The 68,064-nt window shown below is 43.6% G+C and overlaps 3 protein-coding genes across 3 annotated transcripts in view; 1 reads left to right on the plus strand and 2 right to left on the minus strand.

Moving 5' to 3' along the window:
* The window catches only part of T265_02588 (hypothetical protein), a gene marked incomplete at both ends in the record, with an annotated part of 52,374 nt that extends 36,554 nt beyond the window's left edge, over positions 1–15,820 (plus strand). The window contains 12 exons of the mRNA XM_009166867.1: positions 24–309; positions 1,017–1,201; positions 2,140–2,319; positions 2,407–2,540; positions 2,865–3,013; positions 3,137–3,824; positions 6,053–6,223; positions 6,307–6,801; positions 7,398–7,612; positions 8,285–8,807; positions 9,978–10,652; positions 14,851–15,820. Of these exons, the coding sequence (XP_009165131.1) occupies positions 24–309; positions 1,017–1,201; positions 2,140–2,319; positions 2,407–2,540; positions 2,865–3,013; positions 3,137–3,824; positions 6,053–6,223; positions 6,307–6,801; positions 7,398–7,612; positions 8,285–8,807; positions 9,978–10,652; positions 14,851–15,140 (3,991 nt within the window). The remainder of the gene's footprint in view (positions 1–23; positions 310–1,016; positions 1,202–2,139; positions 2,320–2,406; positions 2,541–2,864; positions 3,014–3,136; positions 3,825–6,052; positions 6,224–6,306; positions 6,802–7,397; positions 7,613–8,284; positions 8,808–9,977; positions 10,653–14,850) is intronic.
* A 3,319-nt stretch (positions 15,821–19,139) lies between these two features.
* On the minus strand, positions 19,140–33,113 carry T265_13052 (hypothetical protein; the record flags this gene model as incomplete). Its single annotated transcript, XM_009166896.1, has 2 exons — positions 19,140–19,530; positions 32,873–33,113. 2 exons carry the CDS (start codon positions 33,095–33,097, stop codon positions 19,375–19,377), a joined length of 381 nt encoding a protein of 126 aa, XP_009165160.1.
* Positions 33,114–42,725: 9,612 nt separating this feature from the next.
* On the minus strand, positions 42,726–55,827 carry T265_13053 (hypothetical protein; the record flags this gene model as incomplete). The annotated part of the gene is made up of 7 exons (XM_009166897.1): positions 42,726–43,073; positions 47,282–47,365; positions 48,081–48,203; positions 48,971–49,142; positions 52,040–52,179; positions 53,209–53,407; positions 55,514–55,827. Coding segments are annotated over 7 exons (1,149 nt in total), but the record flags the coding sequence as incomplete, so codon positions are not given.
* Positions 55,828–68,064: the final 12,237 nt, after the last annotated feature.

A 68,064-nucleotide genomic window follows, 5' to 3' on the forward strand; every position in this document is an offset into this window, starting at 1 on the left:
GTAATACCTCTGCTTCTTTTCAGCTACTTACGTCGACAAAAAAGCATTGCCGAGGCAACATGCGACGCATCCGCTGCGGAGGTATCTCGTCTACTTTTACGTGTAGCAAGCCTCGAGTCTCAGAAGGATCATTTACAAACGGAACTGGAAAATGAACGCCGAGCCAGTGAGCTGGCAGCAGAAACATCTCAACGCCATTCGGAGTTGATGGAGCGAGTGGAGCAGTTGAATTTAGTAACAGAATCAAACAGGCTACTCAGACACGAACGAGAGACACTCCAGGCCAATCTGAAGGCATCTGAAGGCCAGGTGAGTGAGCGACCCTCTGTTACTTTTATCTTCATCCCGTACCGTTTAAGACCAGACATGTTCTGAGGCGTTACTTATGCTGGTTCCGTTCATTTCCTATGACCAAATGCCGACAGACTGTTATACAGTCACCTGCATTTTCGTTCATTTCTGCAGTGCTTACTGTGTCAGACTCATTTCGAACTCAGCAAAGTCTTCCCTCGTCGACTTCCCATGAGGCGTATAATGCCATCCTGCTTCTAACTGTCCGTATGCATCCAGTTTTGGGCCGCTGTGGCCTTCATGTTATCAAAATGACTTGTATCTGATGGCTTCTTATTTGCCTCTCTTTCAATATACGGAATTCGTAGCCGCCATAACGTGCCCATACAATGCGTCTTCTGCCTCTCGTTGAAAGTGGAATTTCCAGCGATTGATCACTTATTTTTCTATCCTGAGACCCGTGAATTAAGTTCATACTTATTCGTGAACGTAGTTTGCACACAGACGTGATTACGCAGCCGAAGATGAGTTTTGACCTCACTTTAGGAATCTTTGCAATCCCTCTCTTCGTATCTGAATTGAATGACTTTCAACTGCAACGGAGTCGGCTCGCTCTCCCTTCTCGTCTCCTGTCGTGACTTATTTTCCTGTGAATTGAAAACCGCCATATAATACACCTTTCAGTCCTTCGGGTGGCTTACACGAACCGGTAAATTATTTTACAGGTACGCGACTTGGAGGCTCTCGTTGGTCCTCTGCGGTCGGAGAATAGTGAACTTATGGCCCAAGTGAATTCACTCGGCACAGAAAAACATTCACTGGAAGAAGAACGCGATCGTTGGAAGGAAAGATGCAATCGTCTGGTGGAGACCGCTCAGCGTATGGATCCGGAACAATACCGCATGGCATGGTAAATTTTGCACTCTAAATCTGTCACTCAGTTTCTTCGATAGAAGCTCCTCCAAGCAACGATCAGGTGCAGTACGTAGGGTTCCGATGGGCCTGTGTTCGTGAAACGCCACCACAGAAAATTCGGTTGGCTCTTACCGAGGGGATGGGTCAGGTTCATGAATCTTTGTTGTCACAGCTGCTCACGCGTGACGTTCCGCGGCGAGGTCCGGATCCACTTGGCCCCCGTTGCTGTTTATCAAACATTATACCTTACCTGACCGTGCATTGCTCTATCAAGATATTTATGTGTGTTCTTATATGGGCTGTTGATGTCGATTCGAATTCGGATTTGAAGCTGTGAATTCCCCAGAATTTCTTCGTTTGTTCTCTTAATGTTTTTTTAAGTGAAGGAACCGAAGATATTTATGTGTGTTCTTATATGGGCTGTTGATGTCGATTCGAATTCGGATTTGAAGCTGTGAATTCCCCAGAATTTCTTCGTTTGTTCTCTTAATGTTTTTTTAAGTAAACGAAGGAACCGTCCTTCCTACTGGCTACGAAGTACATTTATTTCTGTCTGGACATCTGGAACACCTTCATAAACTGCCATCGTGGAAGCTAACTGACAGCAGTTATTCACTAATGGATTAATACGTAATGAGCGCAGCATAGTATGCCAGTCTGTCCAAAGCAGCAAAAGATATTTTGGCTTGGTCTTGCATGCAGTTCACATTTTGTTGAGGTTTGTTAGCCTTATTGAGTTCTTAACATAAGTAAACTCCTTTGTTCCTGATAGCACGTTTTTTAATTTATAAGAAGAATGAGTTTGTATTCAATACTACATCGAGCACTACTACTGCTTTTCACCAATTCCTTAGCTGTCCCGGAAATCGATTTCTCCGTTCGTTTTCAGTTATGTGTTTACCGTTTATCTGGGGTTTTTGTGTCTCTTTAAAGCAACGAACGGGATGAGTTACAACGACAGCTGCGGCGAGCTGAGGAAGAAGTTCAGCAATATTCAGTAAAGCTAAATGAATCACGGACGGAACTCAATGAAGCCATGAAACGGCATGATGCCGAGTTGAATGAAGCACTTGCCAGCCGGCAAGCTACAGAAGAGGAATGTGCCCAACACCGGTTAGTTGCTGCTTTTTTCTCTCCTGATTTCTTCGGCACACATCCCAATGCAATTTTTTTAATTATTATGTTTCACACTTTCTGCAGTTCAACATGTGAGACGCTACGCAAGGAATTAGAGGGTAAGGAAACAACGGTCGTCAAGCTCCGTGAAATCGGAAGAAAGTATCGTCAGGAAGCGGAAACTTTGCGTCGTCAGTTGTTTGCTAACCAATCGGACGGTAAGTTCACACCGTTTCAGACAGTCAACGTTTGTTTCTGTTTCACCAGTTAGTAAATGGGAATCTTTGTATTGCGTAGCTTTCTTTGCAAAATTAGTTTTGGAATCGTAATTGACAATAAGTGTTTTGCGCGCGAGCCCATTTTAAGATGTCGTTCGATGCAAAATCGTTCTTTAACGGAAACGTGCTTGCAACCTGTCCTCCAGAAGGATCATTGGTTGCATCTGCTTCTAGCTGACGATGTTTGACCGATCCACTGCGCTAACGCAACGTAATCAAGACGTGCTCCTCCTAACCTGTTCGGCTCCACATTTTTGTCTACAGGTGCACAACTACAGTCACTGAATGAGGCTTTAACCGAGGCTAAAGCAGATGTGGTCACTCTGAGGTCGGATTTGGCCACGGTCCGGTCAGAACGTTCTCATTTGGCTTCAGTAATTACTGAGGTGATGCGCGTACTGAATACAGCTAAGGTACGTTTACTAACAACATTAGTGATCTTGTTCGTTTTGGAATCACTGTTATGGAGCATCGTTTTGATTAATATATTCAGCGTATTCATGCTCTGACTATTTCGCTCCTCTTTCAATTTAAAGGCGAACGAGCATCTTGGACAAAGCTTTGAAACTATCCACCTACCGACGGCAGATGGAGAATACGATAACGGACAACTGGTTGAGATAATACGCTTAATGTTTGACCATTTAGCAGCTGAAATTAGTCAACTGCGTCAACATGCTGAAATGCAGCGGGAGCGGTTGTTACGCATGCAGCTTGTTGAATCACAACTTACAAAGGCACAACGGGACTGTGCTGAACTTCGCGCACGATTATGCGAAATGCAGTCAGCCCCGACTTCAGTCTCCGTTCCTTCCGCCCAAAACACCCCCACCGTTATCGTACCTTCCTCAGCCTCACTAATAGTTAATGATCCCGAACCAACTGACCTATCTCAGACCTCTCAGTCTTTTCCTTTTCATTTGGCACCCTTCGGCACCCCAGTCAGCTGCCCCGACTCCACCGTTACCGGGGCGTCAGACTCTTTGTTTCCCGTAGCCGGACAAAATACACAGGCTCCCGCTGCTTCAGTTTCTACCTCAACTTCTCTGGGAGGTCAGTCAGTACCTGCCTGGATTTTGCGCGCATCAGCCACCGTACAGCCTGTACAACCTACCCCCGCTGTAACACCGCCAAACTCAGTAGTGGGGCCGAAACAGACCGCTGAAATCAGGCCAATCACAAGCAACGTGGCCACTGTGACACCCACACCAGCCATACAAATTGGTAGGTCAGACAAGCCATTTAGCATTTTGGAACGCATCCATCATTTTGGTTTCGTGAGCTGATGTTAGAAATTCCCAGGTTGACGCGATATGTTACACTGTTTCCTAGTTGAAATGAACAACAGCAAACTCCCCTGGGAGTGGACAAATTCGTTGTCCACTCCTAACTGATATCTACATTTTCCCCTTTTTAATAGTATCTGCCACCAGCTTTGTCAATGCATCACTGGTTATCGATCGACAATGATACCGAATAAATCTATACGTTTTCTTACTTCGTGCGCGGAAGTCATCGACAACAAGTGCTATTGGCATTCCATGGTCATCGTTTCCTTCTCATAGAATAAAAGCAGTGTCTTGTTTTCAAATAGGAAAACAAACCACTCAGAAATTTGTCTGCCTGGATCAAAACCTAGCGTTAGTTGGGTGAATGGGTCTACTGTGCGCGGTTGGTAGTAAGCCGGACCGTCGTCATTTCCGATAAGTCATCAAGGACAATGACCTGGACGACTATTGATCCATGAATTTCATACTACTAGAAATTTGCGCTAAGTACTGGGTATCGTCTTGTCTCTAGTCTGCCTAAACTTTAGTCCTCCTATGTGAACGCAACATTTCAGTTTAGTTCTCTATCTAAATAGGCACACCCCGTACTGCTTCAACGGAGATGACAAATTTTATCCGTTGTGGACACCACCACCCACGGCTCCATATATGTACTGGTGCTTATTGCAATATCTGGATGCTCAGGCAGGCTGATGGGTGCTAACAGGTCTCTTATATCCTCATTTTAAAGCGGGTTCACAGGTCCTATTATGCTGCAGAAATGCAAACACCAAACGAGTAATGCATATGAATAGGTGTGTACCTTGCATCCATGCCTGTGTGATTTCGTAAGCGCAACCGAATTCGATTACATTAAGGAAATGGTAAAAAGTAAGAAGTGCTTCCCTTTGACCCGTCGACCGAATTCGGTCGTTTTCGAAGTCGTTTTAGAGCGCTGTAGTACTACAGCACTCTTCATCGGGAACCCATACGGAGAGAAACATTCCCATCGTGGAGACAATTTTCGTGGCACAGAATTTCACTCTACTGTAAGCTTTCCTGGATGAAATAATCTCCCAAGGGGGGATACTCGTTATGGATACTCGAGTTGCCGACTCACTCCACAATAAGCGGCCCTACGATGCTAGTTGACCACTTCGTTAAGCGGTTGATGTCATAAGAAGTACCACTAAGCCACCCATAGCTCATCCTTGGGTACGTGCATAGCGCCATTTGCTGAAGCAGTTCATGGTCGAAGTGTAGATTGATGGAGACACTACTGTAACCCACTATTTTTGGTACTGCTAATAACTGACCCTGCAATTTTTGTTATACTAGTCTATGTATCGTGAAATCTTGTGTCATTTGGTAATTGTTGCTTGAGTTAAGTTGGGCGATACAACATTCCCTATTCCCTATGACTTAGGCCGTCGATGCCCACCATTACTATATCTGTCTTAATCACAGTTATGCTCCAATACTGGTCGAAGCAATGAACCAGCTGCGTAAAAAAAGTACGCTGGTTCCAGCTGTTTCACTTTCTGTTCCCGAAAATGGGAGGGCTTGCGTGATACAGCGAAGCACTCGATTTGATGGCATGATCATATAGTTTCGGAAACTGGACAGTTGCGCACTGAAGGCGGTGGCTTTGACATAATGGCGCCACTGAGAGCATCACTGAACCCGTATCACCGACTGTTGATTAGTTGCATCCCGCGGTTCCCACCCAATGGAGAGACAGTTTTGGACTCGATTGAGTCTCCTTCTTAGTGTTCTCATATTTCGTTGCCAGGTTCAGTTCCACCGAAATGTGATATATGCGCTGTTGTCAAAAATCGCGAAAATTCAGCTTAATTTGCTGGCATGCTCAGAGCAGTCTTCTGATGATTGTACGATCGGAACTTACCTCTAATAAAGTGATTACGATAACGTTACTGACCTGTTACGTCGGGAAATTGGGTAAACTTAGAAGCTTCGCCTACCTCACCAGGTCGACCGACTTTGTTGTTTCCTATGAGTGTTCACTTCGGGAACACCGTATTGTGCCATGTATACTGACTCAACGACGTTGTTGTGGATTATGTGTACTGCTATCTGTTGATAATGCTTAGCTTGTTTTAAATGTTCGTCCCTGGTGGACATCGGGCTTCAGTAACGCCTGCCTTGGCCCTCTTTACTTCTTAGTTCAAACAACTTCCGTTGCTGCCCCACCCGAGCCACTGTTAATCCCTTCTGTCCCTCTGGTTACGGCAGCTGTCGTTACCGCCTCGGATGTGGCTCCACTTTCTTCTACAACTGGACTTGTCAGTCCACTTGCCAACGACCAGCTGACCGTACGTCCGGACCAACCTGCCAGTAAGCCACCATCTGCACTCAGTCCCATACCATGTTCATTGTTTGTTTTGATCCAATTAACTGAACTTTCAATCATTTTACAGCTGCAGTCGTTCGTGCCGCGCAGTCTCGTCGCACCAACCTGGTTGGACCGGCGCCACCTTTGGGTGATCAGTCCGCAATAGCTAGCTCATCATTTAGTGGATTCTCTTGGGCAACCAGCACAACTCACGCCCCTGTATCATCTCCTTCATTGGCCAGCGTAACTGGAAAGAGGCGCCATGAGGATGCTTCTGCAGTAAGCGATAGCTTTATGGTTTCATCCAGCGAAGAAACAGTGACTTCTAACACACAGACTGACCCCAATCGCCTTACAGAGCCCGTTTCTTTTACGCCGTACGCCAGTGTTCCTGCAATATTTTCCGAGGCCAAACGCCTCCGACCAATGGCCGTCTTGGCTTCAACATCTCACCACTTACCACCAGCTGAACCCAGTGCTGTTGTGTTGGAGCGATCCGCCTTTGGCTACCCCACTTCACTTCAGCCCTTAGCACATGCCACAGCTTCACGCTTGGTTGCTGGGCAAGAAGGTTTGGCAGGTACGTTTGTTCTCGAGGGTTGATCATACTATCTTCTATTTGATTGTTTTGGTCTTCTTCAGTCACCCTTTTGCCCCCCCCCAGCCAAGTCTTGGACATTTTGTACTTTTTTCGCTGGCGGTTGCGTATTAACTAGGTTTTAGTGTTTTTTTGTCTGTTCCTTCACTTTTTGGTGACCACTTTACTCCACAGATCATGCGGTCCCTCCATCATTAGAGATTGGTTATGGATTGTTACTCCCGTCCTCATTTTACTCGTCCTAGGTGGATTAGTAAGATTTTGTTGATGTGCGTGCAACTCGGAAGAAACACGGGGACCGAGTTGCTGTCAGGCTGGCCATGTGTAGGCTGGGACAATCGGGAAGCCAAGACCGACATCGAACGACGGACTTTCCTCCAACAGTTTGGCTTCTCAACCGTTGAACTTTCTTGAACCCATTACTTTAGAGTAGCTGTGGTTGTTTTGAGCAGTAGGTCCAAGTGCCCAAAAGTTTTCCACAGCTGAATGATTATTATTATTCGTTATTCATTAACCGAAATGTGAGCTGCTGATGGGTTAGTTTCGGTTCATCTCACTTTCGAATCCTTTAATTCCAGATACATGGAGCACCTCCGCTCCATCTGCTGTTGCCACTCCTATCACAGCGCGGACACCATCCCCCGATCAGAGTTCAGTAACTGTTTTGTCATTACCGGCGGTGGCTGCATCACCTGATCTCAGAACCGTGGATGAAGATCAAGGGTTGATGTCGGGTGATTTCTACGGAACCGATGTTGCGTTGCTCAGTGATGCGCAGGTTAATGAGAAACATGTGTGTTTTCATTTTCAACGTCCTCCAGTTTCACTGTACATTATCCTTGAAAAAAAGCGCACATAGATGACTCGAAATTGGTCTATATGTGAAGGATAGTAGCACCCTTACGGTGACTTGAAGCAGTATCTTACCGGATACTTCCAACCTCTCTGTCCATCATAATCCTATCATACCGGACGACCTACAAAACAGTCAGGCTTGACGTTCCCCAAGTAGTAGAGCAACACTTAAAAGCATAGTCAACCACAAGCGCGAGGATTCTCATGGCCTGTGTGATATACTTGCAGTAGAGTGGTCGGAAATGCCGCCTCAAATCAGAGCTGTACTCTTTTTTATACCCCGGAACGTTGCAAATAAGACATTGTCTTCTGGCTTTAGTCGAGTCTATTCATGTTCTATATACCATATAATCCTCTTGAATTTTACATACTGGGTGTATACTGATTTTTGTTCTAACTATCCGACATCCGTTGTAGGTTCCTCTACTAGACTTCCAAAGGATAAAGTCACCGATAGGATTCCAGAGTTTATGTGATTTAGCAGAATGATGTTCACCAACTGATATAAAGGCATTCCGAAAGTTGTATCCGACATTGTCTCTGTATTGCTGTATTATTTCTCACCAACATTTGGACTTCACACGAAAACATTCTTTCATTTTTGTTATAGGAATCTGAAATCACTCAAGAACAAGAGGTGGTGGCTTTGCCCGGTTCAGGCTCGTTTCGTTCAGAGATCAGAGAGCAGGATACTACGGCAGGGATAGAAATTACTGAGTCCGAAGGAACCACTTCTGTGGACACTAGTCATGCTCCGACCCTGCAGGTTTCTCAAGAGGAATTCGAGCGGGTTCGTCCTGTGGAGGACAGTACAGATCTCACGTCGGATTCTCAGTGTTTAGCTGAACATTACTCCCATGAACAGCATGAAACGGAAGAGCAGTTTGATGAGAACGCTGGAGTAGAGCCGGAAGAAGAGGAGATAGACGAGGATTTCGAACACGAAATAGAAAGGCAATATGAAGAATATGATGAAGAGCAAATGAGTGAGGTCGTATCCGAAGGTGAGGTGGAGGAGGAAGCGGATGAAGTCGAGGATGAGGATCAGGATGAAGACTATGGTTACGGACAGGAGGAGCCGGTGGAGACATCTATGATGTCTACTACGGAGAGCAACGTAATAGAGCTCAGTAGTGAATCAGGTACTCCGTTTTTTGTCCTTCATCATAGAATGCCGTTCATTGCTTTTATACTTTTCTGAGGATGGAACAACAGCTCGGACAGTTTTTGTGTCTTGTGTCTGTCGACTATTGCTCGAGAGTGCCACCACACCGAAAATTTTAACTAATTAATCTTTGAAACGTGTATTTTAAGATGGGAACAAGTCATTATTTGCCCGTCTTATTTGGTCAGGTGTGAAAGCCATTGGCATGAATGAACCTTGAACGCCATGTACCACGCTTAAAATTATAGTAGGTGCGCAGAGAGCCAGAAATGGCGGGCAAACGTAAGTCACCGACTGTGACCTTAGGTTGGCGGACACACGATGGACTATCTGACGACAGGGTCCAGAGACAGGATTCTACGTGTGCAGAAATGTCTTGTAGGTGTGGAGTCCTGAAGTGACAAGACTTGCTGCGGTGCCATGATGCCAGACTGCGAACCTCGGGCAAGTGCCAAAAGATCAACACTAGCAAGCAAATTGTCAGAATGGGATTCCAAGAGTGATGCTACAATCCTCGGAATTCTCCCCTCAGTCAAGTTTATCTGAATTATGCTGGATGGAATGTGTATTCCGGTGGCGTTGATTCTGGTCAATCGGGCGACCACGTTCGTGCCAACACTTTCATGGACGTGAAATCGACGGTAAGCTGCCAAGCGAGCCTTCGATTGGTAACACTTGCCACATTCCTCACACATGAGCCCCACGGGTCTCTCCTGCGTACTGGTTAGAACTCGTGCGGAGGCTCAGGATGATCCATTTTGCACAGTTTCCAAAGTAACCAGCACATTGAAACCCAACGGGGTGGTTAACCCTCTCTGGAGTTGCTGAACTCTTAACTCATATAGGTTGACGTCCGGGCTACCCACGAGGAGGTGGCCCAATGCGCCGACTAAAGGCACACAGTTGTAGTCACTATTTTCACACGGTATGCATGTCGTTATTGACTTACGATAGGTTTGGCATTTGTCCTTCCAGTAGATATTATCTGCTCCTTGAGTTTCGTACGCTTTATACTTACACCCGGATTAATGTGTTATTTTGAACAATGTCTTAATTCTTCCATTTATCAACTGACCGATGGTTGTAGCGGTTATACTACGGTGATTGTTCGCTCAAGTATGTGTTGTAAATTTTCTAGATAACAACGCCTCTCGTGAGGATGGAAGCGAAGTGGGAGAGGAAGAAGAGGGGGAAGACGAAACTGTCACTTACTCCAGAGTGGACGAACCGGAGCAGTCGGAGGAGGAGGAAAAAGAACATCCGGATGTCAGTGATGTGGAGGACGATGAGGGATTAGATGAACTTGGAGAGAGGCCCGCTATTTCTGGTGTGGGGGACGACGTTGAGGACGATGTCGACCGTGTTTCACAAGAGGAAGGGGAAGAGGAGCATTCACCTGGGCCACAAGGGAAAACTCCCGAAGAAGCAGAGCATAGCCCACCAACCATGCACAGAACATCTGTAATTACCATTTCTGTCACCAGCCAAGCACCAGTGGTCACCAATGTGGCCCCAACTCCAAGCTCTTCAGTTTTATTTAGTTCAGCAACTTTTGGAGACAAACCTGGAGCAGGGCTGTTTGGAAGCTTTGATCCGAAAGCACCAATAACTGGCGGACTATTCGCTGGTTTTCGGCCGTCCGCCGCGATTGGCTTAACTACCGGTGATCAGATGCCTTCGTCAGGCCCCACCACATCATCCACTACAATGACCCCAGGACTGTTTCGGTCCTCTGTTCTCACTCAAGCAAGTGCAACACCTGTCCTGTCTGGTCTTTTCAAACCGTCCTTATTTGGCACATCCACAATTTCTGGTAAGTCCTATCTTAATTTGTCAAGCAGCTTGCCATCCCTTCCCGTTTTACTTTAGGCGTTATGAATGATCCTCTTTCATAGTCATAAATTACGCGACACTGCGTTCTGTTACCGAAAACGTCTCACCCAATACTAACATCGTTACTTCAGACCCTGCCGTCACCAAGAAATTGAACACTACCGTTCTTTGATGATCCCTGCACCTTCATGACCCGTTGAGCCATACTGGGCTGTGCCCATGCGACTAAAGGTGACTAAAGGTCTGAGGAACACAGTTTTCTAGTCATCCCTGTTGGGATTTGGAATATGTATGGTGACTTGTTCTTCGGAAAATGCAATGCCCTGGAGTTCCTCTCTGAGCACCGCTGCCTTGCTGTCAAACTTTTGATCAGAAGGGTTTTGTTGAACACCCTATTCGTCCTCTTGTCTCGGTTATGGCGCTTCCAAAATGGCCCAACCAGTGTAAAATAATGATTCCTACAACTGAAAATGCTGTCTTATCATATCAACGGTCGCGTATTGCTATCAATCAGGGATCGTCTTACTTGTTGCGTACGGCAAGACATAAGCGAAAAGAGCCCGCCGCTGTCCCTTCACTTCTTCCTCTTTCACATACGTCTTTCCCCTCCTCCTACGCCGTTAATAATACCCCCTTTTTAAGCTCATCCGTTACAACTGAGAACCACGTTTGCCATGTGTCGGTCTTGCAGGTCATCATCATCTTCGACAACATAACATCAATGTTTAACGCTAACGACTCAGTGCCTTACAGCCATGATTAATTTTTTAAGGCAAGGTGTAAAGAATAAAAGTGAATGGAGAAGAGATTTAGTGCTAATCTACCACAATCATTTCGAGGTTTCGACACCTCCGTGCACTAATTTAAACAATCTGGATAGAAACTAACAACAAGAACGCCACAGACATCGATCATCAGCTATATCTTGCAATGTCTTTGACGATGGCGCTGTCTCTATCCCGGAAGGCGATTCGCACCAACAGCACCCAGAACTTCCCTAGCCTCTTCCACATCCTTCTGCCAGGTGAAGGGTTCGTCACGCCTTTGCTTCTGCCACTGAACTGGGCACAGAAAACATTGCCCTCTTTGGCAAGCAGTGGTTTGGTATGCACAATTCATGGCCTTCCGTGGAAGTTCTCGTTACACAACCGAAAACTCGCTTTCTAATCGCCTCTTTACGGATTCGTCACAACCCACACGAGCTATGGATCTCAGACAACGGTTGTCGAACACCTGAAGACGTCTCATTTCCTCTGGTCGCACAGGCCAAGTCTCACAGCCATACAACAAAATAGCCCGTACTGTAGTCCCTGAGAGTGAGGGGTACATTGCTTTTACGCCATAGCTGTCTCAAATTAGCAAACGCTACCCGAGCCTTGCAGATTCGTGAATTGACCTCATCTTTCACACTACACTCGGAACCAATATGATTTCCAATATACTTGAAACGCTTCACAGCTTCGAGTGTTTCCCCTGAATTAAGTGGCGCGTTTAGTGACTGCATGTCCACGGGCATGACCGTACATTTTGTGAGGGCGAAGGATGACTTTGTTCAGTTGACCCAAAAACATCTGCGCCTTCTCTTCGAAGACGAGAACGAAATCGTCTGCATATTTCAGATCGACAAGGTTTTCATCAGAGGCTATTTGAACACCGGATTTTTGAAGACCCTCCGGCGTTCGTCTCAGTATCTCATCGTAGCCGATGGGCAAGCGTGTCAATCGAATTGAATGAGCCTTGGAGATCCAGGAATACTAAAGCTGTGGATCGTTTGTACGTATGCCGTTCTTCCAGCACCTGGTGATGTGTGAAGATTTGGTCAACGCAACCTCTACCAAGCCGGAACCCCGATTGCTACTCTGGAGCCAGTGTTTCACGAGCCACCATAGGGCGACGAAGCAATAGTGACACCATGAGTCTCGTTACAACCGGGATTAAGCTGATTCATAGTTGTTTTTGTGCAATTCATGGCCATACTTGGGCTGGGTTACTGCCATGGCGCCCATGCCTAGACAGAAAAGCGATTAGGATGTTCAACCAAAACCTCTCACTCGAAAGCCTGACGGTGAGACAGCGGTGTTTGGCAGAAAATGCAAGGGCCTTTCAATTTTTACAGGACAAGTCGCTACAAATGTTCCATTTTTCAGACCGGAGGGCTAGGAGACCGTGTTGGTATGGGACACTCTGCGAGTGTCGCACGGGCATCCCTCCCTCCACGTTTAGCACAATGGGTCACAGCGGCACACAAGCCGTCATACCGTAGTAATGTCAGGTCAAGGCGGGTCAGCGAACGCCGATAGGTTCAGTCCCTTCGGTGACACCGTTCTAGCCTGAATGTCCGATTTAGTGGCTGTTTTTTTCGGAAGCAAGCAAGAGGACAAGTTGCTCTTTATTATTATTAGGTGTGAGAAATACCTACTTGCCTTACAGGGCGTCCAGCTGTCACATTTTCGTTCAGCGATGAGCTGGGGAGATGGGATAGATAGCTATACATTGGAGGCGGTAGTTGATATAACTGACTCCTAGATGCAGGGATGTCAGTGGACTTTTCATTGGGGACACTGGGGCATTGAAGGCAATAGCTTGGATCCACGAACGCCGTTGAGGGCGCCACTGTGTCATATATGACAATATCTCTAATCATTGACGTGTCCCATTTCGGGGTACCCATCCAGGGAGACGGCCACAAGTGAGTTTGCTGGTAATGGCTTTCATACTCCACTGCTGAGTCAATGTTTGATCTCCCCTGGCTCGTTTCGGCCCTTCATGTGGTTGTGCCAAAAGAGCCCTTCGAAGAAGTTGGTCCACTGGCATTCAAAGCACGTAACGAAGACAGAGCAATCTACGGATAGTGATCAGTTCATTCATCGTGGGCGAGTTATCTTCTTTCGAAAACCACTTGACGTGCTGATCGGGTGTTCCCATGACTTGCTACTGCCCCGAAGACATCAATGGTCAAACACTGAGAATCTTTTGACCTCAGTGCGTAGCGTCAGGCTTTCCATCCGTATAATAATATGGAGCGCATGGCAGCATTGTATGCTCGACCCTTGACAGAGAAGCTAATATCACGCCTAGGCGACAGATGATGTAGATTCACGAAAGCTGATTTTTATATTTCTAATCCGGATGGAAGTAGTACCGTTTTTAGCTCGACCACCGAGACTGATACAGCCGCCCAGCTAAACAAATTTTTCTACTTCCTCAATCTGCTCCTGCGCAAATGCGAGGTTACGTTTTGAGTCCACCCAGTCTTACTGCAGATATGAAGCACATGCCAAATAGGCAGAATTATTCAGAATACCTAATACTATTTTCATTACGACAGCCTCAGGTCCAGTAAGAGCTCAAGCATATAGACCCCACAGACATTAGTGGTCGGTAGTGAGCCTGGACTTCCTGAATGTCCGCCGCATTTCGGGACTGGAACAAACGCTTGATCTTCAAAACTCTGGTGTTCAGGCAGACGATGTCGACCAAGTCTTCCAAGCGGAGAATTAGATACAGGTGTTTTTGAGTGACATTCGCTTCGCATCCACAAATCGCAAGAACACTCTGCTGAAGGTGTAGTCATTGAACTTGAAATTCAAAGAGGTACTTGGAGCGTTTTAGTTATCTTAAAGTTATTTTTGGTTATTTCTATGTAACTTTGTGATGCGTGAACCAAGATGAAGAACCTTGTAAAACGAACTTTGGTGGCCTCCTTCGTTCGTGTACTTTTTTATTTAGGTGCACCTTGCTGTTAGTCCGGTTTATAGTGACAAATGCTTGCTCGTTTCGGCACTGCGGTCTTCATATGAGTCTTTCTCCGAACCCTAGGGCCTTTATTATTTCCACCACTCATGAAAACGTCATTGATGGTGCCTTTCCTCGATTGCACCCATAAAATGTAGTTTTCCTACCGGTTGCGCACTATCACCTTTCCATCGGCATCCGCTTTACTTATCAGAGTCGTCACACGAACGAGTACAACTTCCGCTGGATTATCAACTGTCTAGTTCACTCTCAGCACACTTCCACAAGAGATTGTACAACGCGTGCGTCCTCTCACCATCCAATGTCCTCTTGTGTACACATTCTGTATGCATGAGAAGTTGTGTATACTTTCAGGTATTGCGTTCCATCTAAATGCAAAACATATTTTCATCTACCGGTGTCTCTGCTTTCTGTGGTTTCAGCTGAAAAACCAGCGACAAGCGAGGGAGTACAGGCTAAACCGAAAATCCAGCCGATTGTATGGGATGCCCCAGAATCACCTTCCACTGTTCAGCCGAGTGTGACTGAAACCTCTGTACCTCGAATTGGTGCGGCTCGTCGCAAGAAATGGGGAGGACCGTCTCATGTACGTCCTGGATCCTATCTCGGTGCATCCGGAGGCACTGGCGCATCTAAACCTGATCCATTTGGACCTTCTCGTGGAGGTTCTTCGGGTACATGTGGAACGCGTCCTGGTCCTCGGCGTGGTTGAATTTTCGCGTTGGGATTCTAACCCTGAGCATTTTGTTCGCATTTGTCACACTTTTTCATATGTATAGATGCTTGCGATATGAAGATAATCTATTGCTGCTGTTTTTTGCTAACATGTCAATGTCGCTTATACCGGGGTTGGTATACTCAATTCATTCCACATTCCGAACCAACAGATCCACTTGCCTCCATCCGTAACAAATTCGCGACGCACCTCCCATTAGTGCGCCTTCCTGAGACGAAATACCATTGGGCAGCTTGCTTAGACAGTCTATCTACGGAGCATGCAAACAGTGCCTATTTCCCTTGTGACAAGTTAAATTTGCGAGCACTCTATAGCGGCCAAAAACCGTTATTTATTTTTGGTCTATCCTGTCTATGGTGATTATTACAGGCACTTAAAATTCATTTTGAAAAATTACAATTCCTCTGGTATCGGATATTGAGCGCAGTAGGTTCATGTGGTTATCAAGAGATGCTTACCTAATCGTATCACCGCATTTTCAATCCACGGAGCAAACCCTAACCGACGAATTCTTGATATTTCACTGAGGTCAAGTAGACTGGCTTCCGGCTGGATGACCACATATAGCTCACGACAAACTAGGGGCTTTCATGGTTCCCAACCACTGGACGGAATAACGTGTACCACGCTGAAGTTCGTCGAATGGTATTCGGGAAAAATAACTCACCTCCGATAGCTGCACCAATCACACTGCGTAGGTTGCGCTGGCTTGGCCACGTGCTGTGTATGCCAGTCGACCGACTTCCTCGAAGGACTCTTTTCACACAACCACCTTTTCACCAAGGGTGGAAGAGAGGCAGAGGCGTTCAAACAATGACCTGGTAGCGAAATACAAAGACCATTACCAGCAAACTCAGCTGCGCTGATCATTGCCGTCTTCCCGGGTGGGGACCCCGGGCCATATCAATGGCTGGAGACATTGCCAGACATGGCCCAGTCGCGCCCTCAATGACACTCATGCATCCAAACTATTGCCTTCAATGCGTAGCTCCCTTCCCGATCCCCCCACTCAGCAGTCCACCTACAGCGCTATATCTACGCACTGATTTATCAGCTCCCGCCTCCAATGCGCAGCTACCTACCACCTTGAACGAAACTGCGGCAGCTACAACCACTGTACGACGAGTACGCAGTTATAACAGCTGACAATTGTGGGTGTTCTTACGCAATCAGATTTCAGTGCTTTGTTCCGGTACATTATATTGACCACCGCGAAAAAGGGCACACTTATCTGAGTTTCACAGGTAACTGAAATGGATTTCCACCCTTGGCCCGAAGAACGGCTACACGAAGATCTAAATAATTGTGTCATATTTCCTGTCAGCTTTTGTGACTACTTACTTTTTACCGTGACCTATGGAGTTATCATACTCGTGTTCTGTACTGTAAAACTCACCAGTTTTCTAACTCTGAAATACAGCTCTCACTTTCAAGTGCTTATCAGTCCCCTATTTTTGAGGGCTTACACGGTATTCGGGTTTCGAAAGTGACGGACATTTCTATTCCCTTGCCGTGACCATAGGATTGTTGCTAGTGACAAGCAGGTCTGGCTGCCACCTGTTTTTTGGGAGTGAGGAGCTCAATGAATATGCCTTTCTACACGCTAACCAAGTTTCCGTGGAGTTACAGCGCTAGCCAACAATAACCCTAATTCACCTACTGCTTTCCTTAAATTCATTTTGAGTATGCTTCCTGAAATGTTGGTGCAAAAAGATACGCGGCTCCATGCCATAGGCCATCCACTAACGTGTGTTGTCAGTTGTATCTTGTCTGACATTTGCCGAATGTGTTGTATAACAATTCCATCAATTCGAGCTGGTGTGTACCAGTCACCTGCGTCTGCACATGACAAGATTATTAGAAGGCAGGATGACTGATCAAAGAAGCTCTGAGGTAATTATATCTGGATTAATCATCAAGCTTACTCAAAGACGTCATTACTAAGCCAAAGGCTATGAAAGACATCTCAATTGCTATTTTTTCCATCTAATTTAATCAGTTATGTCAAACTATCCAATGGTGCAGAAATTATGAGAAAATGTTAATGTATTGTGAGGAGGCTTTTAGCGGTTCCGAGCTTCACCTACCGCATCAACTCAGTGGAATCTCAGACTGACCTGTCGGGAGTGTCGATAATCCTGATCGCTCGTACTCGCGGATAACAGGAGACAAGAAGAGAGGTTGGCTCTAAAGCTAACGGATTCGTAGGTGATAAACTACAACTACCCAATAAGGTAAGGCAAACTAAAAGCTGGGATGCGTGCTCCGGGTGATCTAGTGGTTCACGCCAAGGTTAGACTTATGTAGCTAATAGAGGTTAACCGAATTATGACCTTTAGAATGTCAATCACAACACAGGTATAGCGAAATAAATAGTTTCGTAATGGGCAAGTGTGGTGCAGCACGCTTTGCAGGCTGCTTGATTTCAACTGATTTGATATTTGGCTTTTCACTACCGCTTTAGGTTGTTAGATATCTGGCTTTATTTTGTTTATGTAACGATAGATGGTACTGATGTTGGTGGATGGGACACCGTGTTTTTGGAGTCGAGTCTGTTGCTTGTGTGGTAAGCTCAGTCATTGTGGGAAGATATTTATTTTGGTTAATGCACTCAAAAATTTCTAGCGGCTTTGTAAGATTGTGAAACCCAGGGCTGCAAGTGTTTTTATTCTTATAAATGTCCAGCAACAGCAATGGTCAGTGGAACGTGTCTCGCGAAAACGTTGGTACATATGAGGACCCTCTGACTATGAATACTGTGAAACTTTAGGGAAAGTTTTATATGAAACGTCATAGAGGTTGTTCGGTTGGAGCAAAATGTTCCTGCATACAAATCCCTGCAATCAGCTTACCACAAGCCATCGTATTTGGCGGCCTACTGTTCTACTCATTGCCTTTTTCAAGCTTTGAAGATCCACAAGGCACGAAATTCATGGGGACATTTCATCCCGTGGTAAGAGTAAGTCACAATAAATTATGCGCGAACGAATTGTGCAGTGCGTGCATGAGATCTTATTTGTCGCTTCGGTTTACGCCTCAGGAGGACATTCGACGTGTGAAAGCCTAGTCCTGCAACCTTGAACATTGTAGGCTCTACAACAATTGACCGCAGAAAATCAAATCTTCGAAAGCAGTCTTTAACTTCCGAATATACACTCGTTTGCAAACTAATTTAGCTTTTCGAGGGACTCACCTGGAACCCAGATGAGTCTCTCGTTTATGATGTTCTCAGACGGATTTTCAGCAACCTTATGAGTAGTACATTACAAAGATGTGCATGTACCGCGATTTCTCGAATATCGTAGCGACTGAAACATGAGGCGGCCTGGTGCAGCACATTCAGTTGTCTGGCTTGATCAACGGACCCTAAAATCTTTTATCGATGGGAAGGTGTGGAGAAAACTCAGTCTTTGGATTACCAGTTCGAATCGATCATATAAGCGGTACTTGCGTTGAGAAGTCATGAACGACTAATTAATTGGGTGATGTTCGCATCCCCCAAGATATTTACACTGCCACAAGCTCGACCTTAGTTTCTAAAGGGGCCTTATACGGATGGATGGAGGTTGTGATCAAAACGGCAATATTGGAGGCCATCTATGACACTTGCGGCTAAACAGATTAAACAGATTAAAAACCGAAAGAATTATGCTCCGATCACGACTGAACGAACGAACGCTTGAGTCCACCTCATCTCTCCATCAATAGTATTTAGTTGGGCCCACTCGTATTTTACCATTTACAGGTTTGGCCGTCGAAACCCTCTCATGGAACTGAGTCCCCTGGATCTTTGCAAGATTCACGCCCTGCAAACAAATTATCAACATGGGCTTTAACAAGACTTGACAGATTTTCTCATACCTCCAGGATTCGTTCGCAGCACTACTCAAGTTAATGTCGCTGTCATGCAGCCTTTTTTGGTGCGGGACGCTTTGCTGTGGATCATTTATTTGTGAGATACAGATACCATCCCGAGAAAAAACCACCCGGTTATCATCATTTTTGTCTTTCTTCAGGGATGAAGTGTATCATTCATTGCACTACATCTTTTCTCACTTTATTACAGTTTTCTGCAAAAGCCTTGCACATAATACATACGACAACTGCCAAATAAAATAAGCGTAAAACTGAAGTTGGTCAAAATCAGCATTTACTCAATGCTCAGGGACAGATTTTGTAATACCAATGAGAACGCTGGTATATTACTGATCTAGTAACACGATCCCTTTAAATCAGAAGGTTTCAAAAGAGGAACGTATCTTTTTCCTGCGTTCTGTAGTATTGGTCCCAATTTTCCACTGTCGTGCAGCAGTTGTATCTCCTTTGCTCCTCCGACGTGGGAGCCGTCAACGAACAGATGGGGCACCTGATGAAATTTTTCAACACGTTTGTCAGGAAATCATCTACGTGTATGCATTTGTAGACAAGGTGAATGTACACAGGTAAGTTTTTTCCACGATCACCATCGTCTTTGACGGCACAGTATCACTGCCCTGCAGTGATGCTTCGCTGTATACATATTTGTTTTCAGGGCAATGTTAACAATATCAAAGCATATGCCGGACAGTCTACACCTTAACAGCAAGTAATTTCGAAGTTTCTGGAAAAGTATGTGTTAAATACCGATGCTTGTGGCGCCACGATGATTTTAGTTTATTCTGTAGAAGTAATGAAAGAAGGAGAACAGGGACCGTTCTTGCCTATCCAAATGCTTCCAAGGTGCTCATGCCTAAAATCAATCGTTCAGCCATGAACAGCTGTTCACGAGATTCACACCATTCCGTCGTGAACTGAAGGGTTCCTTGAGTGATTTTCTCTATGCTACTTCTAGTTTGCCAGAAAAATGACGACTTCTGAAATTATAGTCGGGATTTCGTCCTGTAAGTGAGGTCATCTTTGGCTGATCTCTGGAGACTGTACACTCGCTTATCCTGACTGTAAGTAATTTGCATTACGTATTTCGCGAAACTTCCAGAAGAATGGGGAATTCTTTCCGCTGCATATGTAAAATTGAATGTCGGTGTGAATTCAGGATCCCTGCAATAAATTGCAGTTCTCCGACGACTGCTACAAACCCTTCGTTACTGGTAATCCTACGATTTTCCCTGGAACTTGTTTATACCGGCTCAGAATTTTAAGGCTTTACTAAAACATCACGGGTCGAATTAATTAAGGATTCGTTGGTCGGTGACACTTTAACGGCAACAGGCAAACCGATACGATATCAAAGGATGGAAATCACAGTGCACTTTTGAACAATTATTTCACTGGAACCGATAAACCTTTAGATCGTCATTTATAACTGATTAACCAAGGGAATGGCTGGTAACTTTGATACTCCTTCAGGGTTTGGTATTGTGGCTCAACTGTGGCTTAGCAACCTTAGGTGTTTATCATTCTTATAAAGTTTGGCATGGCGGATTATCCTGGAAAGTCTTGGTCAGGAGAAGACTTATGGATATACTAAGTAGAGTTTAGTAGTTCGTTTGCATACATCCAGTTGTTTGAAAGACTAGCCACCATACAAACACTCTTACTCATTCACCTAACTGACACAGTTTTGGCGCGCTATCATATTGATGTCTTCGTTAAATAAGATAACCAAACAAAAATCAGTGCTCTTGTCTCTGTATAAAATCTGATAACGTGCTCGCTTTTCCCGTTTACACTCGATTTAATAGCATTTTGCGTTACTGTCAGAGGAATGAAGAAGAAAATGAATGACTTGTGAGCATAAGTCACACAATCATTATAAGTAAGTTGACCAATGTAGAACTACATATAATCCTGAGGGTATTCCTTACTCGCTAGGATGATTTTCTCTGACCCGGTAGTTCGCAGAGCTTTGTAACAGTTCTTTTTTTGTTATTATCATTGTTTCCAACATTTGTTGATATCCTGTTAGCAGCTGACTCTGATGAAGTATATCAATGAGGAATTCGACTCAGTGATCCTGTTTGACCGTCGAGCTTCTCCAGGTGTTTGTCGTGCAGCGGGGAAACTTCTGGTATGTTTGTCCGTCGTGGTTGTCCTATGCAGCAAATAACCCTCCAGAGTGTGCTTTTCAGTGCCGTAGGCATGCATCATGGTGAAACACTGAGCAAAACCCCATTATATAATTTCCTAATGCACATCATTACAAAGTGCAAAAGTAGTGTACAAGCAGTTTTCTCGTATATCATCTCATGTTCACCTCACACGCTCTCTCGATGGAATAGGTTATAACTACGCACTTGAAAAGATTCACAATCCTCGTGCTTCATTGAAAACACTTATAAAGGGGGCGTTTCAGCCGATATCCTAAATATTTCTCAAGCGAGTTTGTAGTCAGACAGAAGGGATAATATTAAGTTGGGTCGAAGTTAGCAAATCAATTTAACTGTCGTATTCAGCTTCTGCGGTTTCAGACTACTGTTTCTTCGACGACGATGGTTACTGGCTCCATAGTTAAGAAACCTTATCCTACTTTAGTGTGCTCTACACACGCGCATCCATAAAGTCTAATACATCTACGAAACTAGATAAATATCATCAGTAACGAAATTCACTCTTTAAGTTCTGTTGTTCTACCGTCTCTAAAGTAGAGAAAATGGCTGAAACATTAGCTATTCCTCTACTGCTACCACAGTATTTCTGATTAAACAGATTAAAAACCGAAAGAATTATGCTCCGATCACGACTGAACGAACGAACGCTTGAGTCCACCTCATCTCTCCATCAATAGTATTTAGTTGGGCCCACTCGTATTTTACCATTTACAGGTTTGGCCTTCGAAACCCACTCATGGAACTGAGTCCCCTGGATCTTTGCAAGATTCACGCCCTACAAACAAATTATCAACATGGGCTTTAACAAGACTTGACAGATTTTCTCATACCTCCAGGATTCGTTCGCAGCACTACTCAAGTTAATGTCGCTGTCATGCAGCCTTTTTTGGTGCGGGACGCTTTGCTGTGGATCATTTATTTGTGAGATACAGATACCATCCCGAGAAAAAACCACCCGGTTATCATCATTTTTGTCTTTCCTCAGGGATGAAGTGTATCATTCATTGCACTACATCTTTTCTCACTTTATTACAGTTTTCTGCAAAAGCCTTGCACATAATACATACGACAACTGCCAAATAAAATAAGCGTAAAACTGAAGTTGGTCAAAATCAGCATTTACTCAATGCTCAGGGACAGATTTTGTAATACCAATGAGAACGCTGGTATATTACTGATCTAGTAACACGATCCCTTTAAATCAGAAGGTTTCAAAAGAGGAACGTATCTTTTTCCTGCGTTCTGTAGTATTGGTCCCAATTTTCCACTGTCGTGCAGCAGTTGTATCTCCTTTGCTCCTCCGACGTGGGAGCCGTCAACGAACAGATGGGGCACCTGATGAAATTTTTCAACACGTTTGTCAGGAAATCATCTACGTGTATGCATTTGTAGACAAGGTGAATGTACACAGGTAAGTTTTTTCCACGATCACCATCGTCTTTGACGGCACAGTATCACTGCCCTGCAGTGATGCTTCGCTGTATACATATTTGTTTTCAGGGCAATGTTAACAATATCAAAGCATATGCCGGACAGTCTACACCTTAACAGCAAGTAATTTCGAAGTTTCTGGAAAAGTATGTGTTAAATACCGATGCTTGTGGCGCCACGATGATTTTAGTTTATTCTGTAGAAGTAATGAAAGAAGGAGAACAGGGACCGTTCTTGCCTATCCAAATGCTTCCAAGGTGCTCATGCCTAAAATCAATCGTTCAGCCATGAACAGCTGTTCACGAGATTCACACCATTCCGTCGTGAACTGAAGGGTTCCTTGAGTGATTTTCTCTATGCTACTTCTAGTTTGCCAGAAAAATGACGACTTCTGAAATTATAGTCGGGATTTCGTCCTGTAAGTGAGGTCATCTTTGGCTGATCTCTGGAGACTGTACACTCGCTTATCCTGACTGTAAGTAATTTGCATTACGTATTTCGCGAAACTTCCAGAAGAATGGGGAATTCTTTCCGCTGCATATGTAAAATTGAATGTCGGTGTGAATTCAGGATCCCTGCAATAAATTGCAGTTCTCCGACGACTGCTACAAACCCTTCGTTACTGGTAATCCTACGATTTTCCCTGGAACTTGTTTATACCGGCTCAGAATTTTAAGGCTTTACTAAAACATCACGGGTCGAATTAATTAAGGATTCGTTGGTCGGTGACACTTTAACGGCAACAGGCAAACCGATACGATATCAAAGGATGGAAATCACAGTGCACTTTTGAACAATTATTTCACTGGAACCGATAAACCTTTAGATCGTCATTTATAACTGATTAACCAAGGGAATGGCTGGTAACTTTGATACTCCTTCAGGGTTTGGTATTGTGGCTCAACTGTGGCTTAGCAACCTTAGGTGTTTATCATTCTTATAAAGTTTGGCATGGCGGATTATCCTGGAAAGTCTTGGTCAGGAGAAGACTTATGGATATACTAAGTAGAGTTTAGTAGTTCGTTTGCATACATCCAGTTGTTTGAAAGACTAGCCACCATACAAACACTCTTACTCATTCACCTAACTGACACAGTTTTGGCGCGCTATCATATTGATGTCTTCGTTAAATAAGATAACCAAACAAAAATCAGTGCTCTTGTCTCTGTATAAAATCTGATAACGTGCTCGCTTTTCCCGTTTACACTCGATTTAATAGCATTTTGCGTTACTGTCAGAGGAATGAAGAAGAAAATGAATGACTTGTGAGCATAAGTCACACAATCATTATAAGTAAGTTGACCAATGTAGAACTACATATAATCCTGAGGGTATTCCTTACTCGCTAGGATGATTTTCTCTGACCCGGTAGTTCGCAGAGCTTTGTAACAGTTCTTTTTTTGTTATTATCATTGTTTCCAACATTTGTTGATATCCTGTTAGCAGCTGACTCTGATGAAGTATATCAATGAGGAATTCGACTCAGTGATCCTGTTTGACCGTCGAGCTTCTCCAGGTGTTTGTCGTGCAGCGGGGAAACTTCTGGTATGTTTGTCCGTCGTGGTTGTCCTATGCAGCAAATAACCCTCCAGAGTGTGCTTTTCAGTGCCGTAGGCATGCATCATGGTGAAACACTGAGCAAAACCCCATTATATAATTTCCTAATGCACATCATTACAAAGTGCAAAAGTAGTGTACAAGCAGTTTTCTCGTATATCATCTCATGTTCACCTCACACGCTCTCTCGATGGAATAGGTTATAACTACGCACTTGAAAAGATTCACAATCCTCGTGCTTCATTGAAAACACTTATAAAGGGGGCGTTTCAGCCGATATCCTAAATATTTCTCAAGCGAGTTTGTAGTCAGACAGAAGGGATAATATTAAGTTGGGTCGAAGTTAGCAAATCAATTTAACTGTCGTATTCAGCTTCTGCGGTTTCAGACTACTGTTTCTTCGACGACGATGGTTACTGGCTCCATAGTTAAGAAACCTTATCCTACTTTAGTGTGCTCTACACACGCGCATCCATAAAGTCTAATACATCTACGAAACTAGATAAATATCATCAGTAACGAAATTCACTCTTTAAGTTCTGTTGTTCTACCGTCTCTAAAGTAGAGAAAATGGCTGAAACATTAGCTATTCCTCTACTGCTACCACAGTATTTCTGATTAAACAGATTAAAAACCGAAAGAATTATGCTCCGATCACGACTGAACGAACGAACGCTTGAGTCCACCTCATCTCTCCATCAATAGTATTTAGTTGGGCCCACTCGTATTTTACCATTTACAGGTTTGGCCTTCGAAACCCACTCATGGAACTGAGTCCCCTGGATCTTTGCAAGATTCACGCCCTACAAACAAATTATCAACATGGGCTTTAACAAGACTTGACAGATTTTCTCATACCTCCAGGATTCGTTCGCAGCACTACTCAAGTTAATGTCGCTGTCATGCAGCCTTTTTTGGTGCGGGACGCTTTGCTGTGGATCATTTATTTGTGAGATACAGATACCATCCCGAGAAAAAACCACCCGGTTATCATCATTTTTGTCTTTCCTCAGGGATGAAGTGTATCATTCATTGCACTACATCTTTTCTCACTTTATTACAGTTTTCTGCAAAAGCCTTGCACATAATACATACGACAACTGCCAAATAAAATAAGCGTAAAACTGAAGTTGGTCAAAATCAGCATTTACTCAATGCTCAGGGACAGATTTTGTAATACCAATGAGAACGCTGGTATATTACTGATCTAGTAACACGATCCCTTTAAATCAGAAGGTTTCAAAAGAGGAACGTATCTTTTTCCTGCGTTCTGTAGTATTGGTCCCAATTTTCCACTGTCGTGCAGCAGTTGTATCTCCTTTGCTCCTCCGACGTGGGAGCCGTCAACGAACAGATGGGGCACCTGATGAAATTTTTCAACACGTTTGTCAGGAAATCATCTACGTGTATGCATTTGTAGACAAGGTGAATGTACACAGGTAAGTTTTTTCCACGATCACCATCGTCTTTGACGGCACAGTATCACTGCCCTGCAGTGATGCTTCGCTGTATACATATTTGTTTTCAGGGCAATGTTAACAATATCAAAGCATATGCCGGACAGTCTACACCTTAACAGCAAGTAATTTCGAAGTTTCTGGAAAAGTATGTGTTAAATACCGATGCTTGTGGCGCCACGATGATTTTAGTTTATTCTGTAGAAGTAATGAAAGAAGGAGAACAGGGACCGTTCTTGCCTATCCAAATGCTTCCAAGGTGCTCATGCCTAAAATCAATCGTTCAGCCATGAACAGCTGTTCACGAGATTCACACCATTCCGTCGTGAACTGAAGGGTTCCTTGAGTGATTTTCTCTATGCTACTTCTAGTTTGCCAGAAAAATGACGACTTCTGAAATTATAGTCGGGATTTCGTCCTGTAAGTGAGGTCATCTTTGGCTGATCTCTGGAGACTGTACACTCGCTTATCCTGACTGTAAGTAATTTGCATTACGTATTTCGCGAAACTTCCAGAAGAATGGGGAATTCTTTCCGCTGCATATGTAAAATTGAATGTCGGTGTGAATTCAGGATCCCTGCAATAAATTGCAGTTCTCCGACGACTGCTACAAACCCTTCGTTACTGGTAATCCTACGATTTTCCCTGGAACTTGTTTATACCGGCTCAGAATTTTAAGGCTTTACTAAAACATCACGGGTCGAATTAATTAAGGATTCGTTGGTCGGTGACACTTTAACGGCAACAGGCAAACCGATACGATATCAAAGGATGGAAATCACAGTGCACTTTTGAACAATTATTTCACTGGAACCGATAAACCTTTAGATCGTCATTTATAACTGATTAACCAAGGGAATGGCTGGTAACTTTGATACTCCTTCAGGGTTTGGTATTGTGGCTCAACTGTGGCTTAGCAACCTTAGGTGTTTATCATTCTTATAAAGTTTGGCATGGCGGATTATCCTGGAAAGTCTTGGTCAGGAGAAGACTTATGGATATACTAAGTAGAGTTTAGTAGTTCGTTTGCATACATCCAGTTGTTTGAAAGACTAGCCACCATACAAACACTCTTACTCATTCACCTAACTGACACAGTTTTGGCGCGCTATCATATTGATGTCTTCGTTAAATAAGATAACCAAACAAAAATCAGTGCTCTTGTCTCTGTATAAAATCTGATAACGTGCTCGCTTTTCCCGTTTACACTCGATTTAATAGCATTTTGCGTTACTGTCAGAGGAATGAAGAAGAAAATGAATGACTTGTGAGCATAAGTCACACAATCATTATAAGTAAGTTGACCAATGTAGAACTACATATAATCCTGAGGGTATTCCTTACTCGCTAGGATGATTTTCTCTGACCCGGTAGTTCGCAGAGCTTTGTAACAGTTCTTTTTTTGTTATTATCATTGTTTCCAACATTTGTTGATATCCTGTTAGCAGCTGACTCTGATGAAGTATATCAATGAGGAATTCGACTCAGTGATCCTGTTTGACCGTCGAGCTTCTCCAGGTGTTTGTCGTGCAGCGGGGAAACTTCTGGTATGTTTGTCCGTCGTGGTTGTCCTATGCAGCAAATAACCCTCCAGAGTGTGCTTTTCAGTGCCGTAGGCATGCATCATGGTGAAACACTGAGCAAAACCCCATTATATAATTTCCTAATGCACATCATTACAAAGTGCAAAAGTAGTGTACAAGCAGTTTTCTCGTATATCATCTCATGTTCACCTCACACGCTCTCTCGATGGAATAGGTTATAACTACGCACTTGAAAAGATTCACAATCCTCGTGCTTCATTGAAAACACTTATAAAGGGGGCGTTTCAGCCGATATCCTAAATATTTCTCAAGCGAGTTTGTAGTCAGACAGAAGGGATAATATTAAGTTGGGTCGAAGTTAGCAAATCAATTTAACTGTCGTATTCAGCTTCTGCGGTTTCAGACTACTGTTTCTTCGACGACGATGGTTACTGGCTCCATAGTTAAGAAACCTTATCCTACTTTAGTGTGCTCTACACACGCGCATCCATAAAGTCTAATACATCTACGAAACTAGATAAATATCATCAGTAACGAAATTCACTCTTTAAGTTCTGTTGTTCTACCGTCTCTAAAGTAGAGAAAATGGCTGAAACATTAGCTATTCCTCTACTGCTACCACAGTATTTCTGATTAAACAGATTAAAAACCGAAAGAATTATGCTCCGATCACGACTGAACGAACGAACGCTTGAGTCCACCTCATCTCTCCATCAATAGTATTTAGTTGGGCCCACTCGTATTTTACCATTTACAGGTTTGGCCTTCGAAACCCACTCATGGAACTGAGTCCCCTGGATCTTTGCAAGATTCACGCCCTACAAACAAATTATCAACATGGGCTTTAACAAGACTTGACAGATTTTCTCATACCTCCAGGATTCGTTCGCAGCACTACTCAAGTTAATGTCGCTGTCATGCAGCCTTTTTTGGTGCGGGACGCTTTGCTGTGGATCATTTATTTGTGAGATACAGATACCATCCCGAGAAAAAACCACCCGGTTATCATCATTTTTGTCTTTCCTCAGGGATGAAGTGTATCATTCATTGCACTACATCTTTTCTCACTTTATTACAGTTTTCTGCAAAAGCCTTGCACATAATACATACGACAACTGCCAAATAAAATAAGCGTAAAACTGAAGTTGGTCAAAATCAGCATTTACTCAATGCTCAGGGACAGATTTTGTAATACCAATGAGAACGCTGGTATATTACTGATCTAGTAACACGATCCCTTTAAATCAGAAGGTTTCAAAAGAGGAACGTATCTTTTTCCTGCGTTCTGTAGTATTGGTCCCAATTTTCCACTGTCGTGCAGCAGTTGTATCTCCTTTGCTCCTCCGACGTGGGAGCCGTCAACGAACAGATGGGGCACCTGATGAAATTTTTCAACACGTTTGTCAGGAAATCATCTACGTGTATGCATTTGTAGACAAGGTGAATGTACACAGGTAAGTTTTTTCCACGATCACCATCGTCTTTGACGGCACAGTATCACTGCCCTGCAGTGATGCTTCGCTGTATACATATTTGTTTTCAGGGCAATGTTAACAATATCAAAGCATATGCCGGACAGTCTACACCTTAACAGCAAGTAATTTCGAAGTTTCTGGAAAAGTATGTGTTAAATACCGATGCTTGTGGCGCCACGATGATTTTAGTTTATTCTGTAGAAGTAATGAAAGAAGGAGAACAGGGACCGTTCTTGCCTATCCAAATGCTTCCAAGGTGCTCATGCCTAAAATCAATCGTTCAGCCATGAACAGCTGTTCACGAGATTCACACCATTCCGTCGTGAACTGAAGGGTTCCTTGAGTGATTTTCTCTATGCTACTTCTAGTTTGCCAGAAAAATGACGACTTCTGAAATTATAGTCGGGATTTCGTCCTGTAAGTGAGGTCATCTTTGGCTGATCTCTGGAGACTGTACACTCGCTTATCCTGACTGTAAGTAATTTGCATTACGTATTTCGCGAAACTTCCAGAAGAATGGGGAATTCTTTCCGCTGCATATGTAAAATTGAATGTCGGTGTGAATTCAGGATCCCTGCAATAAATTGCAGTTCTCCGACGACTGCTACAAACCCTTCGTTACTGGTAATCCTACGATTTTCCCTGGAACTTGTTTATACCGGCTCAGAATTTTAAGGCTTTACTAAAACATCACGGGTCGAATTAATTAAGGATTCGTTGGTCGGTGACACTTTAACGGCAACAGGCAAACCGATACGATATCAAAGGATGGAAATCACAGTGCACTTTTGAACAATTATTTCACTGGAACCGATAAACCTTTAGATCGTCATTTATAACTGATTAACCAAGGGAATGGCTGGTAACTTTGATACTCCTTCAGGGTTTGGTATTGTGGCTCAACTGTGGCTTAGCAACCTTAGGTGTTTATCATTCTTATAAAGTTTGGCATGGCGGATTATCCTGGAAAGTCTTGGTCAGGAGAAGACTTATGGATATACTAAGTAGAGTTTAGTAGTTCGTTTGCATACATCCAGTTGTTTGAAAGACTAGCCACCATACAAACACTCTTACTCATTCACCTAACTGACACAGTTTTGGCGCGCTATCATATTGATGTCTTCGTTAAATAAGATAACCAAACAAAAATCAGTGCTCTTGTCTCTGTATAAAATCTGATAACGTGCTCGCTTTTCCCGTTTACACTCGATTTAATAGCATTTTGCGTTACTGTCAGAGGAATGAAGAAGAAAATGAATGACTTGTGAGCATAAGTCACACAATCATTATAAGTAAGTTGACCAATGTAGAACTACATATAATCCTGAGGGTATTCCTTACTCGCTAGGATGATTTTCTCTGACCCGGTAGTTCGCAGAGCTTTGTAACAGTTCTTTTTTTGTTATTATCATTGTTTCCAACATTTGTTGATATCCTGTTAGCAGCTGACTCTGATGAAGTATATCAATGAGGAATTCGACTCAGTGATCCTGTTTGACCGTCGAGCTTCTCCAGGTGTTTGTCGTGCAGCGGGGAAACTTCTGGTATGTTTGTCCGTCGTGGTTGTCCTATGCAGCAAATAACCCTCCAGAGTGTGCTTTTCAGTGCCGTAGGCATGCATCATGGTGAAACACTGAGCAAAACCCCATTATATAATTTCCTAATGCACATCATTACAAAGTGCAAAAGTAGTGTACAAGCAGTTTTCTCGTATATCATCTCATGTTCACCTCACACGCTCTCTCGATGGAATAGGTTATAACTACGCACTTGAAAAGATTCACAATCCTCGTGCTTCATTGAAAACACTTATAAAGGGGGCGTTTCAGCCGATATCCTAAATATTTCTCAAGCGAGTTTGTAGTCAGACAGAAGGGATAATATTAAGTTGGGTCGAAGTTAGCAAATCAATTTAACTGTCGTATTCAGCTTCTGCGGTTTCAGACTACTGTTTCTTCGACGACGATGGTTACTGGCTCCATAGTTAAGAAACCTTATCCTACTTTAGTGTGCTCTACACACGCGCATCCATAAAGTCTAATACATCTACGAAACTAGATAAATATCATCAGTAACGAAATTCACTCTTTAAGTTCTGTTGTTCTACCGTCTCTAAAGTAGAGAAAATGGCTGAAACATTAGCTATTCCTCTACTGCTACCACAGTATTTCTGGCTTTCTGATTGTTATGTGACCTCTGGTAAATTTAATGGGCCGCGAATGATCTTTCATACGAGGTGTATGATCGCGCTGGAGCTATGTGTTACATACTTTACTTGCACACTCCACATGAGGAGAGAAATGGTATTCCTCTACTGCTACCACAGTATTTCTGGCTTTCTGATTGTTATGTGACCTCTGGTAAATTTAATGGCCCGCGAATGATCTTTCATACGAGGTGTATGATCGCGCTGGAGCTATGTGTTACATACTTTACTTGCACACTCCACATGAGGTAGAGAAATGGTATAAAACCTGGTGTTGAAGAGTTCTCAAACGCAGCGCACGAATCCAAATTGCAGCATTACCAGGCATAAAACACTAAACTGAGTACTCCAGTTCTTCCTGAATTATATTTCTCTGGACTTTCTCCACGACTCTAGTCAAGCAGACAGTTCCGACCGTCCAGAAATCGGGGAGAAAGAATGTGAAATTTCTGAAAGACAAGTGGTTAACCACCACTGCTGATGGGCACCCAGAGGTTTTATTGAGGTACAAATTTATTTTGAGTCCACTGGATGATGCTGATTCTGATGACAGTAGAAAATAATAAGCATGATGATGAGAAGGTAAAAAATCTCTATTGGGCCCAACATTGAAACTTTTGGTTCGTCCCCACGGATATGTTTGCAGTGCGACATTGTTAAACTCACGCCATCTGTTTCTTTACCGGCTAATGTAATTCTCTGTCCCTCACACCATTGAATTATGATACTCCTCAGCGAATCAAATGTCTTAGATATCTCCATGTAGACGGGATCTATCTCAATTATCTTCAGATCTTTGGTTCATCCTCTTACTACTAAAAATTGATTAGTAGGACAGGATATTTTGACTTGTTATGTGCTACTCCAGGAACATTATTTTGCATCGTTCCAAGTTTGTGTCCGAATATTCTCTGCAATGGATTTCACAAATATGGAGAGCACTGTAGAAATGGCTAGCAGTTGGCGGGGCCGGGCTATCAGCCCCTTCGTAGAGTGGCGTGATATTCGTTTGCCCCCACTGTGAATGGAACGTTGCTAAAGCCAGAAGGCTCCGGAAAAACTGAGGCGGCGATGTCGCCATATCTTCGTGAATCTAGGACGCATCTTTTCCATACCGACCGCGGTTTCCCCTGAAGGTTCTGAATTCATGTTTCAAAGCTCCTGTAGTGAGCGTCTTGTAGCTCAAATGATGGGATGCATGGAAAATACGCATTTTCTTATGGTTTTAGGGCGCAGTGACACACAGGTAGGGGTTTTAGTGTGTCTGGCGCGCTGCTCAAAAAGCCCGTTTAGCCATCCTCATTGTGAAGCGGAGGTTTGTTTTGCCTGACATTCCTCAGTGAGCTGGCATATCAATAAAGAATTTTTGAGTTTGCTGGAAACTGTGTGGGAAGCGGGAGCTCGAAATGTCTCGGTATTTAACTCGAGGGCCTATTTGTCAGAAAGCCCCTTGTTCCTTGCGCTTCTACGCGTGGCAAGGCAGCCAGGCACCGAAAGTGCGTTACAGTAGAATGATCAATGGTACGGAAAGAGGTAGTTGTGTGGCCTCTCCTCTTTGAGTACAAGTGGGGTGCAGTTTAACTATTCTGGTTCAAGGTATTAAAAGATACTTTTGTAGTCCACAAGTACAGTCAAGTTTCACCACTCATTTTCGTATCTTGCGGCAGATACCGCTTTTTGGTCCACTGAGACAACAGCTTAATATTTTCTCCGAGTGCGTTAATTAGGATAGTGATCCAAGGCTTTTCAAATTCTCTGACAACGGCGCCTGAAAAAAGTCCAAGTTATTAGAGTGCACTATTCTCTGCTGCGATGAAAGATGACTATTGATCTGAAAAGCTCCAAAAATACAGTCAAATATGGTTAAGTGCTGTCAATGACAGCGAAATGACAGTTTTTGAATGGTTCTATGACTATAATTGACCACAAAACGGCAACATCTTGTCTATTATAGTCGTTTGCTTTGAGCTTGCTTATAACTCGTGACTTACTTGCCGATTACGATATATCAGCTTGTGCCATAGATACGTTTCAATTACTCCACAATCCTTTCTTGATTCGATATACAATACTTCATAATTGTCAGGCTTTTTGCTGTTTAGCTTATAACCGCTGAGTATACCTTCGACGGCTTTGCAAACTGGACAGCCTTCCTTGGAAATTAAGAGCACTGGACGCTGTTTTAATTTTGCTTCGATGAAATCGGCTGTGTGCATAACTCGTATTCCCGCCGTTTCGTTACCACGGCAACCAGTATGATTCAGTCACTTGGTTCACGCATTTATGTGGAGCGAGGGAGCAGTGGTTTTGATTTTTCCTGCCTCTGGTTTACATAGAGTTCGTCCTATTGCCGGTTGGTTACAAATGCCTCAGAGTGCAGCACATGGGAAACGTAGTGAGAGCAGTGGTCTGACTACTCTGTGTGGAGTGCTGGCAACGTAGAGATAATACTTTTTGCGGATCCAATAAATGTGAGTATCTCTCTATACCCGCGCTAATGTCTGGGTCACAAGGTATCACAGGGAACATCGTGGCGTCCCTAATTCAACATTGTCTGTATTAAGAGCTCGTGTTTCCGGAACTAATTAACACAAGTTAGCACAGTGACGGTCCAGGTAGGTGACACTGGAAGCCGTATATTCAATATGTGAATGAGTGAAGAGCCCATCCGGCTGGAAAGACAAGATGCTAAAGCCCAGTGAGGCCACTTCATTGCTTCATGCGTCCGGTCAAGCTCGCTTATCCAGCAGGAAACTTTTGCCCCCCTTCTGTGGTCCTAATGAAGCTGAACTAGATGGTGCTGTGGATGATGTCATCGCAGTGACGTCACTAAGGTGGGATGTTGTTGCCTCCAAGTGGAACACGCACTTACTTACGTCTTAAGTGAATGAGGTTTGGTCGGCAAGTGTTTGACCGTCGATCAAATGAATATTGGATACGGATGTAACGGTGGCTACTACTGATGAGGCATACGAGTAATATGTTTCCTCGTAATTCCGCTTCGCGTCTCTTGAAAAGAGATCTATTACGGGATTTGTGGATCGCTTTGTAGCACTTGCTTGCATTTGAGGAACAGTCCGGGAAAGTTCGGGGAGACGCGTTCAAGGAGAAGATGGGCATCCAGTTTTGTAAACAAGATGCGTATAAGAAATTTGCTCTCATGTCCAATAGTCTGTAACTGTTAAGTTGGCGTTTTCTAATAATTATTTATTATGCATCTTGTTATTATTATGCATCTTGTATACAAAACTGGATGCCCATCTTCTCCTTGAACGCGTCTCCCCGAACTTTTCCGGACTGTTCCTCAAATGCAAGCAAGTGCTGCAAAGCGATCCACATATCCCGTAATAGATCTCTTTTCAAGAGACGCGAAGCGGAATTACGAGGAAACATATTACTCGCATGCCTCATTGCAGTGAAAGCCTTCTACCCTTCATCTGGTGCCGTGACCAGGATAAGGATGAAGATCACGTGGTCACAGCTCTTTATGAGTGGGGATATTGGACCTTTCCGGAGGATGCGGAGGCTCTCGGACGGGGTGACGCCCGAGGTTATTTGGAGGCGCTGAAGACCCCCCTCAGAGTCCGGGCGACGGCTGCCGTGGATGCGGCCAGAAGAGGCCCTTGGAAGATGGACTTGGCCACCACGAAGGAAGGCCTTGCAGCGGAGTTCGACACGCCGGCCGACCGCCAGGAGGCTACGAGGTGGTTCAAGACGCCCGGGATGGCACCTGGATCTGACCCGAGCGTGTTTATCCCTGGCCTGTAACAACCATTGATTCGCGCTTTGCCGGGGCTGGACGGAGTGTCGCGCCATCATTCGCTGTCCAACCCATTCATCGGAGGATTGAAGCCGGCGCTTAGTGCCCAGTTGTGGTTGGCTAGAGTGACTAGCCGGTTGCGTATGGAGGAGCTGGTGCATTCGGCACGGGAATCGGCCAAGGCACCACTGGCCACGTTCCAGTCACGGGAGAACAAGGATGGTTCAACAGTGAACGAACTGCAGACTAGAGTGGACTAACTCGCGGAACAGCTTGCAGTCAGAAAGACGGAATCGCGGAGGCGCGATCAAACGGGTCGGTGCTGCAAGTGTGGCAGGCCGAACCACTGGAGGATACAAAGTCATCGTACCTGAACACCTGTACATAATTAAAATTTGGGTTACTTCTCAATTATAAAATTGTGTGATAACTTCACCAAGGTCTATATAGGAAAGGCGGCCAGGAAACTACACATTAGGGGCGGACAGCACATTAGCAAAATAAACAGGCCACCGAGAAAGGCAGATGAATATGAAGCTTTAATGAAAGACTCGGCGATTGTGGAACACGCTCTGGACACATGACATAGAATGGATCTAGAAAATGTTGAGGTTTTGTGGCGAGGACTACAGTCCACGTCACACAGACTGATCGCCGAGGCGGTGAAGTCGCCACGCATCCCTGTGTTAACAAGCGTGTAGAGAACGGTTCTGGATTAGTCGGAATGGCACATGTTGGCGTGCGTTCATCAGAAAGAAGAGTGGTCATCATCTGAATTCCACCTGACCTCAACTCCCCTCAAATTACATTGTCGGAGCACTCACAACCCCACAAAAACCAGGGAAAATCTACCGGTTGCACTTGAGGTGAATCATCAAGTGAAGCACCATGAAGTGAAGGACTGACGATCCAACCCCTATAAGAATAATTTGAAATCTCCCCAATCCACCAGAGCAAAATTTTGACAACTTCACCAACCGACAAGAGCCGTTAAGTGACACCCAACGCGGATCTGGTGTGATAATCTGAAGAGGACTGACTTGCTGATTGGTTCACCCTCTGTCTCATAACATGGCCCATTTGGTGACTTGCTCATTGGCCTGATGGAGCTATTGTGTCAAAAGTGAAACGTTGTCCAAATGCAAACTACCGATTAGATTACTTCTCATTTCCCAGGTCGGTTGCGATTAGCGCAGTGACGCAGGATATCATGCAAGCCATTATCGGGGTAGACCGAAGACGGAGTTATGCTTGATTGGTATAGGAGCAGGAGAATCGCTGAGCCGGAGAGGGAACCAAGCTGAATGCAGACCGTACGCGCTAGCCTTGAGGGCAGTGGGTGGATGTCGATCTAAGATTGATGGATTGTCAGTGCACTCTATACGTCTAGGCAACAAGTCTGTGCAGCAAGCGTTCCTGACGTGCCCAGATGTAGAGCAAACAAAAGGGGACAGATTTTCTCAAGAGGGCAGATTTCGTAGTTGACCTGAACCAGTAAAATATAGTGACAAGTTATGCGGCAGGGAAGCTTAAAAGTCATCCGAGAACTGCCATGAGTGTGCTACATATCTGAAACCACCCTTCCTGCAACGTACCGTCAGTACAGCCCGTGGTCGAGGAACATTCCAAACTGTCCACGGGCGATGAGGATCCGCTTGGCTTCTGCCCGTAGACTGAACACGAAATTTTCCTCTCATCAGAACGCTTTCGACCTAATGTCCACCATCCACTGAAGCTCCATCAACAGGAGGACGATCGTAGACAAATTCAGGAGAGATGTTGAAGAATGGCACAATTAAAAAGCCAGTAGTTCATACAACTCTGCCTTTGTGCTTGCAAGGAAGGTGAACGGAAAATACAGGTTTTGCTTGGATTTCCGGCGCTTGAATGAGCTAACCGTAAATAGGGTTGTAGCTGTGTCTTCGGTTGCGGAAATTTTCGTTTCCTTCCAGCATTCCCGATTTTTCACTGTTCGAATTGCGTTCCGCATACAGACAACTATCCTTCGACGCCTAGGACCGGGAGGGAGCGGCGTTTACGGTTGGGGACGCCCAAAATCAAGTAAGTCGAATGCCGTTTGGTTTGTCTGGAGCACCATTCACATTCAGCCGCATGATGCTTCGTTTAACGAAGGGACTACACAATGGTGCAGTGTGCGGAGACGACATCGTTGTGCGCGGCAATTCGAAACCAGAACACGCAGTTCACTTGATGGCTGTATTGAAACGGATCCGGGAGGCTGGCCTGCGGGCAAATGAGGCCAAAACAAAACTCTCGCGGATTTCGGTGACACTGCTGGAGCATAAATTGGTTCATGGAGAAATAAGCCTACTGCCAGAAAATTTGGCAAAGGTCGAGGAGTGTACTTTTCCCAGTTCAAACCGGTATTCACGGCAGTTTCTTGGACGAGCAGCATACTACAGCCGGTTTGTTAAGGATTTCAACACAATCGCTGCGCCACTGCACGACTTGATCGTGCAAAATCGGAATTTGAATGGACTGAGGAAGCGCATGAGGCCTTCGATCGTATCAAAGCGTGGATGATAGATCAGTAACCGACCCTCAAATTGCCCAGGGTCGAAGAGAAGCTTACTGGTGCAACGGACGCTAGTGATCGCGGTATCGGCGCAGTCCTAAAGCGGAGGAATGGAGTTATCAAATATGCCTGTCATGTCCCGACTAACGCTGAACAGAATTACTCGACCACTGAGAAAAATGTTTAGCAATCGTCTAGGCGCAAGATAGGTGTAGGCCATATTTGTTTTGGACAAATTTAATGTCGAAACCGATCACAGAACTCTGGAGTGGATCAGGGCCACCAGAGATCCTCGCGGGAAGCTCGCACCCTGGACACTCCGGTTGCAAGAGTACGATTTACCTTCTGGCATGTGCCAGGGAAGGACAACCACTTGCTTGATTGGTTATCAAGACCAGAGGCTGAAGATGAGATCCCCAGGATCATGACTGGGGCCAATGGCCTCGTCGTTCAACTAGATCCCGGAATGTTGGTACAACTCCAACGGGAGCATCACACGTTACGGAAGGTTGCAGCCGCCTTGTCGGATGGAAGGAGCATTGAAAACGGAGAGGGAGACAAGGAACTAGAAGCGTTCCACAGTCACTTTATCGACTGAGGCCGAATGAAGCTGGCATAATTTCCTGGAACACCACTGATCCAGATGTTGTGCTGCCCGTGACACCTCGCGTCTTGAGACGGAATTTCATCGTTGAATGCCATGAGATGGCACACACAGGGTGCACCAAGACATACGACCTACTTCGGCAGAGGGCCTACTGGCCCGGGATGAGAAATTAGGTCGTGGATTATGTAGTGTCCTGTGAGCGATGTCAACTAATTAATGAAAGGAGCAACCTATCCCATGGAACCTATTCCTTCTCGGATATCGGCGAGTTGTGGTCATTTGACATCATATTCCCCTTTCCGGTGACAACCAGTGGGAATCAATACATCGTGACAATGACAGAACACCTGTTGCGATGGATTGAGGCGGAAGCCGTGCCCAATCAGCGGGCGACGACGATCAGCGGAGTGGCAATGCATCACATAGTGGCCAACCATGGGGTGCAAAAAGTGATCCTAACGGATCAGTGGCCCTGTTTTGAGAGCAAATAGTTCAGGTCTTGCTTGCGGAATCTGGGCATCAGACGGCTAGGGACGGCACCATACCACCCGCAAACAAATGGTCTAAACGAACGTAATAACCGAATGATCAAGGAGTGACTGACGGTCGAAGGTGGTAAGTGTGAAGTGAACTTGCCAGTGGTGTTTCTAACTCATCGTGCTTCCATACAACCAACCACAAGCAAGTCCCTCTTTATACTGATGTAGGGTCAGCATCCGCGCTTTCCCGTTGAACAGGGAGTTGGGTCCTTGCCCGAAACACGCTTGTCTACAGAGGAGCTAGAGGAGGAAAGCAGGAGAGCTTGAGAAAACTTAACCACCATTCAGGAAAGGACTAGGCAGAAAACAGCAAGTAGAAGGGCACAAGCGTTCCCCATAGGCGTGAGGATCAAGTGGAAGGATCATCAGAATCCCGGAAGGGGGCCGCGGAAGCTAGACATTTCATGGCAAGTGGAAGGATCATCAGAATCCCGGAAGGGTCGGAGTGGGGCCGCGGAAGCTAGACATTTCATGGCCAGGGCCCTTTGTCACTACCGGACGCCGGGGCAACGTCTATACAATTCACGGCGGTCGGGGATCAAAAAGAGTAAATGGAACACGGTTTCGTAAGTGGTAAGTTACCCACGGAAAGCGGCTAAACAAACCCGCTGCTAGAGCCAACCTGGAGAGGATAAAAGGACTTCAGCGGCAGGCGAACGAAATTATAGGGGAATGATGTGTAACGATGGCTTGTAGTGTCTGTAATCCGTTGTCACATTTACCGTTCTTCCTGAACTTCAGCCACACTTTGTAACTGTCGTTCACATTTTATCATGACGTTTGTTTTAATGTTACGAATACACAATTTTACGGTGCGACCTGCTGACTTCTTGCTGAACGAGTGTATTTACGCTCCGTTGAACTGTTTGTTGACTGCTGAGCCAGTGGGACCAAATCTCTGTGTTTGTGTCAACTGTTGAACGTCACAATAAATCCCTGTGACATTTTTTTAGCGTGAATAATTTTCCAACCGTGGAATATATCACGCACGCGGAACCATCTGTGGGAAATTCCGCCAAGTGAATATTTCCTTTCACAGCCAGTTACTGCATTTGGATCGGTGCAGTGAACTATTGGATCTACGCACCCGTGAGTCCCCATTTGACTACTCATTCCTTTCCTATTGTGATTTTGTGACTTTGTATTGGTTACGTTGCTTGTTAATTTATCCGAGCCCGCTGATAAGGTCCTAGTCCGCCACAGGCTAATACTGATGGGGCATGCGAGTGGTACGTTTTATCCGATTATGCTTCACGTCTTTTGAAAAGCAAGACCCATTACGGAATTTGTGGAGTTGATTTGTAGTGTTTGCTTGTATCTGTGTAACGGTCGATGAATATCCAGCGCGCTTCGATCAGTTGACAAACCCAGTCAACGATGGCGCCAATGCCAGCTGACCTAGAATGTAAGGGCCGCCAAGTCCGCATCGGAGCACGAGCTCCATGCCATGTTGTGCGATCTCGCTCGGTTCTTTTGTGACAAACGACACTGCGTTGTGGCGGACTGAAGGCATCACAGCACCCTCCGCATGGTGAAGCTACGTACTGTTTGTCCGATTGGCTGGTTTGCGCCTGGTTTCCGGTACTGGAATGTGCTCTTCTAAGTCACACCTAATATTGTCAAGGCATAACTACGGCCGGCCTCTTACCAATTTGATCTTCACATGAACATCCCCATAAAAAAGAAAATTTTGAGTAAAATTAGGCTTGACGGGTTTCAATTGGAGTTTCTCAAGGCTCTGTTATGGAACCACTTCTGTTTATGATCTACGCAGACGATGTACCAAATGCTCTTTGAAGTCCAGGTCTACGTTTTGTAGGCGACTTGAAATCCTGGGTTTCAAATGACAGTGAACTCCAAATGGATATAGACTTTTCAGTTAGTGGCCGTTGGCCTAGACCCTACTTTGAACGATGAACAGTGCGTCAAAATGTCAATCAGAGGGGACTCAGTGATCTCCTTTTTCATGTATGGACGGGACGAACCGGAAGACGTCACGGGGATAAACGCCTAAAAATTTGCTATCTGGCTCATGAACAGTGCGTCAAAATGTCAATCAGAGGGGACTCAGTGATCTCCTTTTTCATGTATGGACGGGACGAACCGGAAGACGTCACGGGGATAAACGCCTAAAAATTTGCATATCTGGCTCTCTTCAAACATGTCCTTCTTACTTACCATGTGAAATCGTCTCAGAACGCATTCACCATTTTACGTATGACTCGACTCATCTTCTTTTTTATTATTTTCATGGACCTGTAGTGGTTAACGGCCCTATGGAGTCTCTAGTGAACTGAACAAATTACTGGTGTAAGCCAGATACAAAGTCACAAAGAGAAAAATACAAGTAAATCTTGACTCACAGTTCAAAATAGGAGATTCCGTAGTTCCGTATTCCGTTGAACCACCACACAAAGAATAGTTCTATCTTCCTGGTATCCCAGATCTCCGGTGATCGAAATATTATTCCACAAGTGCGAATATATTAGTCCAGCGTTTGTAGCTGAAATGTTTGTTCACGTTTAGTGTTAGCAGCGGTCAGATATAGCTAACCGGCGGTCACAACAACAGTCACTCAGCAGAAGTCTCAAAGTCACGTTGGAGCCAACGCGCGGCGGTAGCGGTTGTATTTCAGTAAAACAAACTTTTGTACAGCGATGTGACTGGTAATGATGGGAAAAAAGATGATACTGAGCATGAAAAAGAGCAGTTTACAAGTGCTACAGACCTACGAATACGCCTTGGAATCTATGCTAGATCGCTTCTTGAATATGCCAACCAAGTTTTTTACTCAGGATGCACGCAGGACGTAACCCCTATTGAGCGTGTCTAACGACCTGCCACGAAAATGGTTGCCTGCCCTAAATCTGTGAACTTTGATATGTGTCTCACGGTTTTTGGTATTTTCCCCCTAACGTGTCGTCGCACCTAAGGAGACCTAATACCTACTTATGTCCTATTTGAACAATGTTTGGCTGGCAGGTTTTCACCGTTTACCCAGTCTACACATGGCGGGGCCATGGCAAGTTTTCCAAGCTCACTTTTGTTGGAAAACAATTTTTCCAACATAGGCAGGTTGGAGCGTAGAATAACTTTCTTCCGACGATTGCCCACGCACATCCATTACGCAGCTCAAGGCAATTTCAGAGACCTTTTATGCGAGCACTTGCGCTGGCAAGCTTACTGCTTTTCATCGACAACTTAAAGACCAGTGTTACGCGTTTTCTCTTGTTCTTTTCAGGTGGATATCAGCCAGTGAACGGCAAGAAGAAGGTTTAGGTTTCTTCTGTCGATTTGTTCTACCCACGTACCCGCGCTGGAACAGTATGGAAAATTGTTAAATAATCTTAGTTCCAAGCCTAGCGCTAATGGTTTTGCTATCTTGCACGAGATAACGGGTGTCTCTGAAATCTAACACCCAGCAGTTGCTGAGTTCTATTGAGTTAGGGCGTCCAACTAAAGTTACCTAAATCGTGCACCAATCCACCAAAACTGATTGGGCAGGGCGCACAGTTGGCGTTTATCTATAGTGCTTTCTAGTGAGCTACCAGCCACGCATATGGTACCCAACGACAGAACAGTTCTACGATTTCTTCAGAGTATCGGCTTTTACACGGCGGAATCTTGCGGACATTCGCATTTCATAGGTTTACGGGATGTACTGCGTATTTATCTGCTCTACTGGGCGACACTTTTAAGACAGCCCATATGGTTCTGAGGCCTCCTGTGATCTAAAATGTCCTGAAAATTATGACACCATTCTCAACTGCTCCTTGATTGCCTAAAATGGCACCAGCACATGAGAAAACGGAGAGGTCCCTCCATTTCATTTGTGGAATCCTGTGTTACGTGCGGTCGCCTTAGTTCAATTGAGAAATCTGGTGGTAATGTCGACATTGAAGCCACAAATACGCACCTTCATATGGTAGCTCACACGGATTCTGAAGTTGCACATAATGAACTGATAGGAAGCTCAGTTTGGAACACCGGAGGATGCGAGACAAGTAGAAAAGGATATCCCTTAGTCGCTGGCAATTAGAGACGCGTGTGATCAAGAGTCCCTCTTCAGAAAAACTATATAAGCTGAAAACAGAAACGTTAGTTCAGAGGGCATTCTCGTATGGACGGAGAGGACCTAGATCCATACCGCCGAATTAACTTTGGAAGGGTTTTTCTATGCGTGGTATACGGTACAGGAACACTACGGAGTCTCCAAGAAATTGACTCACTCTCTAACAGAAGCCAATCGTCACAATGCAAGTCAGTCCGATCTCCGTGGGATTCTAGGCGGCATTGAAGATGGTCACTTCTTTAAGCACTGTTTCAGCAAATGAAGGTCCTGGTTTGGATGGGCTAGTCTTACGATAATACAGAAAGCAAAACTGCTTAGAAATACGGATACAAAATTCATAGTTTTTCTTTTGGGTACAGGTTTTTATGGATTTTTCAGATAATATTTCAAACGTCCGGGGGAAATGCCATATGCAGTTGGATTTACTGTACAACCAACTCGAAAGTTAACAAGTTAGAATGCAGATTCACAAAAACATCAAACGGGAAACTATTTTCGGTGATTTTTTTAAATGCTGCTTGAAAATAAATGTGGATAGTTTACATCACACTTTGTTGAACATTAAGTGGTGCGAAAGTAAATCGACAATTTGCTCTGTAGCTGGAGAAGGTTCTCGTTGTTTGGAAGTAAACGGAGCGCTTGTGCAGCGTAGGTGTATGCGGCATAAAATTCACTCATCTGTACAAGGATGAAAAACAGAATGTTTAACAGTCCATGGCAGAAAGTAGCAGTGTATCGCGGTCCACAAAAATGCTGCATTTAACTGATACTGCACCAAAGGGATCGAGCCTGCTGAAAGTAGGTAGGTGACGCAATCTTAAGAAGCCATAACTGGTTAAAATTTATCAACTCATATTTTCTGGTCTTGGAATATCCCCTGCTTCATTCTAAACAGACCTGACATCACCGAGACTGAAGACCGGGGACTTTGTGACACGTTATCAGGTGCTAAAAAACCTGTCATGTAATTTGAAGCTAACTGAACTAAATATAACGTGAGGTGCAATACATCAATTAGTATATACGCACAATAGAGTACAAAAGGGAAACGAGTACACTAACCAACGTAATGACAGTCATAATGATGACACTCATCATGTTACGCTTTAATTTCCCCGTAAATCATGATCATGGTCATTATCATCACCAGAGACAGAAACATCAATGTTGAAACTGATGCTTAACTGCCGCACAACTATATGGTTCGGCTAATTACATATATATGTATATATCAGTGCAGAAGGGAAAAGAACGAATGATTTCTGCTTCGTATCGCTTACGTTATCGATTTCCGCTTTAATGCCTTGTCGTGCTACGATAATAATAACTCGTAGCAGCGAAACGAAAACTTTTGAATAAGAAAGTAAAAATTCAGACTGACTGACTACACTGCCAGAACTCCAAACCCATAAGCAAACCCGCTAAACCCTAAACGGACCCGATAGCATGAATACTGCCTAAGAGTCACCGGAAAGAGCTTACTGGTAATGAAGGAGATATGAGCGATTTTATGTTACGCCAATGGTTGGTATCCAGTCATGGAAGTTAGTGTATATCGAGTCAGTAACTATATGGGGAACCCGGACTGGAATCACCAGTGGTTAACGACACTGGCGGAAATGGCCCAGTTGCGCAGTCAGTGACGCTCATGAATCAAAGCTATTACCTTCAATGCGTAGCTACACGAGTGAACTAAACATGCCTTCGCCTCCAAGGCTTGGTTACATATATTCCACTTTCCCATTTTCCGGTGATTGAAGCTGTAGCGGTTGGAACCAACGTGCCTATGTCACACTGTTTATAGCTAATCAATTTATTTATTTATTTGAAAGCTGACCGAGGGTGAAATCTGACATCTTCAACAACGGGCTCCGAAGTAACAAGGATACTAGGACTTGGAAGCCACCGAGCTGAGCAGTAACTCTACGTTAGAAAAGACGTGTCATGATATTAAATTAAGAGCCAAACATCTGTTTTTGTTTGCTGGTAGGTGTTAGGCATACGTTCGTATTCCAACTTTAGGCTGCGGCTGTTCCTCCAGGATATTACAACTAAGCCACTGATGTCAAAGCACCATTCCGATCATCACCCACAGCTGTACATAAGGAGAGTATTGATTCTTCAGGTTAATTTATTTTAATGGGCCTCATAATATAAAAGGCGAAAACTGGACCAGATGGAAGATCTAGGAACAGCCTACCTCAAACCTCCTAGTTGTCAACACCCCCAACACTCAATCTGCATAGAAAATGGTGGCATGAATGTCACCGACAAAGTTTATCCGGCACATCTTTTAGTTTATTCAGCCAAAACAGGCANTCGACCCAATCTTGGAGGGCGGACACCACCAGAAATCCCAAATTTTTCTAAACATCCTTCATTCTCTTCTACTCTGTCATACTGCGTCCACGACAATTTAGATTAGAGGACAACACTACACTTGAAGGGCAGCAACTCGATATGCGCAGTTTGTAGAATTGGAGGTAGAAGACCTAAAGTTGTCCATGAAACTACAAACGAAGTGGCCAACGTCTGCAGCCGTACAACAGCATATCCAAAATCATCGTTTGATACAAGCGTCACATGAAGGGCTGTGTCTTTATAGTGTGGCAAGTAGCAAAAGCTAACAGAATAATTTCTAGGATTTAAGATTTCTGCGTTGACTTCGCCTGTCAGACTGTAGTTAGGGCTAATCCAATATAGAAATGCGCAATATATTCCACAAGTTTCAGTATCATTCACTAAGTTCTTAGAAGCATCGCTCAAAACTCTGCTACCCCAACATAACTTTGAAACTTGTGGGCATGGAATACGTGCCAAAGGAGTGAATGATATCGGTCAGATTTCCTAGCGATGTTCACACTTCCAGCTCTCCTATAAAAACAAGGACTTCGTTATATTCCTATCCAGGGTCGACAAGGTCCTTGCTGGGGGAGATTTTTCAACGGCACTTTGGAGGCCTTTCGGAGTTCGCCTCCTTTACCTAATCAGTGGCAAGATTAAACAAAGGTGGAGAGACTGAACACCCTTGTTATACATCGATGCTGTGAGGAAAGCTTCTGTAGAGCTGTACCTACACAAGCTTGTTGATAAGAACGAACAGTTCGACAAAATGGAATGCAACCTCTTGGTTAAGGAACGCAAGGATTGTAGTTGACCATAAATTTATCACTAAAGTAACATACGATTAAGTTCAAATATATCCGACCAAAATTTTACTAACTGTTCTCTGTTCGCGCCTTATCGCTCTCATAAAAAGACAAAAAACCTAGTTACAAAGGGTTCGGCAAGTGTCGGTGACCCTGTTTACTGCGTGCTTCTTTTCTAAAAGTGGGCACCACTGTCGAATCACCCCAGTTGGTTGAGATAATCTCTTTTGCTCAGACAGATGCGAGTATGTTGTCATGGACTGAAAATTCCGCCTTTATTTTTCCACACAGCGGATGGGAGTTTGTAAGAGTTAGGTGCTCGGTGATGCTTGAAAAGAAAAAGGTATGCACGAGGTCCCGAAGGCCTCAAACGTTCTATGTCTGCTTTAATGGAGGTTTCGTCGCGTAGGTGAAACCACTCAGTGCCGAAAAGCAGGAAAGCATTGTCATCACTATGATCATAATCATGATCATCATCATCAGTTGTAAGAATTCCGGACCTGCACAGTAATTCCAGCTGCTATAGTAAAGCTGTTTTATCCATGCATGCAGTGTTTATATCACAAAACTCCGCTGAAACAAACTGATCAGTGAATGTTAGCTCAAGTGAAACTTGTTAAGTGTTTGAGTATTCTAGAATGCATGAAACGAAGCCAGTATCATTGTTGGCGTTTGTCACAACACGACGTCTCAAATAACGCCAGCTGCCGGTAGGACATTGTTTCAAGTTATTCCTCATTGAAATATCTGCCGAGAGTCATCTGTTGTTTCTCATTTCCCAACCTGGCCCAAAGGATCCATTGCAGTCATGATGAATAATTCGGCGGTTTGCTGGACTATGCACCAAAAATAAAATAGAAGTGTCCTACGAGAGGATGAAATGTTTCTAATTCGGTTGACAAAATCCCTGTAGACAAACGTGCTGAAAAAACAGCCGTGAAAGACGCTTGGTGGGAACAGAGTAATATCACATCAACGGCGCAAGAAGCAATCACTTAATGTTGACCGAAACCAAACTACTTTCAGGAGACAAGCACTGCCGACTTGAGAAGGACTCAGACAACTCCACCAACGTCATTCATGATCTCAATATCAAAGGTCTGATGATACTATCTGTGAACTCAAAATTGTGATGTCACAATGGCGCATTCCCAAGATAGTCTGAAAGACACTTGAGTGTAAAAAGAAAATATCAACGACCAAACAGCCGATTCATGTAAGTCAGCCTCATTTGGAGAGGACTACTGAAGCTGCCTGTTGTGAACCATTCAGGAACCAGTACTAATAACTGATAATATTATCAATAATAGCCAGGGCAGACAGGAAGACAACCACTTTAGAAAAATAGGTGGATGATTAGCTCTGTCGTGAAGAAAGGCTATCTGAGATGAAGCCAGAGAGTGTTGGTAGTCAGCAGGAAAATATTTCAGTTCAACAGAGACATTAAGGCTTCTACGATAAACCCACAGATAGCCTGACCAGGGTGAACTTAATCAACTGCAGTGTGAACACAAGCAGTATTCTACATCTGGGCTCATGCCATAGCATTCCAAGCCAGTAGATTGTTTATTGTCAGTTCACAAGCCATCATCAAGGAATAAGCGGATTAGACTTTTTGGCTTTACTTCAGGAGTTAGGTGTTTGTTCGAACAAGCCATCGGTTAGAAAAGCTTGGAGTTATTTTTTGTTTTCCACGAAGAAAGCCTTCAAAGACAGAAGTCACTGGTCCTTACTCACCTGATCGTGCAGTAATGCCATATTATGACGTGGTTCGAATAGCTCCTCGTCCAAATTACATGATGTTTCGTAGAACACCTTGGCCTAAAATGAATGAAAGGTGTTCAAACGACCTGACTATGGATAAATATGGATTAGATCTGTGTGGGTGAATTCATCCTAGGACTATAAGCTTAAGTACAACGTTTACAACAACCCAGCAAGTTGCTAATTGCGTCCTAACCAGACCATTCCTTGGAAGGTTTGACAAGACGCTGTCCTATAGATTTTTTTAACAAGCGGCCCACACTTTATTGAGCACGTCGATGCAATTTTGGAATTTGCTTCAGGTGATGAGACTCGAATCGAGCTACTTGTTTCCAAGACGAAATTCGGCTGCATTGTTTTCCATTATTACTTTTTAAAATACGAAGCATGTGTGCTCAAAGCAGACACTAGTAAAAAGTTTCGACCAGCCTGTATGTTACGGAACACAGTAGTATTATCGAATGCACAAAATATTAAGGTGTTAAAACAAAATTTGAATCTGGTTTTTGATGATGCACTATACCAGTAATGCATTTTTCATCTGTTTTATTGTGAAGCACAATAAATGATTGATTTCGTCACAGGGAAAAAACTGTCTTAATGTATTCAGGATGACGCGAAGATATTCACGAATCATGTACTCATCGTTTTAGTCAGATTATAGTTTTTCAAACTAAGCTTAAATTCATTTGAAACGAACTAAGTGCTTCAAAAAAAATATGAAAGAAACGGCATCAAAACCTATCGAAACAATTTTTTATTGTGTACGTACCATATCCATTTGGCCTCGGTATTGTTCAACGACGCCCAAATTATTATAGGCTTCTGCATGGCGGGTGTCATAGGCGAGAGAAATTCGAAGGCATTGATAGCTGAGATTAAGATCACCCAACCTCTGTGAGGAAGAAGAAAAAGTGGAGAGCAACTTCATTTACCTCGATTACCTTTTTGTTTTTAACAGAGACTTTTTTGCAAGTAGGACGTTTTCCGTAATGTGAGACCGAAGGAAGAAGACTCCTTTAGGGAAACATCGTCCGATAAAACCTGATAAGCTCCGGGACAAAAATAACTCAAAGGCATACTTTTTCAGGGAGTTTTGCTTCACTAACAACCGTGATAAGTTACTGAACATGAACTTTACAATTGGAGTGACCTTTGTAATTTAGAATACCGACTAAGCAGGCAGGTGATGGCCAAGTTTCGTTGGCCTATGTACTCGACGGTTCGATTCAGTTCCGTCTGAGGGCTCACGACTGACAAAAGAATGGAATAGTTAATTGATGAAAAAGCCTTAAACGAAAACAAGTTTCCTGAACTACCATGCTTTACCATTCTCACCAGCTCTAAGGGCATATGGCGACAGGGTATACACAATCATCATGTACATAATAAATGGATGTAAAAACAGTCATGCAGCAGCACTACCAAGCCGCTTTCCAAGCGCTCTGGCTAGTGAAGAAGAGACCTCCGTGATAAAAGTGGCATTGTAGCACATGAACTATTCATTCCTACCATTACCAGATTTATATTTGCATTGAAAAGGCGAGTAGCTGGTGGCGGAATTAGTGTTGGGTCAACCTAAGCAATTAAAGACGCCATTTTTAGGCATTATCCAAAGTTGAGGCCTAGTTGTCTGTTTTTTTTTTCAACGAAAATACTCACAATTCCAATGTGTGCGATATTGTAGAAGATTTCGGCCGCAGATTTCAAAGTACTCATTTGGATGGCTTGGTTGAAATAGCCCATACACGTGTCATACTGTTGAGCGTAGAAAGCACACAGTCCCAGGTTGTTGTAAAGCTCAGCCGATTCAAATCCAAGTAGGAGCATCCGTCTAGAAAGCGTAAATTTGAAAATTACCGAGTTGAAGCAATAAAGTGCATTTCATTCTACTGTCTCTTTTATAGTAGCCCATTTGGTGAAAAATTCCATACTTTTATATAACTTCTGCCTAAGCCAGTTCATTGAATCTACAAAAGTAAGTGATCATAAGGAGTATTAATGCGGTTTGGTAACGGGTACGCTTATTCTGCAAACGACAACTCAAAACACAGTCTGTTTTGAATATTTCCTATCTATCCACCACATTAAGATTGTGGCTTGCAGTTGACGCTTGCGCGCCAAAACCTCAGATATGCAATTGAACAATCCCCAAGGTTGATCACGTGATCGCCAGTGGCCGTGAACCAGAGACCAGGAACTACGTGCACACATCCCAAGCTGCTTTGGTTGCGCGTCATTTGTTTGTGACAATTCATGCAGAAAACACGTTGTCTATCCTTCCGGAACTGTGCTGACCAATGTGCTGTTGAAAGACTCCGCAGACGTATGTCATGAGGAGGCTGTTCCTTTCGTTTGAGTGTTACTGCCGTATCGGACAGTTTAGTTCTTTAACTGTTGGAAGCAAACCAGCAGGTTGATTGCGTGCGACGCTTTGCTCTTCAAGCTGCATGTATTTACTTGAAACAAAATTCGTTCAACCGTCACACTACCGGTCACTTTCAACTGCCTTTTGGAATCTATTAAGATAAAAGCCGTTCTTTTAGTTGCCCAGCCTAGGTAGTCCAGCATCCTTCCTGAAAAAACGCAACGAATGTTCTCAGTCAGGCCAAACTTGCTTCGTAGTGATTGTCGATCATTTTAAATGGACTAAAGCCATGCATTTATCTTCACTGACTATGCTTCGACCACATGACTCCAGTTAAACCATCATCATTATTATCATTATTATTGTTATCCTTATTGCTATTACTATTAACCTGATCGCCATCATCGTCAGTCCTGTCAACAACTGCAACAAAAACATTGTGAGCATAAAATCGGTGTTCCTCACTGATTCTTTGCCGTCGTGCAAACATGATTTACTTTAAAACCATGTTGCAAGGAAAAGAACGAACATGGACAGAAACAGAACATGGTGCTAGCTTACCACAAACCTTCCAAGATGCCTACATCTCGAAACACTCATTCAGCTAACCAGGATAGAAATTGAAAATGAAAGCGCCACTGAAATCGATTAGCGGCTTCTCATACCATGCACAGAAGGAATAAAGCAGACCGCATCCTAAAGGTTGCGGTTCCCGGATAGTGAGTAACTGATTTCAAACTCTTGAGACTGGTCAAAGTTTATTCGCTTTTTGTTTGTGCTTCTCTGAACTGGGTGCGGAAAACGGCACTCTTTCTTGTGAATGATGATTTGGTATATACAGTACATCCCCACAGTGAAGAAAATTTAGTTTTTCTTCCGAATCAAGACCATGTGCATTTAAATAGATGTAAGAGTGGCAACTACAATGATGAAGTAGCTGACAATATCTGTTATATCAAACTTCTACAAGCATGCATTCGAGAAAAAGAATTTCCACCGCACTTCCCGCAAAAACCGGCAACAACTGTATGTGATTACATACCTGCCAGCTTACAAAAACGTGTTTTGCTGGTAATGCTACGGTAATAAGAGTAGGATGAACTAGTGCGCGGGGAACATAATGCAGATATCACTAGGAAAACATTGTCTAACAGAATTAGATTGAACGCTCCATTCTTAAGTACTTTGTGTGCATCAAAAACGCAATCAACTGATCACAAAAGTTCAGCAACATGATCACAGTAACCCCACACCCACAGTGGGTTCAATGAAGCGGCTTCTTTGTGCACCCTCCCCAAGTATTTATAGCCAATTTAGTATTTTCATGTTACAATGTTCATTGCAGATTCAACGGTTAAGACAGAAGTTCACAGATTGGTTCTGATGGACTGAACGGTATTTCCATACCTAAGAGCCTAAGTTGAGTTAGCCTGATTCCTGGCTCGCTTAAAAATGCTTGAGCATGGAAGTACTTGTCAATATACAGAAAAAAATTACAACGGTAAAAATTTACAATATGTTTGGTTTCACTTTATACTAACAAGTCAGCTTTGTACACTTATGAGAGAGTAGTGCTACAAGACTGACGAACCCAGGTTTTTTGTCCAGTTTCGACCCAGAAAAGGCAATAGGTAATTTTCTATATAGCACAAACAATCGACAATTTCCAATGTTTTTAAGCTTAGCCATTATTTTATGTTGAATTAAGGACAGGAATTTTCGAATTATCTTATCTGAGTAGTAGGTAATCAGTGGGGTGCAGACAACGTGACACAATGGGGCACACTCAACATTTCAGGCATAACAAGCACTAACAGCACTAATCTTTTTGAGAGGTGAAGTAATAATAAAGCCATCATTGTGAATAGCCTCGACCAGCAATTTCACCGCAAGTTATCTAGACAGTAGGTAGTTGAGGACAGAAAGTGAGCGACGAATGCGTGAATTTACGCTTCGACTCTAAGTCTGCTGGACCCCGAAATTTCTGTCGTCCAGTCGAATTCGCCGAGAAGTTTCAGAGGAATTATTGGTGAGTTTTGTCTCACTGACAGTAGTCTCCATTAGTCCGGGCTATTGTATAACAAAATAAAAACGCTGGCTCCATGGTTTCGGAAAAATGCAAAGCCACTCTTCAAAAATTAAATCTTCGAAATTCCAAAAGAAACACGTATAGAACAAACTTGTTCAACATTGTTTCTCGTTAAACGCTGTTACACGCCACCAAAGAAACGAAGTTAATCCAGGCTGTATGAATTTTATCGACCCAGTTGATGGCATTTTGCCTTTAATTTCCTCTTTTGATACGAATCGGAAGCTTGCCAAATCATAAATACAGTATGTACCGGAAACAGTATCGAGTTTACCTGTAAACGTTCAATGCAACTTCCGGTTGCCCCTCTTGATAGTAGTGAGCAGCAACAGCGCTCAGTGCCCCAGTGTGAGTGCTATCCAAGTTTGCCACCTGTTTGTAAAGCAGCAGGGCCGCATCCGTTTCACCCATTTCCTTCATGTTTAAAAAGGATCACAGGAAAACAGGCTATAAATGCGCTATCACAATGTCGAACTCACTAATCAATTAAAGTTTGTATTGTTATGACTACTGGTGCATGCGACTTAAAGTTACTTTTCTGCTTCATTATTTTTTGGCACTTTACACAACGCACTAGCTAAGCTTCGTAAAGAATTTAAACTAGATCCTCGGGGCATCATAGGGCCTCACAAAGAGCTAAAGGAAGATCTATTTACTTTTCCAAGAACTACGACAAACCATTTGTGCACGGCTATCATATTGTTGTTTGACTGTTTAGTCCAACCGCACACGGACGCTTATTTATGGAACACTTGCAAGCAAATTGTCAACCTTGGCAAACAGATCGACGCAACCAGGCTATCAGTATTTCAATGAACTGCCAAACACCTTCCTCATGCAGTTTTTTCCAACAAAAAAGTGTGTCTAACAACCACGAAGGGTAGAAGGGTTATTCATTTTTCAACAGGAGGACAGTATGCAAATACACCTTTGAGATTACTCGTTAGTCAAAACTCACGCGATAGCAGTGGTGCTTGCAAGCGTCAGTCCGACACATATGGGATCTACCACATCTTCCTGCAGGCCAGATGTAAAGTGCATACACGTCCGAAAACGTTTCTATTATTAGACAAAGCAGTAACAAAACAAATGCTCTAAATTTTACGGTCCAGCTTTTTCGTTTTGGATCAAGTCGTCCAAGCATGACCTTTTTGGGTGCACAGACGCCATGGCTGTAGATTGAAACATGAGAGCTGACAGTGCCCTGTCGTTAGTTGGGTCTGTGGAAAGGCAATCCATCGACGTAGCAAAGCTGAATACGTCAGAATGAACCAGTGGTGTATCTTAAACAAAACCAGTTACTGGTAAGGGGATAGGGCCGGTGCAATTTCGGAAAATTGTGTTAGAAGTTGAAAAACGCATAGATGGAACAATTCAACCAAAACTGTTTTCTAAGTAAAGAAATTCGAAATTATGAAAACGTGTATAAAGCACCCTCCTCACCTCCTTTTTGCATGCAAGAGAGAATAAAATATCGACATCTTCTGGAAGCTTGGATAAGCCACAAGTGTAACTTTGAATAGCTCCCATAGGCTGATTATTATGCACTGCAAGAGCTCCGAGGAGCATATAAGCGTCTGTGGAAGGCTGTTGTGCTGCAGAATCTTTGGCCGCTGTTTCTGCGTCTCTCAGCATTCCGAGGCTGAAACATCAAGTGGCATAATCACACACACGAGACACTCAAGACTATTTTTATGCCTTGGTAAACGGTCAGAGTGCTGCTATACCCGTATCTGGAAGACCATATCAATCGCACACATCTTAAGCCATAAGTCCTCTATTTTCTAATCTTCTGATCGTGAGCAAACTGTATAACGGCTGAATACATGTTATTAGAAAACAAGCTTGTGTACTCTGCATTACTTGAAGGTATCAACGACCTGTCTAGAATCACTGATTGAGTGCCGTGCAAGTGTCCTCGTGAATCCATAGGGCCCCCATGGCTATTTCGATTTAGTTTTCTACCTACAGTGATTCAAACCTTTTCCAGCTTTAGTAAGTATAACTATGTGTATAACCAGCGGGATGCAAACTGATCTCAGCTAAAGGAGCAGATATTGGATCTGGGTTGTATTTTACTGGTGACTATTGCCCGTACTTACAATCCTGGAGAAGTGTGGCTTGTGAACGTTGTTTACTCAAACGCACACCTTGGTATCTCAAAGACCTGGTGAAGTCACGTAATTATCCAAGCCAGTTGGTGCACCGCTCACTGCATGGTCACCTGTAGTTTCTTTTTAGCTTATAATGGTCTAACATTGTGATGGAATTATCTCCACTCTAAATGGTACAATTACTGCTTGTAACTTGTAACCATTATTAGACGATACGGCGAATGCTGTTGAACTTATTCAGAGTTCATTTATTTCTTGCCAATAGCCTTCACAGCGACACTCCAGTTATAAGTGACCAAGTATGAACTGTCGTAAAAATACCACACCATCAGGATAACCTAGGAACACCTTCTTGGGCTTATATGACGTCCACCAGCAAACGAGCACATTTCCGCACAACAGAAAAGTGAGAAGTCGCAAAGCAAAACTGCTCACAAATTTGCGGGTCACTTGGCAACTTTTATGTTTCAAGTACAATCCATTTGCTGTTTACTTGCTTTAGGAAACGCTTTTCCCAGGGACTGTTTTTTCCCCTTCACCAAATCCGGCCCACGCATTCGCTGAAGCATTGACCAACATAATTCAACTCTTAGTAAACAGGACTATTCCTGTTTGTACATAAGCATGTTTTACGATTGTGGAAAAGTTCAATCAGCCGCGACGCAGCATAGCAAAAATAAGATAAAATCATTGAAGTTCACTGGCCGAAATAACTACTGATGTTCATGGTTAATTTAGATCCATATGCTATCTAGCAAACCTTTTTGTTTGTCTCTGGCTAGGATTCAGCTGTTCTTTGATTTTCTGCAGTATACCTCTAGTTTTTGAACTTTTGCGGTGCACTTCAAGCAAAATTGTATGAATTTTTTACTGTTTACCTGAGAATCTGCTCCTCAGCTGACGTCACGCGAAGTTCAGAAGCCGAGGAGTGCTCTACATCTTTTTACAACCGTTAATAAGCAGCCGCGGTGCACGCCCTACTAATATCTAGAGGTATTCACATCCTCGACCTTCCGGCTAATATTTGAAGACTACATAGCTAGGTCACTGTTGACTATTTTTACACATACGACACGTTCTGTAAGAACTGGCCAGATTTCGTTACTGTCTCCGTCTTTATGCACGAATGTGATCCCAATACAAAATATTCCCGTTCACAGTGATTTACTGCATGAATATGAATGGTTTACGACAACAGGATTTGAACATTCCAGAAACCGGGTTCTACCTTAGTTTCAATTTATTACAAGTTCCACACTATTGACCACTATACCACCTATAAATATCGAGAAACCCCACCTTTGCTTCTAAATATATATAAGTAGGAAATCTTTCCACTCCTGTAAATATCGAAAAACCCCACCTTTGCTTCTAAATATATATAAACAGGAAATCTTTCCACTCATGCATCTTACAAGTGATGTTTTACCACCATTTGTCTGTTAAGTTCGTGTTGTTCTGGATTACTAGACCCCACACCCTATAGCTTGCCTTTTTGATCTCATGATGAAGTTTTGCCTGAAGTAGTTGCTCTTGAACTGCACAAATAACAAGTAAAGGTATTCCAACTACCAATTATGTCTGATTCTCTATATACCGAATTGTATATAAAAAACACTGAAAAGGTGACATACCGAGTAAAGCATTCTGCCTTTTGTAGTAACCACCACCAGTCTAGACCAGGTATATTCCGTTTTTTGTTGTCTTCCTGTATATCATGCGCCTGCCGTTTGCAGATTAGATGTCCTTTTCCCATGACGAGCCCAATTAATTTTAGGGCCAGCTGAGTTTCATTTAGACCATAAAAGAGATATTCAAACAGACTTCGGGCAACCTCTGGTCTCTGCGCATAATCAGCTAGGTTTATTCTGGAAATGCCCAACAATCCTAATTGGTTTTCCTTTGGGGCCGTAGAAGCCTTCAAAGAGGAAATAAAATTATGTGAGCTTATGATAGCCCGTTTCACAACATTCCGATAAACAACAAATTAATGCGACACTTTCAAGTTCATATAAACGTATGGATGATGTTCGAATGGTTAAGTATTAGTTATCTTATCTCCTAGTGACACAAGAGCACGAAATAAATTTCCAACATGACCAGGCTCCTCATAAATCGGAGGACTCGCTTAACGTAAACAGAAGGCAAAATTCAACCTATGTATCCATTTTGTAATGGACATCTTGGTGCCAACAATACCTAAAGTGTGCTTATTAGGGTGCTACTATTTGTAACCTGTTAGATGTTGGAAAGCAATAAACAGATGAAGAGTTAGACAAGAAGGAATGGTTTGTTCACTGGGTTTATAGCAATCTATTAGACACAAAACTGTTTATGACTGCACAGACTAGGTTTAAATGAAACAGTTGCGATCATATTGGAAACGCATTAGCACACGTGGCAAATAAGGATGCTGATATCTGGTCCAAAATCGAAATAGTGACCTCTAAACAATAAATAGTTGTTGGTTCTGGACGCGATCACCCACCAGAGAGCGCTATTTTAGGTTGAGAGACCGGTTTTGGTCAGAATGAAACGTGTTGCTCGTGTCTAGATATGGGGAGCTTATCACACCTCGCAGTGAAATCTGGTCATTGAAACCCAAGGATAAAATATGCTGAAATACGTTGATATCCCTTGTACTCCCTTCAGTAGCGGGTGTAAAACTTGCAACTTTTGTGAGAAAAGATTAGAAATAATTTAAACAGATGCTTGCTGGCTAATGTCTGCTGTCAGAAATGCGACTTGATTCAAGTTACACTTGATTTGACATATGATATTAGAATTGGCGAGAATGATTGCCTATTCATTTATCAAGGGTAAAACTTGATCCCGAATCTGTATGGTCACTCCTAGATCTTCCGCGCTCTGGATATTGATACCTCGGCAAGTGGTTTGTCTTTAAGCCACTATATCAAGCTTTATTATTGGTGCTCCGACTTCCTAATGTTTTAAAATTCCCACCAGTACAATCCAATGTAAAGTCTTTGCTGATGAAAGTGTTTGTATGGCGTTGCACTTATGATTCAATAGATTCAGTCAATAAAGTTAGACGTACTACCCAAATCCAATGGGCTTTCCATGGACACTGTAGTTAGCTGACCCATCGTTTCTGCTTGTAAACATGCAATGACAAAGCAGGCTCGTTTGGTGGAAAAACGTTTGCAACTAAGTTACAGGGTTTGGCAAATAGATCAATCACTAAGCGTCCACCAATTATTTCAAACAAATGGACGTTGGTGGAATAAAATGTTTCAGCTGACAACTATTCTTATTTTTATTTTTCATTCATCAGCAAACTTCAGAGGTTCATTTATATCTTAAGTGTCATCTACCTAAATTAGTGATTTTATAACCGAGCAGCCACCAGGCCAGTACATCTTGCCCTAAATTTACCACAAATAATATACTCGCGCAATGCTGCCGACGCCTGTCAACTTGCCAGAGTGGTGTTATTATGGACACGTTTAAAGTGTTATTGGTTATTTGTTACTGATGAACAGTACGGCTTTCTTGAGAACTCAAGAATTCTTTACTTTTGTTTTACAGTTCGTGCACTTTTGGAGCCGTACTTACGCAAGTTCATCAATCCCGTCTAGAACTGGTTTACTACTTTTTCGTCAACATCAATATTCGTTGCACAATGACAAATAACGGAAAGTCAATTTTGGCTAATTTTAGCTACATTGAGTGCATAGTGCGTACAGTCGTTATCGAATTAATTTTGCGCCATTAGCGTTTATTGGGCGGAACACCGTTTTTATTTACAGTTCGGAGACCGTTTTAGTAAGGGCATGCTTGGGTTCACTTCTTCACTGGTGCGTGCTTCAGATGTGACCAGCAAACTTGGCATTAGAGGTGTGCTCACGCCATAGCTTTACACCGCCGTGTTGCTTAAGAAATGATCTAAAATATACGCTGTCACAATAATCTATATGTTGTCCACTCAGATCACTCATTTTTATTTCAAGCATTATTCCACTGAGGTTTTATGATTTAACCCAATTTAATGTAAATTACTACCACACTTATGGTATGTATCAACAACCAAAGGTATCAGTAAAAACGCAAAAATATCTGATGAATAAAAAGAATATATTCGAGGTCACTCTCGTTTTTAAAATTTCTTACGCTGGTATCAATCTACAAAAATCCATCCAAATATTTTTACTGTTTTGAGCATATTCAAGATGAATCTTGCCTTATTAATTTGTCCAAAACATCGTACCATTTTTGTGGTGCTAGACTGGCGTAACTTCAGCTAGATACGGCTTTAATCCCACACTCTGATCACGACCCCTTAGGTACTTATTTATGTTTGATATAAATTGGATGTCATCTCAAGTTAAGGCATAAAAGTTCTTGAATTATCCTTATACTTAATGATACAAATCACTCGTGCAATACGGTAAAATTAAACGAGTTACTAATAGGTTTTGCATATTGTTGTTTGGGTCTTCAGTGGCTTCTCTCTAACAAGAAATGGAACAGTGTGACACACACTATTCACCACATCGTTTGTCAACATACTTTTTGTGTTAGTGACTCTACTGTTAATTTGCGTAAGCATTAATCAGCTTTATTTGGCATATTCCACCTAATTAAACAGAAGTTCTGTGAACTTCTCTGAGCACGTCTTTTAGAAAATCCTCGGGACAGCAAAATACATTTTATGCGCAGGAATTATTTCTATTCTCAAGCTCCTTATTTTTGAATCCATCTACTACCTATATAAACTACCTCGCATTTGAAGTTTGCTACACGCAAAGCCAGGAATTGCTTGTAAACCAATAAATAAAACGTTGTTTTCGGCTGTCATGCCACTCAAAGGAACCAGAGGGCTGAGAAGCTTCCAGATGTCTGAGATAAGAAATTTCCTGAAAGTTTCCTGGATTATCGCTGACAGCATCCAAGCGTTTCGTGATCTCGTTCATACTCTTCTGCCAAGTCAACGGTTGGCCACCTCTCTGTTTACGCCACTCCGAATTGGGCATGGAAAACAGCACTCTCTTCATCAATCGATGGTTCGGCATACGTAAAACATGTCCCAACCAACGCAGCTTCTGGTGCTGGACACATTCTCCAATGGAAGTACCCGTTACACAACCGAAAACACGCTTTCTAACTGCCTCGTTACGGATTCGCCGACACCAACCCACACGAGCTATGGTTCTGAGACAACGATTGTCGAACACCTGAAGACGTCTCAGGTCCGCTGCTCGAATAGGCCAAGTCTCACAGCCATACAACAAAACAGCCCGTACTGTAGCTTGATACACACGTCCCTTCAGATTCAGGGATAAACCATTCTGACGCCATAGGTGTCTCAAGTTAGCAAACGCGGCCCGAGCCTTGCAGATTCGTGCATTCACCTCATCTGTCACACTGCAATCAGAACTAATACAACTTCCAAGGTACGTAAAACGCTCCACAACTTCCAGTACCTCTCCCTGGATTGTAAGGGGCGTGTTCAGTGACTGCACTTCCACAAGCATTACCTTACACTTTGTGGGTGCAAAATGCATACCAAAGGACGGGATGACTTTGGTCAATTCATCCAAGAATACTTGCGCCTTCTTCTCCTCTTCGAACATGAGAACGATGTCGTATGCATATTCCAGATCGACAAGGTTTTCTCCACAGGCTATTTGAACACCAGGGTTTTGGAGACCCTCCAGCGTTCGTCTCATTATTTCATCGATCACAAAGTTGAAAAGGAATGGAGAGAGTGGTCATCCATGACGGACACCGCTTTGTGTGCGGAAGCTTTTGGAGAGCTCTCCGTACCCTCTCACACGTCCGGAAGTCTGAGAATACAAAGAACGTATTATGTTTACAAACTTCCGGGGCATTCCTTGGTGGGCAAGCGTCTTACTGACCTTTCGTTTTCTCTTCCTGGAACCTCATACAGAAAGAAGGCAGCCGCAACAACAAAATAATCCAGCTTGCATAGACAGTGGCTGCGTAAAGTTAACATTCTTCAGAAGTGTCAAAATGAGCCAAGAAAAGTCGCTGAAGCACATGAAGTCTATCAATGACGCTTCAACCGTGATGTTTTTGCTATCAAAACTCATCTGGTAGTAGCAGAATTATAGTTCAACTTGTCGACAAATTGCATATGCTGGATTGTCAACATACCAAGCAAACTTGAAACTATTTAATGCCTTTAGGTTTACTGTATTCGAATAGTTTTACAATATGTGTAACATGCGCCTTCCCTATTGATAACAGGAGGAAACGGTATGCTGTGTAAACTTTTTTCATTTCTTTGTGTAGTGTGGCCTTAAGGTGTGTCTCTCATTATGCTGTCGAAAAAACGCATCGCCAAATTTGTCCGTTTGTTATTTGATCTTGTCATTAAGAGTCCCTAATGCGTTCTTAATGTTGACTCATGTTTTCTCACTCATTATTGAATCGTGCATCTGCCCTCTGTTTTAATTTTTTATTCTGTCGTTTTGATAAGTAAGCTGAAGTTGATGTATATCCCGTTTTCTATAGCCCTTATACAGAACGCGGCAATGACACCAACTCCGGGCATTTTTGGGAATATTGTCTTTTGTAGCTTTGTGCTTTGTGTTTTGTGTTTTCCCTCGAGTCACTAGCCTTTCCCGCACTGCCTGCTTGCCTGAACGCCCTTGGTGACCGAAGGAAGCTTAGAAAAGCAGTAGACTAAATGCAAACGAAATGCATGTGACCAAAGTTCTTCTGTCTTGTATAAGGATGAAATACTTACCGTTCTATTAGAAACCGGACCACAACTGGAATCAAGTTGATATTTTTTCTCCAACACATATGGTGTCCGAATGGCCTTCTCAAAACCCAAGACTCCTTTCCCCCCAGTTTTTAATTTCTGATTATGGGCGCTTATGCCTCCTTTAGTTTTGGCTGATCTAAATTTTTTTCTTATTCGCTCACTTCGGCTTTTACCTCACGGACTTTGCACCAACGACACCTTGACAAGCATCATTGGACATGGTCCTTTGGTTTCCGCACATGAATTCACCCTCTGTTTCACATTTTAGGACGACGTCTGCAAGGCCGTAGGAATACGGGTTCGTAAACCGATCGAGAAAGTTTTTTTCAACATTGCACCAAATTTTTAGCATCGTCCTGGCCTGAAAATCGGAAATGCAAGCAAATTGATTACTTCTGCGCTGAGATTATCTTCAGACGAGTTATCACATATACATTCACATCTATCAAACTGGCGATGGTAAAACATTTTTATGGCATGTTGAAACGACATCTTTTGAATAAATGCGTCGCTAGGGCCTCTTCAAGGTAGGTGAACTTCAGTTCAGCAATAACATGGTGCACCAAGGAACACACGAGCTCGTGGCTTGCAAATCAAAGAAATTCCAATGTCCGTGTTGACATTTTGGTTAGCAAGATTCACTGACGCCATTTCAACATGCTGCTTACTCTCTTTTTCCATTTGGGAGACAATTCCAGTTCTAATTAAGTGATGTCGGCTCTGTCCAAGATCCATACCTCTCCCAATTTCCCTTCGTCGAAACACGAGATTGAGATATCAGCGGAGATATCAGCTGATATTGAGATACCTTCAAATTGCGTGGTTATGCTATAAAAACTGATCAGTCGCTGGTTGGAATTTCCACCAACCACCGCCACTAAACATCAGTCGGTAATCTAATACACGAATTTGCTCTTCTTGCTCGCAGCGAAAAACATCTGCCAGGATTATTAAAATCATGTATTTGTCCTGCTCATACTTGCATGGCGTATCATAGAAGGCGGAAAAGTGCACTAATGAATAACGTTTCCCGTCTGCATACCACCTTGTTTTCATAAGGTTGTTGGAAATGTGTGATACCCACTGATGGCCCGTGGATAGCCACACACTTTCATAGCCATTGCCAAAACATTTCGAGGGCAATTTGTTTTTTTCCATTCACCAGCTTCTACTGAAAGTACAAGCCAAAAGAGGATGCTTGCGCCATCGAAACAAGCTTGCCAGCCCGAGGACTCACAAAACACAGATCCAAATGTGAGTTGAGATCTGTCCTAAGTGCAGGTTTAATGACTGTTAAAGGAAGGTGCTTCCACACACAACTATCCCAGTCAAGAAACTGTTGCCTAATAAAAGTGAGCAGTGTAGTTGGAGAAATCGTCCCGCCATGTCTCACCAGCGGTGAATAAGCTATTGGTCAAACGAATTTCAAAAAAGTCGTCAATAATCATCAGGGTCCCCGGAATAGAAGACATTCTTAAATGACAGAGGGTTTCCAGAAGCTTTTGACAGTTAGCAGATTTGAAGAAAGTAAAATCCATTTCAGCGAATGTGATGGGGTTAAGGCCGTCCTGCATCCAGGGTAAAAAAATTGGTAGGCGGATTCAAGTGGCGGTCTAACATAGGCTGCTCAACTAATCTGGAAGCCTAAGGAAGCAATATCATTTGAGCAAATATTTGGTATGGAGCAGGAAGGACAGGCCTGAAGAAAACCAGATTCTTGAAGCGTTTTAGTATATACTTTCACTGCGACCCTGCATGTTAAATAGTTTGCTGTACCTCTCCCGAACGATTTACGGGCAAGATTTTCCGCAAGGGAGTTGCATGGGCTGGACAATGTTCATTTACCGTAGAATCGTGTAACAACCGTATTCTTTTATGGTTAGAGTACGTAGCTTGTCTGCATCCGCCCATCGAATAGGACAGAATCAGCTTAGGGGGTACGTATCGTTTTGCCCCGTAGTCTCCATGTTAAAAAGTCGATTTTGCAGTGGTGGAACGTCACTCTTCTAGCAACTTAGAATGATTTACCCCAGTCCATTTGTTTTGGTATCCTCAGGTCTTTGAGAGACCTCGGCGACCGTAATTGGGAGAAGGGATAGTGACTAACGACTTTACCTTAAATATGCACGATTACGAATGAGTCATTTGATTGTCAGATCCCCTTGTTTTCAAGGAAAGATTCCATGCTGGGGTGGATCTAGACTGGTTCGATTGATGGGCTTCATACCCACTGTGTGTCCATCATTTGTGGTTGACATCACAGTTCGGAAACTTTACAAAATCGAAATGTCCTTGTGGTCGCTGTCTGAAACTTTGCATGCACCTGACTCATTTCTACGGGTGCAATCCCCAAATAATTACACGATCCGTCTAAAGCGCTGCTATACTTGATGCGATGCCTCACATAAAGGTGCGCGCGTCAGATTGTGCTCCCATATTTGCATACACTAGTTACAGACAACGTAAATACACAGTAATTTTAGACCTCGTTCATTGTAACATTTCCTCAAGAACCATCCACCATGTCGGACACGTAGGCATAAATTCTCATCGAAATTTGTCTGTACTATGTCATTATCATGTAGATATTTCCCATCCATATAAACCTCACCTGGTTTCTCCATACATTCTTTAGGTGACCAGACTGGCCTGTAGAAACTTTGAAAATTCACCAGATCAGTGGATTTATGTACGCGCTGTATAGTCAAGGTGGCGATACTGCACTCGTGGCGGTGTTATTTAGTCAGCCGAGCCTTGGAACTTCAAGGGCGGATGACTGGTTTCCTGACGCACCTAGGTTGTGGTCTGCGACGAGAAACTTCGTTTCCCTGCTGGGCTACATGCTTAATTTCGTCTTGTTTTTTACCAGACTACGGACATTCGTTTACAAGGCCCTTACAGATGGTCTTCGGAAGCCAACCTGTGTAAAGTGAATTTTCTCAACCTTGCTGTTTCCATGATAACCTAAACCCCCACGATGCAAGTTATTCTCAAAGGCCGCCCCTCATTCAGTATTATATTGTATATCTTGCGCAGGTACACGTCGCGCCTTGGCTTCAAGGCACCCCCAAAGCACCCATCATTCCGTTCATTAGGGACTACATAGGGCTGTCGACCACTTCAAAAATTATTCCTAATTCAAACTTGCTTAAGTATCCTGTCATGAAGTACCTGGGGAATATTCCAAGTCGGCGGATCTCTGTAGTTTTAGGCTATCGTAATCGGAGTTATTTCATCGGTCCGCCTCACATATCACTCAAGGAGTTGGCCTTTGTCTTGGGTCAACAATTGCTTCTCCATCTGAATCGTATTTAACTCAATGGCGCGTTTTCGCTTTTTGTTCACATAACACTTGGCGTTCAAGGATCAATTCATCTGGACGCACCAGAATAACGCATAGGTGAACTCCTTTGGCACAAAAATGAAGACCATCATTGATCCGTCAGCTGCCAACGATGTTCAGGTAATCCTGTTTTCATCAAATGGTGTTAGGGTGATCACCGATGAAACGGAACATAAAAGATATGGGTGCACGCATCCGGTATAACCGAATTTGCATATTGAGACGGCCTGTTAATATGCATTTTGGGCGATCACACAAATTGCACTTATTCATTTGGTGTCTATCATACGGTGGATGGTTTAAATCTCATTTGTCCCAGGAGACGGAAAGAGGCACGGTTGGAGCAATAACCACTGATTTTGTGGCATTCAGATAACTACTGGAATTACTCACGATATTTTACCGACTTATCGATCTTCAATGGCCTGACGCGCCGGAAGTCGGTGCAATAATGATGAATTTTTAAATGCCGCGACGTAATTCACCGTCACTGACAACTTTTTAGCTAGGATAGTCAGAGGAGTGCGACACTATCATTGGTGACGAATTAAAGCACACGAATTATTGATGCGTCAAGCATGACGCCAGATGTGGGCATGTATGCCGATGAGTCTCGTTCATCCGGCAATCGGGACATGGCTTAGCCCCAATACGGATCACTTTTTGTATGTTCGACTACAATTATCTTTGTGAGACAATTTGGGCAGTAGTCCGTACACAGGGATAGAAGAGGCCGTAAAAGTAGTCAAATACAAGGCAACTATATTTTCAGGAACAAAAGTCCTCGGACATCATGTGTGTTTGTCAAGAACGTTAGGACTCTCAGAGTTAAGAAGGATAACCTTAATTAACTTGTGGGTGTAAGGATAAAGGAAGTCAGAAATTCGGGTTTTGACTGCTGAGCGAAGGCAATGGCTTGTAGACGGATTGCTGCGATCAAGCTCACCTCTTTAAGAGAGATGATGATGAGAGAGATGATGATATATGGAAAATGTCGCTTGCAAGCAGGCAAATGAAATCAGGAGGTCGTGCCCTCCGAGATAACGTTCGATTTGATATGACCTCTAGGCAAAAAAGGGAGGTTTGTGATCCGTATAAATTGCGAGGTTCTCTCTCTCGGGGATGTATCAAAGGGCTTGACAACTACGTAGTAGGCCAGGAGCTTTCCACTAAAAATGGTGTCGAGTTTGTGCAAGTGGCGATTTACAAGAAAGAGGGCACAATGTTTAGGATTTGTCGTTGACAATCTGTAGAAAAACCGCGAACATGGCGGCTTGTGGTGCGTCCGTTTTGAAATAAAGTGACAATCACAACTGAAGCTAAAATGGCGCGGGGTGATGACGTTCCAGAAGGCCGTTTTAATGGGTGTGAAAGCGGTGATGGCTTCACATGTGGGTTGTAAACGTTCGATGGTTGATTAAAGCAAGTGGCTAGATGGTCCTACTGTATCAGTGATCTATAATCAGAAATGGACAAAGGCGTTGGGATTTGAATACGCCAAATACTGTGGTAACCGGTGTCTTAGATATGTCGTTGGAGGTATTGGCATGTGATATTACGCATAGACGAGGTCAAATATTTTGGAAAAAGTCTTAGCCGCAATTTCAGCACAAAAGCATCAATATGTGGCGTCGTGTCTCGGTCAGGACCGAGTGCTCACTAGCTGTTGCATGGGCCCTAGTAATTTATGGATTGTTAGAGCCGAACTGCGAATCAGAAAATCAACAAGAATTCAAAGTTCGACCAGGATGTGATCACACCCGGGATTTCGCGATGCGCGGCTTATCGGTGTATTGTCGTCGAGATGGTGGATGAATTGGGTGGCCAGAGGTCGCTTTGTGGTCCTGGATTGCGTCTTACACTCGAGACCGAAAAAGATTGCTTGAGTAAACTGGGATACCTCCCGAGTAAATTGTAGAAACCGAAACATTTGAAACGCAGGCGACGTGCATGACGAGTGTGTATAATGTGTCAGTCAATCGATAAAACGGGAGGCGACGTTACAAAACTCAGAATGTTCTGACCTCGATATCGATGGTTAGAGAAACGTCGGTGGGAAAATGAGCACCGATAATGGAGACTTGGGCTTCCACCACAAAGAAAGCCCAGAGTCCGAGTTCAAGCGACAGTGGATCATGGTTGAATCTATTCGAGTACCTTTGGCCCCCTGCTTTCAACCGAGCGGAAGAATGAATTTTGAAAGTTCCGGTTGGAATAATGCAGAGTTTGCACCGGTGTCGACGGGGAATTTCAGTTCGTAACGTAGTAGGGATAAGTAATTGACGGGCCAGTGGCAGGTGTCGCCACTACTGACTGATCGGTAGATCACCCTGTTTGAGAGGAGGGACGCGCATGAAGGTGCGCAACGTCAAACCTTTCCTTTTCACTTGGTGTGGTTTCAGTGGGATAGCTACCCTTTCAATAGTGAATGAGAGTTGGTCGATCTGGTGGCGCAAGAATGAGGTTAACGCTGGACTAGCTCTGTTATTGTGAGTTGAAAGCATTTGAACGTTCTGAAGGCAAACATGACTTTTGTCTGCTAATTTAGTGAGCGCCGATCGCGGAGTATCATTTTGCGCAGCTGATATTTAGCACCGCGTTTGTTTGCCCGCAGCATGTTTGGACTGGACTAGTTCGTCAGTTAGCTGGCACAACCGCGAAATACAAACGAATACCGGATTTCCTTTCGTGTGCTTTACAAGAAATGCACGGAATAGACTGATGATTTTCCGCAGGACTAACGGCTAAGATCAACCCAACCAGCATCGCTTTAATTGGGTTCGCACCACCCCATAGTTCAAGTTACCAACCAGACATGACACAAGTACTTCCGCTTGCTCCACGAAGTGACCGTATACATATAGAAGTTGGAAGCCTTATATATGTCCCTGAATACCAGCAGTCACGGCTAGCGCCTGTTAGCTGATTTGCCGTGCACAATTTGTGGCTCAAGGCTGACTGCATTGACTGAGGAACTGGCAAAACATTCTCTTACTCATCTCTTCAGTTCATGTAGTAGGTTCTAGTCACATTGTAAATTAATTAACCAACTTGTAAGGAGCGTGCCAACAATTTGCAGATGTTGCATGTCTTTGGACCGATCCAGTGGCGGAAAACGTGCTACCATAACCATATCTAACTGGTGCATAAATAAATATTAGTCCACTTCGGAGGCGACGACACTCTACACGGATTCACGAGTTGATACATGGGCTCGGGGCTTTTGCCGAAGATTTCCGCGTAAGTTTTTTCCTGTCGTTTAACGGCTGATGTTCATCGAAAAGGCAAGAGTGAAAAAGTATGTAGCACTGTTCTTTCAGTTCACAGCGCGGATTGGTAAGCTTGCCAGCGCAGGGCAGTAGCCTGCCTGCGCGAGGGCTCGCACAGGCAAGTGTCTAATAATGATTTGAGCTGGGTTCTAGAGGGAAAGTGGACGATCGTTAGAGGAAGGTTATGCCACGCAGCAGCAACCTGAAACGAGAAAAAATTTCGCCTAATGGAAGTGTGGGTTCCGAGCTTTAAAATCTTATAAAAATGTTCCCGTCATGCCAGCGGCTAGACGTACAATGTATTTTTCTGCAAAACCCCTCCAGCCGAAATAAAAACTTTAACGTCAAAATTTTGCACTTCTTTGCATATATGCATAGACTGAATATCGCCCTCATCTGCCGTCATATTTTGCGACTTGTTTTGATCGATGTCATTTGAAAATTATTAGCGCACATTCGGCTTTGAACTTCGTCTGCTATGGCTTCGGAAGTGGCTTACGTTGAGAAATTTGTGGGTGTATTGTTTTCATCCTTCACTGCATTTGAGAAGACCTTAAATGAATACATGAAGGATAACTTTGTGATATTTGTGCGTTCATCCAGTAATCGAAGCACCAACACTATTTTGCGTTACGAATGGGTGTACTACAAATGCAGCAGGCGCCCTCCAAGAAAAACGGAAAGCCGTGGAATCCGAAGAAGCTAGTAAGCCGAGCGTAATTTCTAATAAAAAAAAGTACGCGAAGCACCAGCTGCCCAGTGCGGTTTTGTCTACGGAGGCAAAGGAACCAACTGGCAGTGACGTCTTATTTTCTGGAA

This window comes from Opisthorchis viverrini, assembly GCF_000715545.1.
Source record: "Opisthorchis viverrini unplaced genomic scaffold opera_v5_31, whole genome shotgun sequence".
NCBI classification, from domain to species: domain Eukaryota; kingdom Metazoa; phylum Platyhelminthes; class Trematoda; order Opisthorchiida; family Opisthorchiidae; genus Opisthorchis; species Opisthorchis viverrini.